Source organism: Oncorhynchus kisutch, linkage group LG20, assembly GCF_002021735.2.
Source record: "Oncorhynchus kisutch isolate 150728-3 linkage group LG20, Okis_V2, whole genome shotgun sequence".
Lineage (NCBI taxonomy): Eukaryota > Metazoa > Chordata > Actinopteri > Salmoniformes > Salmonidae > Oncorhynchus > Oncorhynchus kisutch.
Window position 1 is genome coordinate 16,568,782 of NC_034193.2, and position 72,089 is coordinate 16,640,870.

The 72,089-nt window shown below is 45.4% G+C and overlaps 1 protein-coding gene across 1 annotated transcript; it reads right to left on the reverse strand.

Moving 5' to 3' along the window:
• Nucleotides 1-13,180: 13,180 nt before the first annotated feature.
• LOC116355556 (serine-aspartate repeat-containing protein I-like) lies at nucleotides 13,181-27,641 on the reverse strand. Its single transcript, XM_031800006.1, has 2 exons — nucleotides 27,556-27,641; nucleotides 13,181-14,153 (listed from the first exon to the last, which is right to left on the reverse strand). The coding sequence occupies exons 1-2, from the start codon at nucleotides 27,639-27,641 to the stop codon at nucleotides 13,181-13,183; spliced, it is 1,059 nt and encodes a 352-aa protein (XP_031655866.1).
• Between the last annotated feature and the right edge of the window lie 44,448 nt (nucleotides 27,642-72,089).

Below are 72,089 nucleotides of genomic sequence, written 5' to 3' on the forward strand. Positions count from 1 at the left end.
TGTGGGACTGGCTTTGCGCAATGGAATGGGCTGTATCAGATTCCCCAAAATCTCCTCTCCCCTCATCCTTTCCTTTCCCCCATACCCTTGCCTTCCCCCACTTCTCCATCTTCAACTCCACTCAGGTGTTTGCAAATATAATGGGTCACAGCTCAATACATTCTCTTATGGTAATGTGCCAGAAAGGAAACTATGATAGACAAGCAGTGCACAATAACTGCAATAACAAATTGTATCACTTTTTTGTAAGCATTGAAATTACCTTTCTCGTTAACCACTTTTGTATTTTCTTTTTTTTGCACAAACCACAACTTTTCAAAATCATGGAAAACAAATTGGAACTAAATATGAACTTGAACCTCAAGGTAGCTACTGCCAGGACCTCACACTTGGTCCTCGCAGATACATTACATCAAGGGGATTTATATATGTCCTTATGAACATGTTCATAATGCTTTATAACCGGGCTCGTCTGACCAGTTACTAAATAACCTAATCATACCTGTTCCACCAGCGAGATACTGTACGTTCCAAGGTTGCTTATTATTAACAGAATCTTTATATCCTTAAGATACATAAATATACTCCTAATTTACCAGAATATCCAAGGAGGGGGATGAGTGCACTTTACCCTTGGGTTTGATTTTCTATAGCCCTTGCCAAACCATAGTAACACATCAAAATCGGATGATTCTCCCGTAATAGATTCCCTTTAACCTGTACGAAGATATTTTGAAAATACAATGAAATCGTACTCTCTATTTCTAAGCAACAGGGAGAAAAACAACTCCAGAAGAATCCCATCTACGCCAAGTTGTCGAATGAATTGTGCAGTAGGCCCAGAGACAGGGCATATGTATCCTAGCAACAAAACAATCAATAACTATACCAAATCAAAAACGCCTTAGTATATTTCTCTCAGGGGGGAAAAACTGTAAGAACATCCACAAGATATCAAATACATGTTTTACGACCTATGAATGAATCTACCACACCTGTGCCAGGCATATACCCAGATGCTGAAGCCTACGGTATGTTTGCTTCCACAAAAACGTCACAACTATGAACTATGAATCACAACTACTAACGGGTGTACTTCAAAGCAGGATCAAGGAGTTAGCCAGCTAACTTGCCTAAATATTCTGAAATATGTTTTTTAAATATATATATTCTTAGAGATACGCTTGAAAGGGGAATGGTCTCATAAACTAAGCAAACATAAACACACATCTACGTTTAGCTTGCCATGCGATTCTGTTTGTTTATTAAAGTTAGCTGGCTATCTCATTGATCCTGCTTTGTAGTACACCCCTCTGGCTATCAGCAGAACTTTGGTGCCGATAGTCTTGCCGTGAGTCTCTACACAGCCGAGAAAGACGCCAGGCTCTAGATGCTGTCTAACGAGAGATCCAGCTGTGTGCTTAACCGGTCCACTTCATTCATGAAGAAACGAGGCGGGCGGTGGTAATGTCACTTCACACTTCCTCAGTTTGCGTTCAGCATCTCTGAATCACAATGGAGGGCAATGGTGGAGAAAACAGAAGAGCGGCCAGTCGGTGGAGTCATCAGGTGCCGACGGTAGTCAACGCTTGGCACTCCTGTGACTGGGGGAGGAGGAGGGGAGAGGGTGTTACGACATAGACGAACACTCGTAGATACAGTATATGCACGCACTGACACACATGCATGCTCAGGCACACACACACACACACACACACACACACACACACACACACACACACACACACACACACACACACACACACACACACACACACACACACACACACACACACACACACACAGACATTCACACGCATTCACACACTCAGCCACACTCACACACACACGCACACACACACTCACAAACGCTCACACGATAGCTTGTGCAGTAAAACATGGAGGTGTAAGAGCTGAATGTGTCTCCTGGCCAATCGCCAGCCCTCCAGCCTCCCCTTGTCCAGTGAATATAACCAAGTGGTAGCCGAGTAATGAAAGATCCGGCCCAGGACACAATTTACCGCCCCTCGGAGTAAAAGTGAGAAAAGATTGATGAATGAAGTTGGATCCTTAAATGCACTCTCGCATAAATAAATCAAATGCATTTAGCAAAATGCATAGGCAATGTTTTTCCCTCCTTTAATCTGTCAATGTTGGCGTGAACTCTGACAGTATTCATCTGTACAGTGTGAGCTATTGCCTAGGCATGCTGTACACAGTATGAGAGGATTGCCGTGCTAAAATTGCATGCTATTTTTTCACATTTTTGGTGATATACTGTATGTCACAAACCATTAACAAACCATTTCCCTACTGTGTTAAGTAAACAAACAAACTCTGCTTCATGACTCATGCTATTTATGCTCTGTAATATATTTTACACATTACATTCTATACAGTACCTGGAATCCTGGTGTGTATCTCAAATGGCACCCTGCTTCCTATTAAGTGCACTTCTTTTGACCAAGGCTCTGGTCAAAGTTAGTGCACTATATAGGGAATCGGGGGTAATGTGGGATGCATCCCAGGTCTCCTTCATCAGACACCCAGCAACTACTGACAGCCACGAGAGTCAGAATGAACAGCAGATTAAATACATAAATCACACAGCTCCTACTAATAGCTGGAATCCATTCTAGTAAAGCATTTAGCACACTGAAGACAAATAAATGGGTGAGATTGGGAGAGAGAGAGAGAGAGAGAGAGAGATGAATGGAGGCAGAGAGAGAGAGAGAGAGAGATGAATGGAGGCAGAGAGAGAGATGAATGGAGGCAGAGAGAGAGAGAAAGAGATGAATGGAGGCAGAGAGAGAGATGAATGGAGGCAGAGAGAGAGAGAGAGAAAGAAAGAAAGAGATGAATGGAGGCAGAGAAAGAGATGAATGGAGGCAGAGAGAGAGCGAAAGAAAGAAAGAAAGAAAGAGATGAATGGAGGCAGAGAGAGAGAGAAAGAAAGAAAGAAAGAGATGAATGGAGGCAGAGAGAGAGAGAGAAAGAAAGAAAGAGATGAATGGAGGCAGAGAGAGAGATGAATGGAGGCAGAGAGAGAGAGAGAGAGAGAGGGAGATGAATGGAGGCAGAGAGAGCAAAAGCGACAGAGAGCGAGAGCGAGATGAATGGAGGCAGAGAGAGAGATGAATGGAGGCAGAGAGAGAGATGAATGGAGGCAGAGAGAGATAGAGAGATGAATGGAGGCAGAGAGAGAGAGAGATAAAGAGATTAATGGAGGCAGAGAGAGAGATGAATGGAGGCAGAGAGAGAGAGAGAGATAAAGAGATGAATGGAGGCAGAGAGAGAGAGAAAGAAAGAGATGAATTGAGGCAGAGAGAGAGATGAATGGAGGCAGAGAGAGAGAGAGATAAAGAGATTAATGGAGGCAGAGAGAGAGATGAATGGAGGCAGAGAGAGAGAGAGAGAGAGAGATAAAGAGATGAATGGAGGCAGAGAGAGATGAATGGAGGCAGAGAGAGAGAAAGTAAGAGATTAATGGAGGCAGAGAGAGATGAATGGAGGCAGAGAGAGAGAGAGAGAAAGTAAGAGATTAATGGAGGCAGAGAGAGAGATTAATGGAGGCAGAGAGAGAGATGAATGGCGGCAGAGAGAGAGAGAGAGAGAGAGGGAGAGAGGGAGAGAGAGAGAGAAAAATAAAGAAAGATATAGATGAATGGAGGCAGAGAGAGATGAATGGAGGCAGAGAGAGAGAGAGAGAGAGAGAGAGAGAGAGAGAGAGAGAGAGAGAGAGAGAGAGAGAGAGAGAGAGAGAGAGAGAGAGAGAGAGATTAATGGAGACAGAGAGAGAGAGTAAAAGAGAGTGAGAGAGAGAAAGAAAGGTCTCCCTCCTCCCGTCTCTGTTTAAAGGGGTCTACATGTTTTCACACCAGGGACTGGTTTGAATTCTTCCGACAGCAGGCCTGCCTGCGGATTCCGTTTGAGGGTTCTGTCTCCTCTCTTCCTGCTTTCTCTCTCCCGAAACATCTGCTTCTCATTTGGTTGCAAATTGTATCAGATGCTCGGGAGAGTAAAGAAAAACAACAAAGCCTCCTGATAGGTGGACATCCAGGCTGAGGGATAAACAGATTTCTCGGAAGCCGGAGAGCTGGTTCACTGACGCCCTCGCGGCGGTTTCCTGTCTTTGCCTCTGGAGGAATTGTTTGGATTATCATCTTTTTGTTCTGTAGCAGTACGACATCTTTATGCTGATATTCTAGTGTTCTTGATGAAAGGTCTCCATTGACCAAGTATAGCTGAGGTGTCATCGTATATGAAGTGCCTGTCCGTAACTTCTCTTCAGATCAGGGCATCTACTAAACGAATCAGTGCAGCTGTGTAATGTGATTTTGTTTTCAGCGTGATAGCTATCGAACACACCTATCTTTACTCGAGACATACATAACTCACCTCTTTTCTGGGATTTTTGGGTTTCTTTCATCAACCTATTAGTTGTTATGTTTTTCAGGACCTGGGGGCTTGGTTCCTAGCCTCAGAGTGGCTGGAGGAATCTGGTTTGGTCTATGGGTGCTGGGAATTTGGGGAAAGGCAACGCTCTCGTCTGTCAGCACACCGAGTCAGCAACACGACGGACCTGTTTCTATTTAACAGGCACCAAACCCCAAACCCGACACGTGTTCCATATGTTTTCCCTTCAAATACAGCGCAACTGACGGTGCCCTTGCTAGCGCGTGCGTTCATGCACGTGGCCGAGTCACTACCCTTACTACCCACTCGCCTTCTTAACACCACCGTTATTACAGGAAAGTGTTTCGGTCGAGTTTCAGTCTTCCATGGCGTTTTATTTACATTTCTTACGGCCGCAGCGTTTTGCCCCCGATTGTTTTTCTTTGATAACTAAACCATAAACAAGCCGGGAGGATTATACACTGCATGAAATGTGTCTGGGCGGACCGCCCCCTGTGTGGCTTGAAACCCGAGCAGTTCACGTTTAGGTTTAGAGTGGAGGAGCTACAATAAAATCCCAACTTGCTTTGACTTATGTAAATTGGGAGGGAATGGGAGAGAATTGCACATGGTTTCAGTTAGTTTACACCCCCCCACGGTCGACCCAAAGCCCGTAGAAAAGTGCCCACCGTTGTCCTGTAACATTCAACAAGTAGGCCACAAACCCAGAACTGAGTTCATTTCTATACTATGTTGAAAATGAGATTTGGAGGTAACCTCGGTGAAGGATATAGGATGTTTCAGTGGTTGGCTGTTACACAGTCAGGTACAGTATGTTTCATATTACACTAATTCAATCTGACTAGCTCCATTCATACGGTCTGTGATGGCTAGGCTACACATAGAGGTTTTAGAAATACAACATAGGCCTGGGTCTTATCTAGCCATTCATTTAGTGGCTGTGTTAGCCTTGTGTTAGCCTTGTGCTAGCCTTGCGTTAGCCTTGCGTTAGCCTTGTGTTAGCCTTGCGTTAGCCTTGTCAAGCTATCAGAGGGAATCAAGGGGACTGAGACAAGCTAAATACACAGATCTGTACTCAGATCTGTTAGCACGACTATTTACTGGGGATAAAGTCGAAGGGGGATAAGGTGATCCGTAAAGGCTATATGTCAGTGGGTAGTACTTTCCAACCTGGTTCAAGGTGTAGTATTTTGGCTTATTCAGGCAGTGCCAATACACACATAGCATATGAATGCCATGCAGAGAATGATCATACTGTACCATCATACCAGCGTTAGTGGCAGGGTATTGGCTACAGTATGAGCAATGTGCCTGTAGGTGGAGTGGTGGAGAGTTTTGCATCTTGGAGCGCAGTAACACAGTGAGGTGTGTCTTTGCCAGGAGGGAATGCCTTCTCATTTACCACACAGGTCAGTGAGTCTGCACAGACAGAGACAGGCTGGGTATAGCTGGATATGGGGGCTGAGTTTTGGCTGCTTATTTAGAGTGGACCAGAAGCATTGCCTGTAAGAGGGTTTCATATTAAGGGGAAACACAGCAGAAGCCCTCCGAATGTTTTGCAAGTGTCAGACAACAGGATAAACAAGGGGGACCTCCTTTACCCCTCCTAGCCACTTTCTGTGCCAGCTACCTGTTCATGTTCCAAACTACTAGAGAGAGAGATATTAAAAATGGGTAATTCTTTCTACAAGAAGAACAGGGTTAATAATTGTGCACCAGATTTCTATATTCATGTTAATTATTGGTGTTTTTTCCCCAAACATCTTTCTTAGATGTTGATACTTGTTGGTCTTTGTATTTCCAATGCCCCTGGTTGCTCTCACTCTGCTGTCAGAGTAATTCAACAGTAGTGTCTGTCTGGTCTCAGTGTCCAGACCCAGACAAGTGTCCTGCTGAACTTCAGCCTTTCAACACAGCAGGACCAGTCTCTGAACCCCCTCTAATCATCACCCCCCACCCCCTTCACATCCTCCCAGACAAACCACTTCCAACTTCTTATCAGCCAACAGTAGAGATGTCTCGGAGTGTTTGGTTATTAAAACATTCCTTTTTCATTGAGATTAAAGCAGAAAAGAAAGTCAACATTAGAGAGGACAGAGGAGAAGATGTCCTTGTAGTCATTATTAGTCACTTCAAAGACTGGTGTGGGTGGCTGAGACAGCATTCTTATTTTTTGTCCTATTTTTAAAAAAGATCGAGTTATTTCTACTTTTCTTGACAAAAGAAAGATATCACGAAAACAGACTTCTCATTTATGACACTAGCATGACCTTTCAGTTGAGGTGGAGTTGAATCCTAAACCTGAGTTTCCCCAGTGCTCCTTGTGAAAAACAAGAAGTTTATTTTTCAATCATGCCGTGGCACGTGGAACCAAGATGTGGGCCACGACACATTGTAAACACGGGCTTTAGATGGCGTCTGGTGAAACCAAGCCTCACCATAATGGTAGTTAATCACTTGAATTAACATAGATTACATGATTCAGCTGCCCCCTAGATCATCTACAGAGAACCACAATAGCAGGTGTAATTTCCCCATGGTGAATTAACTGCGAAAAACCTGTTTTTGGAGTATTTTGTATAATGACCTGGTCCTTCTTATAGAGTTTCAGTAATTGTGCAACTATTCCAGTAAAACTCTCATTTCTTTAGTCTTGTTTCCAGTAATTGGTCGTATTTGTGTATAAAATAGGTTCAAACCCACAAGTGAGTGAGGGAACGTAATACATCCTTGAGAGGATGCCTTCTCTGACTAGTCATACGGTCACTGGAAAAGGTTAGACAGTGAATCCCTCAGCTAGGGCCTCGTCAGAGGTCCTGTCAAATTCCTGCACACATCGTATCAATGGTTATATGATCTCTCATACAATTAAACAAATCAAATCCAATTCTATTTGTCACATGCGCTGAATACCGTACCGAATACCTTGCTGAATATCTTACCGTGAAATGCTTACTTGAGCGTTGACTTACTTGACACCAATAAACCAAATATGTGCATGTCAAAAGCTCATGTAATCCTTGCATTTTGAGTGTAAGGTAATTTGAGTGGATGTGTTTGGCTTTGGATGGCATGTGGCTCGTCCTTGGAGGAAAGGTTAGATGTTTGACTGCCTCAGGGCAAGCAGCAGCTCCTAATAAACCCCTGGGAGGGATAGCATAGTAAAAAAACAATAGCTGATGGTCTGTTTAGTCTGGGCCTAGGGGCTTACCACGGTGCAGCACAGTGAAACGGAACTACAGCGGCAAAAAGTACTTCAAGACTCCATTCCCGAGCAGCTTACTGCATTCCGGGGCTTCTCATCTGCGTCCAAGACACAAGACCAACAAGACACCTCAAGCCCCAGAATAGAGCTACACTGAAAGGATAATAAATCATATTCGCTTCCCAATCACTATTGGCCATCTCTTGTCCCTGGTTCATCTTGAAACCTGGTAGTTATAACATTCTCTTTCTCTTCATGTCTCCTGTCAAACATATTTTGGTCACTGAATCCAACTGTGGTCTCAGCCTCTGCCTCAAGAATCCCTAAAATGAGCCTTGTCTAAATAAATGTTCATTTATGACAGTGGTGAAAAACCCACTACTGGGCATTAAGGAGATTCAACCTGGTCAATCACGTCATGCGTCTGGGCCTTTGTGTTATGAACGGCGACTCTGGTGGCCTGCTCTTGAGATAACAATGGGGGGATGTGGAGCTCCAAAACACACAAATGATCAGGTGCCGGACATTTCTTGTGTCTTAACCGTGCCTGGAGCTAGCCAAATAAACGTTGTCGTTTTAGGAGATTATAACTTTGAGGTTAGAGGAGATATGGCTTCTGTCTGGCGTGCCCTCTACGTATACAATACAGGCTACCTTTACCCCAGAAAGGGACTAGAGCCAAAGTGAGCTGTTACTGGTTCAATTTAAACTGAACCTTGATTAACAGTGTCAGTCAAAATCAGGACCTTGATTTCTGCACAAAGCCAGGCCTGAGGTCAATTAGGGCATGGCGTGGGGGGGGGGGGGGGGGGGGGGCTGGAACAGAAAGTTGTGGGGAGAAGGGGAAAGAGAGTGGTAGGAAGGGGGAGAGCAGTGAGAGAAGGGGAGAGAGGAGAGAATGAGTGTGTGGCGGAGTAGAGGGGTGAGGGGTTATTTCCCCAGACTGACAGGAGGAGTGACGAAGGAGAGTAACTGAGACATGGCAGAGAGACAGTCATGAAAGGGTTTTGCGAGGAACACTCTTCCACCACTAATATCAACACCACCCTGTTGAGGGGCGAGGACACACTCTTCCACCACTAATATCAACACCACCAGTGAGCTGTCCTCGGGTGACTTTGGCCTCCATCTTTATTACGTTACCTTGGAAGAAGAACAGAAAATTATATTTTCAGCTGCGGTGTGGGTGCATCTTAAACAGCACCACCAGTGACATACTTTCACCATGAGAAATAAGCTGTGTAACATACAAATGTAGGATCTTAATTTGATCACCCTGTTGCAGGATAACTTTCCAGGAAATGTTAAACTCGTAGTGTATTTGAGGTTTAAAAAAGCTTCGGAAGTTTGTAATTTCCTCTTAGAAATTTCAGACTTGACTTTCCCTTATGGAAAAGGTATTAACCCCTACAAACATGACCATTAATATTAATCCACATAATAATTCACATTTCCTGTTGCTGCAGGATTATTTTCCTGCTGTAGCAAATGGCTCAAATTAAGATCCCACTGGGCAAAAACTGGTTGAATTAGCGCTGTTTCCACGTCATTTCAACCACAAAAACGGGATGATATTGAATCAACATGGAATTTATGGGAGATTTTCAAAAAGTCAATCACGTAAGGGCATTTAGTATTTTTTCTTCAACTTTGAACCTAAATCCAAATCCATTGTAAATGAAAACTAGACGTTGAACTGACGTCTCTGTCCAGTGGAATCCTACATATGTGTGCTCCTGCTTTCTCATGAACTGCCCTGACCTCCCCAGAGAAAACAGCACATTTCCATAAAGCCAAATGAGAGGGAACCACTCCCAATAGAAAAGCCTGCTCTGGAGCAGGTAAGAGTGGTGCAGGGTGTGGGGAAATAGTAGACAGGGAGAAGTCTCCAGTAAATGTCAAAAGCATAAACATTTGACGTCAGTCTCGTGGTGCCACCTAACGTTTCCACTCCAGGCGCACGTAACCCAGAAATTGGGCAGGGCGGGGGTGTGGTGTGGGGAGTGTGTGTGTGTGTGTGTTGGGGGGGAGAAGGGTGTCTTTGTGCCCCTGTGGCACGTAGAGGGCGTCTGCAAACAGGACTGTGTCACTGGTAAGGTATCGGCAGAGCCAGGCTCTGGTGGTGGTGATGTCATGAGGGTATTTTTCCACTTGTTTGCACACTGTGTGTGTGTGTGTGAGTGTGTGTGTGTGTGTGTGTGTGTGTGTGTGTGTGTGTGTGTGTGTGTGTGTGTGGGTGTGAGTGTGTGTGTGTGTGTGTGTGTGTGTGTGTGTGTGTGTGTGTGTGTGTGTGGGGGTGTGAATGTGTGTCTGTGTCTAGTGACAGAGTTTGCAGTGTCACTCTATAGATGGCCTGGTCCCAGTTCCCCCAATCTCCAGGTGAGCCCTGCTTTGTCTTTACAACACAGGTGACATATTATTGTGTTTAAATTGTAGTCTGTTGTAACGGCTGGCTGACACAGCACACTGAAAGCACACTTCTACCCTGTAACTGGCTCAACCAAGAATGATGGGCTAGTCTTTGTAGTAGCAGCACAGCCCTACAGGTGGTAACAATGACGTGAGCATAACGCCTTTCCTCATAGGTATGGACGACGTACAGTATTAGCACAGTATTAGCAGAGCATTCGCGTGCAACCATCACACCGATGCAACACCTCACATACTGTAGCCCACACACACACACACACGCACGCATGCACAACCACACACGCCCACTCACGCACGCCCACGCACGTACACGCCCACGCGCCCACGCCCACGCCCGTGCACGCCCACACCCACACAGACACCCCTCCCTCGCTCACACGCAGACCAATGCCTTCATCCATTGCTCTCTAAGTTCTCTGTATTTCATATACAGGGTACTTGGCCTCCCTTGCTGCTCTGCCATGGCACCTCTGATCAGAGCTCTGTAAAGCTGTCAGTACTGGCCGCGGCCCATGGAAGTAGGCAATGTTAATCCCTGTAAAAAAATGTTTTTAAAAGCACCGTATCTGGAGTTTGTTTGGTTTTTACGCGACGCGATCACTTGTTTACCACAGAGGCTCAGGTGAAATTCTATTGCATGAGGTCAGAACCCTCGATTCAGTAGGCCGTTCGGCACCTTGTATTTTTCCTATAATTGTGTCTGCCTGCGGTATAATTATGCAGTGAAGCCGAGCAGGCTATCGCAGGGGTCGTTAGCGCGTTTATGAGCTCCTTTGATGACGTAAAGCACGGCGGGAGAACGTTTTTGCAGGTAGTTAAAGTAGCTGCTGTGTGTTTGTGCTGGTTCCCTGGTGGAAGTTAAGTGCAGATGCCACACAGAACGCCACACACAGACGGACTGGAGCTGGCACATGGACGCTACACAGACCTAACTTCCAATAATAGAACCGTCGTTGCCCTGTAAATGGACACGTAGAAGAGAAACGACTTGCATTCATTGAGTGACGACCTCAGTAGTTATACTGTAAATCACTGAATCATATACTCTCATATACTCCATAATTGCGGTGTCCATAATAGGACAGTTGTACACCATTATTGTAAGAAGCTGAAGACGCAGCCGCCGAAGCATGACAGCGACATTCTTGTCTCATTGTGTTTTTCTTTGCGGTTTGCATTTTTAAGGGCTGAATTTGGGGAGACAGTGTGCAGAATTCTCACTCCATACAAACTGGTAGGCTATGTCAGATTTGTAAGGAGAGGGATCGACCTGAGGCAAAGTCCTGGCAAAACATTGTTTGAGAAGCATGGAAAGAGCTGCTTTCAAATCCCCACCGAGCACAGGAATCGGCTTAACTCCTACTTGAGAAAAAGACATTAGCCATCTTGACTTCTGCACCAGGCCTCATTTCCATTGTCTTCTGTGTATGATGTGATTTTTACTACCACTTAGTGGGTGCAGGAGTGAGGTCCCGTATTGTACATTATAAACTGGGTGGTTCGAGCCCGGAATGGTGATTGGCTGAAAGCCGGGGTATATCAAACTGGGTAAAACATTTTTTTTTTTTTATGCTCTAATGACATAGCATAGTTTATATTAGCAATAAGGCACCTCAGGTGTTTGTGGTACTATATGGGCAATATACCACGGCTAAGGGCTGTATCCAGGCACTCGGGCCTTATTGTACAGTATATCTCCTCCCACCTTTCCTCTGTCCTTTCCTTCCGCTCTTCATTTCTCCTTACAAGAGTCACAAACAGCCAGTCCGGAGACTGAGAAAGGGTCTGTCCCCCAGTCACATGTAGGGTGAGGTTTCCATGCCCCTGTGGCTGCTATGCCAAGCCAAACTGCCAGGCTTACACACACACACACACACACACACAGCAGGGCCTCCATGCCACGGGTCTCCACCAAGCAGCTTCTGGGCAGGGAGCCACAGTCCAGGGAAGGAGTCATGGAGGAGGGATGGAGCAGGAGGAGTGGGGTATGCAGACAGAGTGCCAGGCCTCACTGCCTATGGGCTGGATGCTGCCTGGTCTCGCTGGGCCGTCTAACTGTGCCTTTCCATTTGTCTGTTTTACTATACGTGCTCCAAGCCATGCCAAGCCCTCCTGGTCTCCCACATCCATGCGACAGCCACCATGGGGCAGAGGGGGCGACAGACGACATGCAGCTCCCAGATAGAAACACTCTTCTGGCGCTTCCAATGCACCAAGACCCCCTTTAGCCACCGAGTCTGGGAGTACTGCCTTCTGTCTGTCAGATTTAGGAGACAGCAGCAGAAGCAGGATGAACAGGGAGGTTTCACTAGATTGACATCCTGCCTCTGACTGTCCAGATAGAGGCGCTGTGGCACTCTAACCGTTTCACGCCAACATGCCAATCATCCTCACATTTTCAGAATCCATTTGTACATTCTTGGGTACACGCCATGAAGGAACACAGACCCCCCCTACTACACACATGTACGCAGGCTCTCACATGATCCCTCCCACACACACACTCTCCATATATTGACACATGTCCACGTGCCAGGGACCTGTTCAGAAGGGATTTATGGGACGAGGTGGTAGACAGTGGCAGGTTAGGGAGGTAAGAGGAGGAAACTCTCCCTCAGCTGATGCTGACAGTATTACTGCACTACCCAGGGCGCTGACTGATGACTACTGGGTGGGGAGGAGTGGCTGAATGATGAGGTGTATGCCTGCCCGATGGGTCTGAGCCCCCCCCCCCCCCCCCCCACACCCCCATCGCACGGCAGTAGCTTATACTTGTAGCTGAACACAACACGCTCACCCAGGCTGCAGCTTGACATCATCTCCCTCTCCAAAGTACATATAGATCAGAGGAGGCTGGTGAGGGAAGAATGGCTCATAATAATATGCTGGACTGGAATGGTATCAAACACTTGGAAATCATGCGTTTGATGAGATCCATACTTTTCCATGTAATTCATTCCAGCCATTACTATGAGCCCGTCCTCCCCAATTAAGGTGCCACAAGCAACCTATGATACTTATATAGTGTAATGTACCGTATGTCACATGTAATTCTGTGCTAGAACATATCTCATCATGAAAACCCCCAGGACTAGATGTACAGACCAGGAGCTCAGCCTGACCTGAGTCCTATTGGTGGGACTCAACCTCTGCTCTGCCTGCACCGTATTCATCAGCACTGCTGTCTGCACCGTATTCATCAGCACTGCTGTCTGCACCGTATTCATCAGCACTGCTGTCTGCACCGTATTCATCAGCACTGCTGTCTGCACCGTATTTATCAGCACTGCTGTCTGCACCGTATTCATCAGCACTGCTGTCTGCACCGTATTTATCAGCACTGCTGTCTGCACCGTATTTATCAGCACTGCTGTCTGCACCGTATTTATCAGCACTGCTGTCTGCGCCGTATTCATCAGCACTGCTGTATGCACCATATTTATCAGCACTGCTGTCTGCACCATATTTATCAGCACTGCTGTCTGCACCGTATTCATCAGCACTGCTGTCTGCACCGTATTTATCAGCACTGCTGTCTGCACCATATTTATCAGCACTGCTGCCTGCACCGTATTCATCAGCACTGCTGTCTGCACCGTATTTATCAGCATTGCTGTCTGCACCATATTTATCAGCACTGCTGTCTGCACCATATTTATCAGCACTGCTGCCTGCACCGTATTCATCAGCACTGCTGTCTGCACCATATTTATCAGCACTGCTGTCTGCACCGTATTTATCAGCACTGCTGTCTGCACCATATTTATCAGCACTGCTGCCTGCACCGTATTCATCAGCACTGCTGTCTGCACCGCATTTATCAGCACTGCTGTCTGCACCATATTCATCAGCACTGCTATCTGCACCGTATTTATCAGCCCTGCTGTCTGCACCGTATTTATCAGCACTGCTGTCTGCACCGTATTCATCAACACTGCTGCCTGCACCGTATTCATCAGCACTGCTGTCTGCACCATATTTATCAGCACTGCTGTCTGCACCATATTCATCAGCACTGCTGTCTGCACCGTATTCATCAGCACTGCTGCCTGCACCGTATTTATCAGCACTGCTGTCTGCACCGTATTCATCAGCACTGCTGCTGTAACACACAGGAGAGTGTGGTGTCCCACAGGACAAACTAGCCAACAGATTGGTACATTTGTGGAATAAAAGAGCCGTTCAATGACCTGACTGTTCCAATTGTGTCATTAGTTTTACTACTGGCTGGAGAAAAAGTTGGAGGCAGCCAGGGGTTGACTTTTCTAGCCATATTCAACCTTCCTTTGAACTCCGACTGCACGCTCACTCTGTGTCCAACCCCTCCCCACTGTTGTAAAGATAAGCTGTCAGTGTATCTGAATCTCAGATTTCTCTGTTGAAGCAGAGCCTTTGGCCCTGACTCGATTCCAATCATCCACAGACAGATTAAAGGGGCAAAGCAGTCATACTGTGTTGGGTAATAACTGCCAGACATCCCCCTGGACTGGGAGGGCCACAGAACCAGGAACATAGATGCTAGGACTGGCTGGGTATGGGGCACAGCCAGCTCCATGGAAGGCTCCAGGTGAGATACCTCCGGGCCACAGGAGGTTGGTGGCACCTTAATTGGGGACGATGTGCTTGTGGTAATGGCTGGAGAGGAATAAGTAGAACAGTATCAAATACATTAAACACATGGGTTCCATGTGTTTGATGCCATTCCATTCACTCTTCCTTCCCTCAGCAGTCTCCAGGCCCAGATCTAGGTCCAGGTTGACTGATGTGTCCAGCAGAGCCATGTGATGGAGATCACTACCACACACACCAGCCTGTATGGAGTTATTAGACTGACGGCCCCCCATAACCAGCCCCATTCATCATACCTTTACTTATCACTAGTTCTCTCAGGGATACGGCTAGACAAAAAATAGTAGACACACACACACACACAATCTCTTATCTACGCACATATATACATATGTGTGCGCGCACACACACACACACACACACACACACACACACACACACACACACACACACACACACACACACACACACACACACACTGTATATGTAACACCTTTTTTCTTTGCTTGTAAAAATATACCAAAAATAGAGGTAACACCAATGAACACTAATAGCTTGTGTCGTTCCTCTTATAAAGAAGCCATTTCTCCAATTCCTCTGGAACTGTTATTCTACGGCGATGGACACTTATGAAAATGTTATGGTAACATAGGTCTGGATTAGATGTCAGCGAGCATGCGGTCCGCTGTGGGGGGGTTGGTGACAATGACACAGTGGCTACCAAAATGTTTCAGATTAGAACACACAACAATTCTCAATGAACTAGACACTTTGATAAAGGACATACTGTATGATTGTCATATGTAGGTATACGGTATGTGTCCATTTCTAGCTCTCCACATGGGGGAAGTGTGCTGTCAGAAATCCCTCTCCCCTCACAACTAGCCCTCTAACCACTAGAGGCCAGACTATCAGACTCCAAGACAACAAGGCCTCCTCTGAGTCATAGAGGCCTTCTTCTGTGGGCTGAGTGTGGGGAGTGGACCTACTCTCACTCTCTCTCTCTCTCTCTCTCTCTCTCTCGCTCTCTCTCTCTCTCTCTCTCTACCTCTCTCTACCTCTCTCTCCCACACTCTCTCGCTCTCTTTCTCCAGAGCCACGACTGATGGCACAGCCCATACCTCCCCTCTCATCCTGATCAGGACTGCTGTCTCCTGTCCCCTCTCACCTGGTCCGCGGACACAAACAAACACAGGTATCCATATCATCACTTTAATAAGAAACACACCTGCCAATCTCGCCCTGCAGCTTCACTAATGTAACCGAAAAGGTCCCCGATTCCAAAGGAAGGAAAATTGTTTGTACAGTAAACAGTACTCTGTTCAGGCCTCAGTTGAACCAGAGGAACGATTTGTTAAGGAATAAATAATTAGGCTATCTAATACTGTGTCTCATACTATTTGACACACAATAAGGATACATAGTAATTGAGTTACATTAATGCACAGAGAGCTGAGAAGAGTATGTGTTTTTGGAGGAAGAGATGCTGGAGTCTTTGGCCAACTGTAAAATACCACAGAGTGCAGGGAACAGGACGTATCAGGGATCTGTCAAAGCTGGGCCTGATGGGATAGCTGGCACCCTCCGAGGCACTGAGGCAGGCAGCCGTCCTGCCGGCAGTAGCCATAAGCCGTTCCTCTCCAGCCTGGCGCTGGTGAATTAGTAGGAATTTGTCGGGACCTCCCGATTTGTTTTCTCTTTAAACCGTGCTTGTTTTCGCTCCGGGTTTTCTCCAGCACAGAGTTTGATTATTTGGTGAATGGACTCCTTTATAAACTGCGAGGTGGCTGTGGCCTCCATCGCCTTGCAGCCAGCCACACGTTGCGTGGAGAGTTGGGATTCTGATTGGTCAGAGAGAGCGAGAGAGAGAGAGAGAGAGAGAGAGAGAGAGAGAGAGAGAGAGAGAGAGAGAGAGAGAGAGAGAGAGAGAGGCAGCCAGGACCTAGATCTGTTGGCGCTGTCTTGCCAATAATTACCACTAATTGGAAAGGCAGCACAAACAGTTCTGGGGCCAGTCTAAACGAGAGACAGTTACCACACACTGGGCTCCAGATCAAGCAGCTAGGTAACCTATTAGGAGATGACAACAAGTGTAGGATATGTTTAAACCAGCCTACAGATACATTACCCCCAAGGCTTGATGGACACCAGATAGCTTTAGCAAACCAAAAACGTTACCTTGACCTGATTTGACCTCAAATAGGTAAACAACAACACTGAAATCGTCAGAAAATTACCCCAGAGAAGTTTTTCACAAATAGACTACCCAATATACAATATCTGGGAAAAAATGTGTTGCACCCTGTTGCTATTTCATCAAGGTGAGCCAGATAACACGTTCTCCTTTCCGTTAGATTTCCAGGAAGACTGAGAGAAGATTGTCCTCATCTTCCAGTTCGTCCGCAGGCTCAGACGACGTTGGTGTTCATCAATGGTCTCTGTGAGGAAGGAGAAGAAACATAGTTTGGTCTGACGGCTCTGACATTTATTGATGTTCTTCCTTTTGGACCTGCTGCCATCATCCAACTGTGTGTTCGGAGTTCAGTGTGATCACGACACACATCACACACACACACAGATCACACACACACACACACACTCATCACACACACACATCACACACACACACACACACACACACACACACACACACACACACACACACACACACACACACACACACACACACACACACACACACACACACACACACACACACACACACACACACACACACACACACACACACACACACACACACTACGAATGACAGGTGTATGTATGTGTGTGCGTTTGTGTGTGTGTTTATGTGTGTTCAGACCACAGATTGAGAACATCCACATAGTGTCGTCTATCTACCAGAGCCCATAGGTGATTCATAGTGTCTGGCCCAAAACCAGACCCTGTTAAAATGCCATGTTCACAGTTCCAGTAAAAGCAGAGAAAGTGAGAGAGGGAGGGATCAGCAGAGGAGAATGGGTGTGTACATGTGTGCATATGTTTGCCATTTCAGTTGGAGAACAAGGAGAGACCAGATAATCCCTGAGCTGTCCCTCACCCCATTCTATTTAAATCCACATTGTGAATGGATTATTTGACTTGTTTGGCAAACGTGGTTGTACTGTATTTCCATCAGTTTTTCGTCTGATTGTGGCAGAGGAGCTTTCCCAATTCTCGTAATTTTTACTATGGCACAATCTGGTTAACAAGACAGACCAAAATTGGAATGAGGATTGGTCACTGAAACAGACGACATGTGATAACGGCGCTGGAGGGGATGGCTGCCATTTTACGGGCTCCAAACCAACTGTGCTATTTTGTTTGTTGTTTCGCAATGTTTAAAAAAAAATGTGTACATAATGTTACTGCTACCGTCTCTAACGACCAAAAGAGATTCTGGACATCAGAACAGCGACTACTCACCTCAAACTGAACAAAGATGTTTTCTTTAATGATTCCGACATGAAGCATATACTGCTTTGTCGAGACAAGGCCCAAAATTTCTGAAGAAAATAAGGAGAAAAGTCAAAAAAGTCCAAAAACTCAAGGTATTGCTCGCCTGAGGTAGAATACCTCATCATAAGCATTAGATCACACTATCTACCAAGAGAGTCCTCATCTATATTATTCATAGCTGTCTATTTACCGCCACATATCGATGCTGGCACAAAGAACTTATAAGAAATCCTGCTCTGCCCTCAGACGAACCATCAAACAGGCAAAGTGTCAATACAGGACTAAGACTGAATCCTACTACACCGGCTCTGATGCTCGTCGGATGTGGCAGGGCTTGAAAACTATCACAGTCTACAAAGGGAAACCCAACCGCGAGTTTCCCAGTGACGCGAGCCTGCCAGACGTGCTAAATGCCTTTTATGCTCGCTTTGGGGTAAGCAACACTGAAGCGTACATGAGAGCACCAGCTGTTCCAGATGACTGTGTGATCACTCTCTCCGGTTGCCGATGTGAGCAAGACCTTTAGACAGGTCAACATTCACAAAGCCGTGGGGCCAGACCGACTATGGGATGTGTACTCAAAGCATGCGCGGACCAACTGGCAAGTGTCTTCACGGACATTTTCAGTGCCAAGTCTAGGACCAAAAGGCTTCTTAACAGCTTCTACCCCCAAGACTCAATTCACAATTCATCAAATGGCCACCCAAACTATTTACATTGACACCTCCTGCCCTTGGTTTTACACTACTGATACTTGCTGTTCATTATCTATGCATAGTCACTTTACAAATTACCTCGACTTACCTGTACCCCCGCACATTGACTCAGTATCGATGCACCCTGTATATAGCCTCGTTGTTGTCATGTAATATTCTTACTTTTTGATTTGATTTAATGTCAATAGTATAGTTTACTGAAGGGACTGATGTCCCTCCACTCTCCATGTCCTTCTATGCAATATGCTCCTGATGTTCCCTGACTGACTCAGTCCCAATAGCCCTGAGCAGAACAGCTGCAGCCACAGTTGTGTGTTTCCTCTCCCTGTAGAGAGAGAGAGAGAGAGAGAGAGAGAGAGAGAGAGAGAGAGAGAGAACTTAAACTCTTTAACGTCCTCCTCAGCTCTGGCGTCTTCCCCAATATTTGGATCCAAGGACTGATGGCCCCAATCCACAAAAGTGGAGAACAATTTGACCCCAATAACTACCGGGGGATATGCGTCAACAGCAACCCTGGGAAAATCTTCTGCATTATCATTAACAGCAGATTTGTACATTTCCTCAGCGAAAAACAATGTACTGATCAAATGTCAAATTGGCCTTTTACCAAATTACCGTACGACAGACCACGTATTCACCCTGCACACCCTAATTGACAAACAAACAAACCAAAACAAGGGCAAAGGCTTTAGACTCAATTTGGCATGAGGGTCTGCTATATAAATTAATGGAAAGTGATGTTGGGGGAAAGCATACGACATTATAAAAACCATGTACACAAACAAGAAGTGTGTGGTTAAAATTGGCAAAGAATCACACATTTCTGCACAGATTCTGTCAGTGCTGGGCCCTGACAGTAAAACTCAATAAGACAAAAATAATGGTGTTCCAAAAAAGGTTCAGTTGCCTGGACCACGAAAACACATTACATCTAGACACTGTTGCCCTACAGCACACAAAAAACCATACCCACCTCAATCTAAACATCAGTGCCACAGGTAACTTCCACAGAGCTGTGACCGAGAGATAAGGCAAGAAGGGCCTTCTATGCCATCAAGAGGAACATAACATTCGACATACCAATTAGGATCTGGCAAAAAATACTTGAATCAGTTATACAACCCATTTCCCTTTATGGTTGTGAGGTCTGGGGTCTGCTCACCAACCAATAATTCACAAAATGGGGCAAACACCAAATTGAGACTCTGCATGCAGAGTTCTGCAAAAATATCCTCTGTACACAATGTAAAACACCAAATAATGCATGCAGAACAGAATTAGGCCAATACCCACTACTTAAAATCCAGAAAAGAGACGTTCAATTCTACAACCACCGAAAAGGAAGCGAATCCCAAACCTTCCATAACAAAGCCATCACCTACAGAGAAATCAACCCAGAGAAGAGCCACCTAAGCAAGCTGCTCCTGGGGCTCTGTTCACAAACACAAACGGACCCCACAGAGCCCCAGGACAGCAACACAATTAGACCCAACCAAATCATGAGAAAACTAAAAGATAATTAGTTGACACAGGAAATAATTTACAAAAACACAAAGAAGAATGCTATTTGGCCCCAAACAGAGAGTGCACAGCGGCAGAATACCTGACCACTGTGACTGACCCAAAATTAAGGAAATGACTATGTACACTCAGTGAGCATAGCCTTGCTATTGAGAATGACCACCCGAAGACAGACCTGGCTCTCAAAGAAGACAGACTATGTGCACACTGCCCACAAAATGGGGTGGAAACTGAGTTGCACTTCCTAACCTCCTGCCAAATCGATGAACATATTAGAGACACATATTTCCCTCAGATTACACAGACCCACAAAGAATTCGAAAACAAATCCAATTTTGATAAACTCCCATATCTATTGGATGTGCCATCAGTGTGCCATCACAGCAGCAAGATGTGTGACCTGTTGCCACAAGAAAAGAGCTACCAGTGAAGAACAAACACCATTGTAAATATAACCTATATTTATATTTATCTATTTTCCCCTTTGTACTTTAACTATTTGCACATCATTACAACACTGTATATAGACATAATTATAGACATAATTTGATATTTGAAACATCTTTATTTTTTTGGAGTGTAATGTTTCCTGTTATTTTTGTATCTTTTTTTTCCACTTTTGTTTGTTATCTATTTCCCTTGCTTTGGCAATGTAAACATATGTTTCCCATTCCAATGAAGCCCCTTAAATGGAAATTGAATTGAGAGAGAGCGAGAGAGAGAGAGAGAGAACCGATGGGGAAGGCATAACCACGCTAAATGAGGAGAGAGGGACTCTGACGAGGCCTATGGCTGAGAAAAAGGGATGGAGAAAAGACTCTTCCACTCCAGTCAGTAGCACCTGGGCCAGTGTACAGTAACTAGGTAAGTGTAGCTGGGTAGAACAACCAGGCAGCCCAGTCAACCCAGTATAGCCTTTCTACCTGACCTACGTAGTTTAGCGTAGCTCAGCACAGCTCGGTTCAAATCAGCAAGGCTAAACTTAGCTCAGTTCCGCTTAGCTCATATCAGCTCAGCTCAGTTACGCTACTAATGTAGGTCCAGCTTTGAAGGTCCCATGGACAATCATTTGATCATGTGGACTGTGGACTAAAGGCAGTACCTGAGTGAACGTGTGGCGTGCAGGGATTGAGGTTTGAGGTGTACATGTATGTGAAACGCAGGTCCTGGTTGCATTTCATTTCTTCCCCCAGAGAAGAAATGCTACTTATTGACACCAATCCTATACGACTCGGAGAGCCTTTAAAATGACTAACAATGCGTGAAAAACATTGGCTCCCAAAAGCGCACATTAGGATTTCAGCTTTTTCTTGCCTTGAATAAACATGAACCTTGTTATTCACGTCACAACTTGCCAGTAGCCATCACTGTTGAGCAGCCAGGCTTTCACTAACGTCTTGTATTAAGTTCCCCCAATAGGCACAGGTTACGGAGAGTCGATGCCAACAATGTCCATAGAGTGCAAATGTTTATTTAAAAAGTTATATTCGAGTATTGATTTTATTTCATTTTCCCCCCTCCTGTTCTTGGCTCAGGTGGAGAGCCTGTCTATCAAGTGTTTTCCTCCGAGCCCAAGCCAGAGCCCATCTCATACGAAGTCCTGCACTATATTGTGACCCTGTCAGCTTCGAGTGAGCTAGTCAGTGTTGCCCCGTCCAAGCAAAACAAGTTAGGGGGCTGAGCAGATTTCATGTTATAGTCTGGATATAGAATATCTCACCTGCTAGTCGGGAAAATATGGCGGTTAACGTTCATATCTGATACCTTCGTTCTTCTTTCTCTGGTCAGACGTCTGTATTTAATTAGCTCTAAATGTCTTGTGTTTCATACGCAGTGAGACGCTCTAAAGAAAGGTTGCTCCAAGGGCTGTTGCTGCGCCTCCACTCCTGGCTCGTTCTAGGTCCTATGTAAATGACCAGAGGTACAAGGCAGCTCCCATCTCTAAACCTGTATCATGTTTTCCAGTAGCAGCGCAGAACCACAGACAAATATCCCATCCTAAACAGTTACTTATACCTTTATAAAAAGCTGTACGAAAGTCGTATCGCATGTGAAACAGGCTACTCTCACCTGTAGGATGAGCTAATGCTTCGTGCAAATTAGTTTTTTACGTGATACGGCTGCCCCCCGCAGTTACATTGCAGTTTGTTGTATTTACTCGGGTGTTTATTTGACTTTCAGGGGAACCAATCCCTCATCATCCCTGTACACAGCAGCCTTACTGGACAGATGTTAGTAGGCTCTTCGCCCATAGCCTCCATGTGCGTGACACCTCCGGAAGCCTCCTGCTGGTTACACATCCGCCATGTTTGCCCGCACCGCCAGACAAAAGCCAAGATCAGCAAACGGTTGACGTTCAAAAGACATTTACAATCAGGCCAATGCTCGTTTATTGTGCCAATGACATTAACAAGTTTAGGAGACTTTTCCAAAACTAATGATACAGGTCCTGAACCTGAAATCCTTCCATGATGCTATTGTCTGATTCAGCTGATTATGGGACAGGTTTTAGACAAGGGTCTACACATGCTTGGTACTAAGTACAAAAGTATAATTTGCTAGGCAGTGCAGTATCAAAACAAACAGGTAGAAACACAAATTCAAATATGCATAATATACAAAATAGCGAACCAACAGGAGGTCATCTCCAGCTCTGGTCGTTGACCCTCCTATCATTTGAAATGATCCCCACCAGATTTCAAACTTTTCAGCAGATCTCTTATATAAGATAAACATAACCAAAAACAATGCACTCTCTAAATAGGTGCCCCTGAATCTGATAAAGCTATTTGTTTTGGCAATATCGAGCATAACTCCACATATCTGAACATCAGGTCATAAATTGTGCAATTATATAGAGGTAAAATTGCTGTTTGGTTTGCAGTTGAAGCTTAAACCTATCAGGCTGCACATTAAACAATTTGACTGACGATACGTTTTGCCCTCTTAGGTTCTTATTCTCCTTAACGTTTGTGAGAGAACGCCTCGTGATATTCCGCGTCCCAAGAGCAAAAGTGGAACAGATGACATCATCAAGCTGTGTCACAGGCAGACGGTGTTGAGAAATGAAACGTCGGCCATGTTTGTTCTTATGACTGACACCTGGTTGAACTCCCCGGGACTTTCTAGAAATCAACAGTAAGGCAGACGAGCAGAAGGAAAGATGTGACTAAGATTGCAAGTACTGCACACAGGTGTACTGTAGGCTAGAAGAATTGACGTCACTTTAGTTGACACCCGGGCAAATAGGGTAATTCAGAACAGTCCCCAGTCCCATTTCAGTCCATAGGATTTCAGGTCCCATACAACATCAGGTAGAGGCAGTTACGACAGCAACATAGAGGGGTTGGCTGTGGTTTTGTGGTAGGCTGGGAGAGAGGCATGGAAGAGGTTAAGAATGAGATGTTGCCTCATTAGCTGTCAATCAGATAATCCCAGCCGCTGACATGAGCATTAGGGTGTAATTACCTGTGTTAACCAGGCAGCACAGCCCATGCTTTTTGGCACAGCGAAACACATCATACAGTATCTGATCAGAGTGGGCCTTGGCTTGGCAACCACAGTCTCCTCAACCTGTGCCAAGGGCCCCTCTGCTAAACACACACACATGCAAGCATGCGCACACACACACCAATAGTCTTTCAATGCATCGAATGATGATGATGTACTGTGAACGGACACATCAGTCTTCTTCTCGTGTTAGAATAATGAAGACAGCGGATGAGTTAGAAAGAGGAAGAGGAGAAGGTGCTCCTGTTGGACCGATTCAATTATGGGATTATGAGTCAGACATGGCAACACTTCATACCCCATTGGTTTCCAGAGCTACGGCCCTCTTGCAAGACTCACCGTAATTTGTACCACATGTGCCTCCATGTCTCAAAATGAAAATGGGATGTTCCAGACGCTTTTGTTCCAGAAGCGTAGTAAAAAAACATATACGCCCAGAAAGTTGTCTTTACCTGGGGGCGGAGTGAGGTGATAAGGTGGGGGAGATCCTGTTTTGGAGGGAAGGCAGACCGACAGACAGACAGACAGGCAGGCAGGCAGGCAGGCAGGCAGTCAGACTTGGCAGGCAGACAGACATGCTCTATTGGAGGTAAGGTAGACAGGACAGGGAAGACAGACAGACAGACCTGCAGTAACCATCATACCACATGGTTCCCTCTGTCGCCTCCACTGCTCTGGGGGCTAGTATAGCCTACCTCTGTATCAGTGGAGGCTCCTCAGAGGAGGACAGGGAGGACCATCCTCCTCAGTGAATTTCATAAAAATAGTTCAACATTAAAGTTATCCTAAAACTATATTAAATATATTCACATCACCAAATCATTTAATTAAACACACTATTTTGCAATGGAGGTCTACAGTAGCCTCAACAGCACTCTGTAGGGTAGCACCATGGTGTAGCCGGAGGACAGCTAGCTTCTGTCCTCCTCTGTATACATTGACTTCAATACAACACCTAGGAGGTTCATGGACTAATGATTACACCCTAGATCAGCTAGATGCAGGCGAGAGTGTGCAAGGTGGTTTTGAATGTGTCATTATCTGACCCCTTGTTTACTCAAAATTCTCTCGACCTGTGTGCACCTACGTTGAAAACGTTCATTCATAGGTTATGTTGTAGCAATCTCCTGATGGGTACAGAGATAATTTGAGTATCATGTAGTAGCCTAAATCTGTCGATCACACATTGAGCTAGGTGAATGGAATATGAATGACAGTCATCCAATATGCTGTAATAGAAATAAGGCCGTGCTCCCTTAAATGGCACCGACCGCCACTGCCCCGTATCTCCCCTGAGACGATCTTAACAGCGTGGCTCAGAGTTCGCTCTCTGACACGGGCCTCCTGTCATGTATGTCGACTCCGTGACCACCTTCACTTGTGACAGCTAGCGGCAGTTACAACCAGTAGATCACTACCAGACCAGGCTTCCAGAGATCCAAATATTCAAGTGGAGATATGTTCCAAATTAGGACATTGAATAAAATAGTGATTGCAGTGATTGTTGTACTTTTGCCACATGTCTTTCATATCCTTGTGTGTCCCTCCTGGATTGGCCATCTGGGGGCTTTATAACATGACTCACAGTTCCACAGCAGAGTGGAACCTCGCGTTCAAAGCGTGGCAGACCTGCTGTCTGCACTGTTCATCATATGACAAGTGACATGGGTCTTGTCCTCAGACACCTGGTGATAAACATTGTGACATCAAGAGGAGCATGAGGTCATATCTGTATCTGTGGATGATCTAATCACTTTGAAGGCATGGTATACCCCCCCCCCCCCTTGAGGGCACGTGAGCATGGAGCTCTGCCACATGCTAAATTATACAATATCAAAGGCCTCTCTATATGATAACAAAGATGCTTGTTGTCCGAGCTTACATATGGTTTGTACAAGTCCTCAGGGGCCAATGAGGCAATCACACCAGCTGCCTGTAGCTGTGGTCCATTTGAACTACTGCACCGAGACATCACTCCATAGTTTAGGATAAATCACATTTATGAAAGAGGGGTTGTTTTTGCAGCATAGAAAACTGTATTGTCACACATCAGCTCAGTTGACATGCTTGTTCAGATGGTCCACGGACCAAACTGCAGACTCTTATAGTGAAAAGTGTAATATGTGAGTGTGTCTCCAGTTGTCCCTTGTATCCTGGTGGCAGGAGGAGCATCTCAGTTGTCCCCTGTATTTTGATGGCAGGAGGAGCATCCCAGTTGTCCCCTGTATTTTGATGGCAGGAGGAACATCCCAGTTGTCCCCTGTATTTTGATGGCAGGAGGAACATCTCAGTTGTCCCCTGTATTTTGATGGCAGGAGGAACATCCCAGTTGTCCCCTGTATTTTGATGGCAGGAGGAGCATCCCAGTTGGCCCTTGTATCCTGGTGGCAGGAGGATCATCCCAGTTGTCACCCTGTCAAGATGTGGTTACTGGGGAAGCTGTGAGCTAGCAGGGCAACCCCTCCCTCATTTTACCCCACCTCCCCGTCATCCATCCCTCCTTTAACCCCCCTCCCCTCCACACAGTCTGCCTTTCACCTCCTCCTGTTTGTACAAAGGGTAACTTATCCCACCTTCTACCCCCATCCCTCTCCCCCCACCCAATATGAACCTAAGCCAGCCCTGACCACAGCTTAATAAAAACCTGACTCCCTGAAAACCAGTTCCAGGGATCAGGTTGGATCAGGCCTGAGGTAGATGGCTGTGGGTTGGGTTGGGTTGGGCTGGGTTGGGGGTGGAGGTGAGTGGCCACCATCCAGCCTGGTGTTCATTTAGATTAGGCCTTAGTTATCCAGGAGAGCTGGAGAGGTACATGCACTCTCCCTAAATCTCAGCCTCATTCTCTCCTGCAACACCTTCAAGTTTCAAGTTTTCAAGTACAGTGAAATGCCTTTCTTGCAAGCTCTTTCCCAACAAAGCAGTAATCAATGTAAGTAAAAATATTATACTATGAAATTATACTATGAAATGAACTAAAGTAGAACAAAAACACACTAGAAATAGAAATGGGAAGAACATGATCGTCGTACGGGCCACAGTGTCCCGACCCCCCCTTTCTCAGCCTCCAGTATCTATGCTGTAATAGTTTTTGTGCCGGTCTGTCCTATCTGGTGAAATCTCCTATCTTATCTGGTGTCCTGTGTTTCCCCAGTCCATCTGGTCAGGCTGCTGATCCAGTGTCTGCTGTTTTGCCTGTGGCTATGGAACCCTGACCTGTTTCAGTACATGCTACCTTGTCCCGGACCTGCTGTATTTGACCCTGGCCATCCCTGACAGCCTGTTTCCTCTCTAGGTTTATTCCTAGGTTCCTACTTTTCTAGGGAGTTTTCTCTAGCCACCGTGGATCTACGTCTGTATTGCTTGCTGGCTGGCTTTCTGTATAAGCACTTTGTGACATCTGCTGATGTAAAAAGAGCTTTATAAATACATTTGATATGATTGTTACAATACTGCACCATCTTCCATCACCTATTGAGGATGAACTTCCATTCCTCACTGTTTGGGATGTGTGATGGTTCTGACTCCAGACAGACATTCACCCCCCCCCCTTCTTCCCCACACAAATCAAACTAGGAAACCCCACAGCCGTATCCTCAGCGGACCAGCCTTAGAGTATTGGAGTTGACAAACGTCATTACAATTCATCCTCTCATAACAGGCCTTTCCTCACCTCCATCAAAACAAGGATATGCTAACGACGAGAAGCTAGCCCGTAGGGACGGATTGGGTTACTCTTCGTGGGGGCACCGCGGGCTGGCGCTCATGCTAATGCCTGGAGGAATCTCCATCAGGAACCAGGGACTTCCAGAGGCTTTCATCGCTTATTAGTCTGAACCCAGCCACAGTGACAAAGGGAAAGTTTGGACAAACCGCCAAAACATGTTGTCACACCGTGGAGTTCTCAACGTCTCTCAGCCCCAGATAAGCTAATGGTTATAAATCTTTAACTGAAGGACTTCTAACCACTTGAGAAATGTCACTGACATGACTGGCAATTCAGTGGTTAGTTAGTCACTCAAAGAAGCTAACAATCTGTCAATAGCCTAATGGTGAAATAAGCAAGCCTCAGACATAATCCTGCTTGCTGTGCTTGCAATGTCATGCCAATACGCCAATATGATAAAGGTGCGTAGGTACAGTGTAGTATTATAATGCTCATGACCTCCAAAGTACAGTGGTACACATAACTAATAGATAAAAACTACTGTAGTGTAACACTGCTGAGGTTATTTTCCCCAGTGTGTCTCTGGACCAGCTGGCAGTAGGATTTAGGCCCTAGTTTTGGCCTTGCCATGTTCGAGCTCAGCCACAACTCAGAGCCAGGCAGAGAGAGGGAGTTGTTCAAAGTAAATATCTGCCTTGATAATGTGACAAAGAGTTTTATGTTGTTCCTGCCCTCTCCCTCTCCGGACTGAACCGGCTCTAGGCTACAATTTCTGAGAGACAAAACGATCTCTGTAGCACGCGCTAATTCTGCTGGGGGTTTGATATTGAATTTATTGTGTTCTGTTACAAGCTATTGAATGAGCCAGAGAAGTATTTTGGTTCAATTTGTTTGTCGCAATTTTCAAGCCAATTTTCCAATATGAGCCTTGCAGTTTGGGCTGCGCTATGCAATCTACCTTTCAAACCGAGCGTCTCTGGCTAGCGTCCAGCTTTCAATGTTTACAGGACATTTCCTCCTTCACACAAACCCCCGGCTCTAGTGATCAAGAGGAGTCAAACAAAACACACACACACACACACTCAAGACCAATGGGAAGCTGTTTAATAAAACACGAAAATAAACATTATCCCTTTTAAACAACTGCGGAATTGACTTTGCTTCGATGTGATTTCAGAACAATCACTGTGTTGTCTAATATCCAATACGCTAGTGTTCTATTGCTACCATTCCCATACCTTTCTCAATAATGGGCCACATTGGAACTCATTATTAAAGGTTCATTCTCCACTCTTTGTGTTGGAGCTGCTTGACTGTACTGGGCAAGCTCCCATTGTATCCTGTGCATGGCAAAGCTAGTCTTCCCTAGTGTTGCTGACGGCATGACCCACAGTAGTAGAGAACAGGCCATTTGAACATGTTTCCGGGACACATTGTAAACCCTATTACTTCACTCTCCTGTGGACGGGGAGCAGACGGTATGGAAACATTGTGCTGACATACATGTAACAGGACCATGCCCCGTCAGCCTGCAACAATCCACATGTGTTTCCAATGGGACGCCAGCCATGAAAGCTTTCTGCTGTCCTAAGTGTAGGCGACAGACCTCTCGGTGCATGTTTGAACCAGACGCATGGGGTTGTGATATGGGTGTGGTAAGGCCGGCAGCGTCCACTTGCTAGTGGATAAGCAGCCAGCGGGATTGGGTTACCGTGTGGTTGAGGAATAGCTAACGAGGATGGACATCAGCCTCCTCCAGAAATGAGTGTACCAGCAATGGGATTCAGACACCAGGAGATGACGATGACTGTGTGTGTGTGCGTGCGTGTGTGTGTGTGTGAGAGAGAGAGGGGGGGGGGGGGGAGAGAGAGAGAGAGAGAGAGAGAGAGAGAGAGAGAGAGAGAGGGACATAGCTTACAGACATTTAAATCCAATAACAAATATCACACAAAGTATCAATATGACAGAAATCACAGCCACAGTCGAGACAACATATGACAACCAAAAAGGCATTTATTCCTCTACATGACCAGTAAGGGGATAAACAAGGAAACCCCTGGTAGGAACACACACACATGCACACACCCTATCACCATGGCCCGGTGGAAAAGATCTTACATTTTAATAATACACAGTTAAGTAAAAGTTTATGTTTTCAACGGTAGACCAAATAAATGTGCTGTGTAAATGGGCAAATGATTCTGGCCGTTTAAAGCTGTTTTCCAAAGCAAAGGTCCCTGGGAAGTGGAGAGGGGAGAGAGGGGAGAGAGGGGTGCAGGGTCTGTGTATTTGTTCAGACCTTTGCTCTTGTGATGTCATCTTTAGACTATAAACATTTATCTCTTTTTTTTATAATGTCAGACTAGTCAACCCATGGAGGGTCATTAGCCACCATGCTAAGGGAAGGATCAGGTACTCGTTTGTGGCCTAAAACAACTCTAAATTACCTGCTCTGAACACTTTGTGGCTGTGTTAAAGTGTTCTTGTTACCCACATCATTTTATGAAGGACCAATTTGAGGCATGTCCCTGCCCATTTTTACCAGTATTTATTCCCCTCTTCATTGTAATACTGTTACCGGAGGAAAAGGAAAGAAATACTTGTATTTCTGTCATTAACATATGATGGATATATATTCGTAGTCATAAGGATTAGTGGTCTGCTGACTTAACTAGACAGAGTGAAGATTTCTGTGGAATTGAAATAAACCTGGGATGTAGAAAAATGTCGAAGGTGGCCTCTTCTAGTCCCGATACCTCCCAAGATGAAGGTAAACCAACATCCCATCTCCCACTCCGGCCAGGCCAGGTTGGCAAGGTCCGAGGTGGACAAACTATGGTCTGAGAGGGCTGACTGGGCGTGCGGAGCTACCGTGAAGTGGCCTAGCCTAGGGCTGCTTGATGTTCTATGAAAGGGACACTGGAGCAGTAGAGAAGGCAGGAGGGAGGGGGAATGGGGCCTAATGCTTGGGGTATACACCCCACTGTGAGTAACACTGGCTGCCTTTGAACTTCTGGCTTTATTTTTGCGTCACGGTCCAACCACTAAGAAAACAATACTGCCACAGCGCGTTTCCTTAACTAACCAAACACACAAGCTAACCACTGTGTACGTCTCGTCCGTTCAATCTCTCTCTAACTCTCTTTCTAACTCTCTCTCTCTCTCTCTCTCTCTCTCTCTCTCTCTCTCTCTCTCTCTCTCTCTCTCTCTCTCTCTCTCTCTCTCTCTCTCTCTTTCTCTCACCTGGCTGCCCTACTTATATCTACTCTCTCTACTCTCAATATCTACTCTGACCTGTCTTCTCTTGATTATAATCATGTCAAACCTTTGACTTTGACGGACTGACTCAAAATATCGTCATCAGCTCTTGTGGTTGACATTTCCTGTGTGTGAGTATGGACGTTTGATGAATGATGCCTGCTGCCTTTCTGGAAACGATGACACCAAGTTTCCACACAAACATCAGGTGACCATGTCCGTAAGCCTACAGCGCTGACCTCCTGTGTTGCCATGGTGCGTTGCCCCCGCTCAACCAGGTCTGACGCCCACCCTGACTGCTGAACCCCATCGCCACGGTGACTATGGTAAAAGGCAACGTCCGTGTCATCCTGTGGCTTCATGTCTTTAAAGACACACACACAGGCTTCCATGGGGTTAGGCCACACACAGCTCCGTGTGGATGAAGTGTATCAGAGGTAAACAAGTTTTTTGTCTCTACCACCCTGCGAGGTACGTGCACTCAGAGTACAGGCACGTAGAACAAACACAATGAAGATCCGGGGGAGGGTCTTTACAAGAGACAGACCTCATTTTATTGTCATAGAACAAACAGCATTTACTTGAGAATGTGCTGAAAGTACAATGTGAATGAGAGTTCTGATGAGATACTGGCACTGGGGCTGACATGCAGTCAGATATAATTGGCTACTCGAATGACATGATTTCAACATCAGCACCCCCAGCAAAAACAGATGAACAATTTATAGTCCGACTGTTCTTCTTCACAGTCCATGTGAGGCAAGACGATGTTGATCTGTTCTCTTATTGGCTGTGTCCTCTAACCTTACCTCCTGGGGTGTCTGTCACATGCCATGGAGGCCATGACAGCCTCGGTAGGCCCTTGTATCCATGACAGCCTCGGTAGGCCCTTGTATCCACGATGACCTCATGTCCTTGACGACCCCGACACGCTAGTGCAGCGGCTCTACGTTCTGCCTCACTGGACTGTGTTCAGAATCAGAACTGAAAAACTGTGTTGGATGGACACAGCTGATTAGTGTTGCCTCAGACGTGCAGGAGGAGCTGCCAGTAAATTTCCTGAAACTAAGTTTAGGTGGCAAAATATGAAACTTGTGTAATGAGTGAAAGGATGACAAGGATATTCCTGAGTATATGGATATTTGTAAGAACTGAAAGAGAAAAAACATATTTCTGCAACCAAGTCTGCATCAAACTACTGTGTATCACAGCGGGGTGAATGGGTTTCTCTCTACTCCACACAGGCATGTGCACAGCTAGTGTTCTACCAGTGTCCGAGCACCTGCCCAATTGCTCTCCCACTGGCCAAGTGCCCTTTTGGGTGATGCTATAATATATATATTTTTTTATACAGTTTGTTGTTGTTGTTCTGAACCCACTTCCCCCAAGTCGTTGTGAAGTCGTCAAGTTCACCACACGCCACACCCCACCCCGACATTTAAATAAATGTGCCAAAGATAAAGTATTACTGCTGTCTGATCAGAAAGAAAGGAAATCATTCAGAATAGCTTACTGTACCTGAGTAGGCCTATAATTTAGCCACAGAGGATAGCTTCTTTAAAAAAAAAAAGCCTAGCTGTGGGTTGCGTACAGCCCACTAAACATGGAATGTATACCCTATAGTTGTAACGTACAGTATATGCAGGGAGTCAGGAAGAAGGTGCAGAAAGTGAGTTTAATAATGAACAAACATGAGAAGCAAACTGAACGTGAGAGGACACAATACCACCTAATGACTGATGTCAACTGAGGGCTAAATAAAGGGGGCGTAATCAAGGAGAAAATGATGACCAGGTGTGCCTAATGATGGGGAACAGGTGTGCGTAATATAGTTGCCAGGGCCAGTGGTTAGTAGACCTGTGACATCGAGCGCTAAAGGGAGGGAGCAGGAGTAGGCCCCCCCGACGCGCAACTCCAGCCGCAGGACAACACCGAGGATGGCTCCGAGGGCGAGGAGCGGGTCGGTCAGTGGAGATGGAACTCCCAAATTATGTTGGGGTCCAGAATGTCGCCACCAGGACTCAAGAGCACTTCCAGGACCGTTACCCCTCCCAGTCCACTTGGTACTGGAGCCGACCCCCACAGCGTCAGGAGGGACCTAACATCATAGGCGGTGCTCCCTTCGATGTCCAGGGGAGGCGGAGGGGTGTCATGGGGGACGGAATCAGCCAGGGGACCAGAAATCACTGGCTTGAGGAGGGAAACATGAAAAGAGGGTGAGATTCGGTAGTTAATGGGGAGCTGTCATCTATACATCACCTCGTTGGACCTTGAACGGCCCTATGAACCGGGGGGTCGTTCAACAAGGGCTCAGCCCGGTGGAAGAGTGACGCAATTAATTCTGGGCATACTCCACCCAGGGAAGGAATCCCCAGGAACCTCCTCAGCTTCTGGTTCATCCTCTCCACCTGCCCGTTAGACTGAGGCCGGCACCCAGAAGTGAGGCTGACCGTGACCCCCAGCTTCTCCGTGAAGATTTTCCATAACCATGACATGAATTAGGGGCCACGGTTGGAGACGATGTCCTCCGGAAGGCCATAGTGCCGGAAAGACCTGCTGGAGAAGTGCCTCAGCAACCCGGAGAGCGGTAGCGAGACCAGAGAGAGGGATAAAACAGCAGGATTTAGAGAATCTGTCCACAACCAACAAAATGGTGTGAAACCAACAGGGGAGGGGAGATCATTGGGAAAAAAATCTATGGACAGATGAGACCAAGGACGCTGAAGCACAGGAAGGGGAAGCAGTTGCCCGGGGAGATTTAGTTTGGGCACATAGAGTGAACTAGAGTTCATGTAGCGAGTGACGTCCTGCGCCAAGGGGGCCACCAGTACTTTCCAGAGATGGATTGAATAGTGTGGGCGATACCTGCATGTCCGGCGACAACAACTGTGTGTGCCCAGGTCAACAGCCGATCCTTTATCCCCGTGGGAATGTAGGTGCATTCAGGAGGACAGGTAGCAGGTGCGGGTTCCCTCTCCAGGGCCTGACAAATGTTCACATCTACGTCCCAGAGCACAGGGGCTACGACTCGGGAGGGCGGAATGGGTGCACTCAGGACAGGAACATCTCCCGAATCATAGAGACGGGACAGGGCATCTGCTTTGATGTACTTTGAACCTGGGTGATAAGTCAGAGTGAAGTCGAAACTATTGAACAAAAGCGCCCACCTTGCTTGGCTCGGGTTCAACCGCCTCGCTGTCCGTATGTACTCCAGGTTACGATGTTCGTATGGATGAGAAATGGGTCCTTGGTGCCCTCCAGCCTGTGTCTCCACTCCTCTAATACCAACTTCACTGCCAGGAGCTCCCGATCGCTGACATCATAGTTCCTTTCGGCAGGAGACAGTTTATTTGAGTAATATGCACATGGATACAATTTCTGTGGATTACCTTGTTGTTGGGACAGCCCCCACACCCACTTCTGGGTGGTTTATCAGTAGGCGAAAGATTTCTTCGGCTGCAGGACTCCACCCCAACTTACCAGAATTTAGGAAAGGCGATAGAGCTAGTTCTTAATGAATTGGCGGAAGAAGTTGTCAAACCCCAAAAACCGTTGTAACCCCTTTATGGTGGTTGGGACTGGCAATGACCTCACAGCACCAATCTTCTTACCATCTATCATCACTCAGTGCAGGCCGAAGTGGTAACCCAAAAAGGAGACAGCCTCCTGATGGAATTGGCACATCTCCGTTTTGACAGGCAGGTGATTAGCCAGAAGGGGTTCCAGGACTACTGATCCTCCAAGGTAGCCGAGTAGACCAGGATGTCGTCTATATACTCAACCACCTGGTGTCCGAGCTTGTCCCAGAACACCTCGTACCTCGTTAATGAATGCCTGGAACACTGACTAATCCATAAGGCATCACCCATCCCAGATGTGGATAAGATTGTAGGCAGTCCGCAGGTCCAATTTGGTAAAGAATCGGGCCCCGCGGAGTTGTTTGATCACGGCCCGGCACCAATGGGTGAGGGTAGCGGTACTTTGTGGTGATGGAATTCAGACCTCTCTGATCAACGCACGGGCGTAACCCTCCATCCTTCCTGGCCACGAAGAAGTAGCCTGCAGGGGATGTGTGAATTAAACCCTGTTAAAGAGCCTCATGGATGTAGTCCTCCATAGCCTTAGTTTCAGCCACCAACAGAGGGTATATGCGGCTGCACGGTCGCGCGAAGCCTGTAAGCAGTTCGATGGCACAGTCCCAGTGGCAATGAGGAGGGAGAATGGTGGCGCTGGTCTTGGAGAAAACCTCCCGCAGGTTTTGGTATACCTCCAGCATGTTGTGCTCAAGGGCAACCACAGAACTGTCAATCGACGTTGAACCACAGAGGAAGGGAAAACAGGTCCACCGGCATTCAGTGCCCAGTCCGTGATTGTCATCCTCAACTATGAGATGGTTGGATCATGGCATGGGTGCATTGATGATGAGGAAGAAAAGGCTTTCTTGATGTATGTACTCCACGGTGAGGGTGAGTGGTGTTCTGATGTGTGTGATAGTCCCAGATCCCAGTGGTCGATTATCCTGCGTTTGAACCAGAAACGGAAGGAGAGTGGGTATGAGGTGATGTTCAGGGAGGAAGCAAGGGCCTGGTCAATAAACTTCTCTGTGGCACCGGAGTCCACTAAAGCTGTAAAAACAACACAAGGGACAGCCAGCTAGTGAAATCGATATCGATTTGGCGGAAACTGATGATGGAATACTGGAGACGGATGATCACGGGGCAGTCCCTCTGCTCTCGTGGACCCTGTGTTGGAACGTACAGGACACCGTTGAAGCTGGTGCCACTCCTAACCGCAATAGGGACAGAGCCCCAGCTGCCTCGGATGGGGTTGCTCAGCCACGGGGAGGCGTGTGGCCCCTACCTCCCTACCTCCGTGGGTTCAGGCTCTGATGGTTAACTGAGGAGGGAGAGAGGCGATGGGGGTGCAGACGCTTCCGAAGAAGGTTATCCAGACGGATGTCCATCGTGATGAGTGCAACCAAGGAGAGGGTGTCGTCTCGGCACGCCAACTCCATCAGGACCACTTCGCGCAGTCTTCTTGTGAATAGGGTGTGGAACAAGAGCAGCGCCAGGATAATTAAACAGAACCAATACTGCCTGATGAGTGGGGCTACAGAGTCCTAGATAAAGGGGAAGTAATCAAGGTAGTGATGAAGTCCAGGTGTGCGTAATGATGGGTTGCCAGGAACAGGTGGTTAGTAAACCGGTGACATCGAGCGTCGGAGTGGGAGCAGCCGTGACACTTCTGTAACTGCCTCTCTACTCTATATGTGTAATATTACTGCAATGGTTTACTATAAAGGTCAAAAATTATAATTGTCATGCGTTCCGGTACCTCTTGCGGTCATTTTTTGTCCGGGACATCCCGATTTACAAATGAAGCACTTAACACAGGTACTCTTGACTCTAGCTGATCCCCATGTACTAAACTATCCACACAAGCCATTAGCCCGGCAGCCATATATCATGAGTTAGAAGATGATGAATATTAGGCTATATTACTGTATGAAGTTATTATTTAAGCGCAATGAAGTTAAATCACAATCACAAAAAAAATGACCACACTAGCTAACTAGCAGATTTACATCAATATCAATGATAAGCTGATAGCCTTCGCTCTTTTCCCGGTGTCAATCATGTCTTTAGGAGGCACGGTAACTAGCTTGCTTACAATTTGTTTTTTATTTTTTTTATTTTATTGGACCTTTATTTAACTAGGCAAGTCAGTTTTAAGACCACATTCTTATTTACAATGACAGCCTACCCCGGACAAACCCTAACGATGCTGGCCCAATTGTGAGCAGCCCTATGGGACTCCCAATCACAGCCTGAAATCGAACCAGGGTCTGTAGTGACGCATCTAGCACTGAGATGCAGTGCCTTAAACCGCTGCGCCACTCAGGAGTGTGCTATTGCAGAAATAAATAGGCCTTCGGTAAAAAAACTAAAAACAATTTCCCTACAGTGGCAGTTATAGTGTGTTATGATTTTTGAGGTATGAAAGTAAAAATGTTTTTTTCAAGGGGGATGGGGCTTTTTTCTTTATTTGGGAGCAGCTGGCCCCTGAAAGGTCTGGACATGGTCCTGACCACACAGACTGTAAAAAAACGTTTTAGAAAAATGAAGCAAATAAACTGTATAGTTTTGAGACTGCGTGGCTGCCATTTCCATGCATCAAACATGTATATTTTTATTTTAAAGAAAACTCTTGACCTAAGTGTATGTTTGCTCTGAGGGCCATATAGATGTTGTCTACCTAGTCAGCGTGAAAGTGTGGCCCTTAGTCTGCCTCTTCATTATCTCATTTACACTGCTGTGGCGTGGCCTCTGCGTGTGTTATTAGTTCAAACATAGAGCTGTTTTCACAGTAGGGCTAAAGCATCACAGTCTTGGACCCAGAGATACAGTATCAACACACTCACTCTCACTCTGGCCGGACAATGTTACTAAAGCTGGCGTGGTTACAAACATACAGGAAGGTTCTAAACTCAAACCGTTGTCCCCTCAAATGATTATGAAAAATAACTGTTCTTTGTCTTGATATACACTGAAAGTACAAAACATTAGGAACCCCGGCTCTTTCCATGACATAGACTGAAAGCTGTGATCCCTTAGTTATGTCAGCTGTTAAATCCACTTCAATCGGTGCAGATTAAGGGGAGGAGACGGGTTAAAGAAGGATTTTTAAGCCTTGAGACAAATGAGACACGGATTGTGTATGATTGCCATTCGGAGGGGGAATGGGCAAGACAAAAGATGTAAGGGCCTTTGAACGGGGTAAGGTAGTAGGTACCAGGTGGACCAGCTTGTGTCAAGAACTGCAACGCTGATGGGTTTCTCCAGCTCAACAGTTTCCCGTGTGTATCAAGAATGGTCCCCCACCCAAAGGACATCCAGCCAACCTGACACAAATGTGGGATCCCATTGGAGTCAAATGGTCCAGCATCCCTGTAGAACGCGTTTGACACCTTGTAGAGTCCATGCCCCAACAAATTGAGGCTGTTTTGGGGGCAAAAGGGGGTGTAACTCAATATCAGGAAGGTGTTCCTAATGTGTTGTACACTCAGTGTAGTCTCTGGTCAATAGCATGACATGTTGTTTTTGATAACATACGTGCTGCACTGTATTCTTTTCTCAGAAGAAAGGGGGACAGACAAGGAAATGGGAACTGAACCCAGCACATTGTTCATTTATACAGAGCGGGCATGTTTTTGTTCGCCTAACACCTTGATATTTAGTAGCTACTCATGAATTACTCTGCTCTGTTAGACGGGCGAAGGGATAATAACGGGGTTTTGCATCTAGGGAGGGTATGTTCATTTATGACCTTTTAGTGCAGTAATATAACTATTGTCTATAACACAATCCCGTTATACTAGGATGAAATGTGATGGTATGATGGGGATCCCAAACCCGGCCCTTTTAAGTCAGACTCATTCAGACTTTCTCAAAACAAACAGTTTGACAGAGCTGCAGTTCTGTTCTTTATACAAAAAAATCCCATTTGTGTGTGTGTGTGTGTGTGTGTGAAGTTGAGGTTCACCAGAGATGTAATCAAGCAAAGTTTATGTACCTAGGCAAGGCATGAAGTGTCTGTGCATTGCTTCACCTACCTTCCTTGGCTAGCACTTCCGTATACTTAAACACACGCTCGCACGCACGCACACACACACACACACACACACACGCACGCATGCACGCACACACGCACGCACGCACGCACACACGCACGCACGCACGCACACGCACACGCACACGCACACGCACACACACACACACACACACACACACACACACACACACACACACACACACACACACACACACACAGTCCTATAGGCTGCAATGGTACGGAGAATACAGCCATCAGTGCAGTGATTCTGAGGTGTTCAATATACGCATGTTTACCCGTGACCTCCAAATTCCAATTCCCATTTTGTCCCACTGACAATCCTACTTCCTTTCTGTTTGCTGTCCTAGGCTGAGCCGGGGCTCAGACGGCAAAATAAACAGGACTTTGATAGGCTGAGCAAGTGCCCTTCCCTGAACGCCCCCTCCTCTCCTGACCTCTGACCTTTGACATTTTCTCGTGGGTTCCAATTGGGGTCCGGAGGGGTGTGTTTGAGAAGGTCCATCTGACCCTGTCCAGGGAGAGGCTGTCTGTAAACACTTAGAGTGGATTAGGCTGGAGGAGGGGACGGAGGGTGAGTAGGGAGGACCATTTACTTACATGATGTCCTACCAGCCAGCTGACTTTGGCCAGGCCTGGTTTGTGATCGTGACCGCTCCAGGGTTGACGGGGTCACACCTGTGCCTTCCGAAATAACTCTCTGACCAGACCAAACCAGAGCTTTGGAGGGCTGAGGCTGATGGGCTGCTTAATCGTCAGCATTTGTCTGGACTCATCTGTAGAAAGCAGCTTCAGGCATCCATCCACAATTTTGCTAGCAACACTGGTTGCTTAATCTTTAATGACTGCTTCTTCTATTAAGATACTGGTATGAATATCACAGCTTGGATTTTCCGTGACGTTTTTGTGAGAATGACGTCTTGAATCTCCTCTGATCTGAAGACTGTGTCAATAACAAAACAGTTTCTCTGGATTTTTCCAGTTTTTCCTGTTTTGAGGGATTTCCATGGTTACGTGTCCAAACCAGGAGGTGTGTGAGAACAGAAGTGCGAGAGAGAGAGAGAGCCAGAACGACAGAGAGCGATAGAGCTCCCCCAGGGTTTGGTTTGGAGGCTTTAAGAAGCCAGTGAGAATTGGTCAGAGAGAATGATTTCTTCTCTTTAGAGCAAAACACTTAAGACCACAACCGCAAGAGGTTCTTGGATGTCTGGGCTCAATATGGAGAATGTGAGTATGTATTTCATATTGAGCATCTGTTAGTGGGTCGGGAATTGGGAGAAGACCAGAGTGCACTTGTGAATGCTGAGAGAGAGAGAGAGCGAGAGGGAGAGGGAGCGCGAGAGAGAGAGAGAGAGAGAGAGAGAGAGAGAGAGAGAGAGCGAGAGAGAGAGAGAGAGAGAGGGAGAGAGAGAAATCCAATCAACTCCCACAGTGAGCCATCACAGCAGCAAGATTTGTGACATGTTGCCACAAGAAAAGGGCCACCTTGCAACTATTTTCACATTGTTACAACACTGTATATAGCCATAATATGATATTTGAAATGTCTCTATTCCTTTGGAACTTTTATGAGTGTAATGTTTGCTTATCATTTTTTAAATGTTTATTTCACTTTTGTTTATTATCTATTTCAATTGCTTTGGCAATGTAAACATATGTTTCCCATGCCAATAAAGGCCCTTCAATTGAATTGAATTGAGATATTCTTGTTCATATGGCCAGGGGCAGATGGGGAAGGCATAGCCACACTACATGGGGGGAGAGGGAATCCTGAGAGAAAGGGAGAGAAAGGCTTTTCCACTACAGTCAGTGGCACTCCCTTTCATCATTCATGGACCTATCACCTTTGCTGTCCATTAACATTCTCTCCCCGCCCCTTGTTCGAATCACATTTACACCACGTTTTCTGTCGTACAGTTGCCCCTCTTCATCGCACGGTGTCAGCATTTGACCTCATCAGTCACCAGGCCTCGTCATCCAGACATGGAATTCCTCCGTTTTATATTCTATCGCTATATTTTTCTTCTCTCTTTGTCCTCAAATAATGCCCGGTGGACCAATTAGGGACAATTAAATTATCAGTTGCTACTATCACTACACGGATGCTATCTAGAACCTAAAAGTTTTTTGGGCTGTCCCCATTGGAGAACCTTTTGAAGAACTTGTTTTGGTTCCAGGTAAAACGCTTCTGGTTTCATATAAAACCCTTTCCACAGAGGGTTCTACATGGAACCCGGAAGGGTCTACCTGAAACCAAAAAAGGTTCTACAGACCACATCCATGGCCATTGCTCTCCATACCATTCATCATTGCCTGCCTTCGTTATTTTATGGAGTTAGTTTCCTGGGGTTTGGATGCTGGTTAGTGGGCCTGTGGAGTGGAGTCCTCTCAGGACCGTATGTGTCCTGGGCTGGACATGGTGGATAATGGAGGGAAAGAGAGGACATCCTGGCTGTTAGCAAGGTTAGAGCATCCAGAGCCAACAGCCTCCTGAATGGCCCACTCTTACAACCACTGACCAGACCACAGCTGCATCCAAAAATGACAAGCGCCACAGCCCTAAAAACAGGACCAACAAACTATTTTACCATCCAACCTCAGGTAGCAACAGCTCTTCAGGTTTGGCCGGCTATGCCTGGAACCTGCTGGAACCTGAACAGAATGTTTTTTGTCTCCTCTCAGACGGGGCTTTGTGTTCTGGATGTATTTTTTTTAAAGAAAGCATGGGACCTGAGTTATGGTCGCTGTGTGATCAAAACAAAACCATAGGTGAGTCTGGATCATTAGCTTTACATGGGAAAACAAAACCCAGAGAAAACACAACTGACCGTAGCTGCCCCTTAGATACACAGCTTTAATTGGCGTTACCACTCACAAACCAATGCTATTGCACTGCATTTACAAGTGCAGTATTTTTTTATAGCAGGTTGCCTTCCTCTCTCGTCCATCATCCTCTCTTTCCTGGGCCATATAAAAAAGTATGCATATAAAAATCAGGTTTCCAGACCAGTGCCAGAGTAAATTGGAGGGGATATGGTTAAAATATTTCCTTCTTAGAAAGCAAGGAGTCCTCGTCCTTATTTGCTATGGAACGGCGCACCTCCAGCCAGGCAGGGATGTTCTTAGGCCTCTTTGTGGGCTAGTCGAACCTTCACGAAACCGCAAGTTATTATTGGAGCAGGGGAGAGACCCTATGCATGTGCACCCTCAGCACCCCACCCACACCCGCCCCACCACGCCTCCAACACCCGCCCCGCCCCACCACACCACCCAAATCAGCCCAACCACGTCACCTACACCCACCACCCACACCACACCAACACGCCACCCACACCCGCCCCGCCCCACCACGCCACACACACCACCACAGCACCCACACCCACACCAGCCCCACCACAACACCCACACCAGCCCCACCACAACACCCACACCCGCCCCACTACACCAACCACACCCACCCCACCACACCACCCACACCCACCACACCAACCCCTCCCACAGCACACACTTTACCGCTATTCTCTTCCCTTCATTCCATATGTCTTTCCCCTGCCAGTTTACACACCTTTCTCTTAATTCACTCCTCCCTTCCCCACCCATCTGCCACTACCTCATTAATTAATTAGCAGTCAGAATATATGGCATCTGCCCACATAAACATGTCCAAGACCGGGGTTGTGTACGTGTGCTTCATAAAGACTTTTCTCCCCTCTGTGTTTGGCTCAGAGAACACCAGGTGCCCACACATACAAATAAGCTCCTCCATAACCTTTCTAATAATTTTGGCTCATCAAATACAGTACCAGTCAAAAGTTTGACATACCTAGTCATTCAAGGGTTTTTCTTTATTTTTACTATTTTCTACATTGCAGAAAAATAGTCAAGACATCAACACTATGAAGTAACACATATGGAAAAAGGTAGTAACGAAAATATATTTGAGATTTTAGCTTCTTCAAAGTAGCCACCCTCTGCCTTGATGACAGCTTTGCGGTAGTCACCATTTCAATGCACTTCAATAACAGGTGTGCTTTGTTAAAAGTTAATGTGTGGAATTGCTTTCCTTCTTAATGCGTTTCAGCCAATCAGTTGTGCTGTGACAAAGTAGAGGTGGTATACAGAAGATAGCCCTATTTTGTAAAAGACCAAGTCCATGTTATGGCAAGAACAGCACAAATAGGCAAAGAGAAACGACAGTCAATCATTACTTTAAGACATGAAGGTAGGTCAATATGGAACATTTCAAGAATTTGAAATTTCAAGAAATTTCTTCAACTGTAGTCGCAAAAACCATCCAGCGCTATGATGAAACTGGCTCTCATGTGGACCGCCACAGGAAAGGAAAACCCAGAGTTACCTCTGCTGCAGAGGATACGTTCATTAGAGTTACCAGCCTCAGAAATTGCATTCGAAATAGATGTTTCACAGAGTTCAAGTAACAAACACATCTCAACATCAACTGTTCAGAGTAAACTTGGGCCAAGAAACACAAGTAATGGACATTAGACCAGTGGAAATCTGTCCTTTGGTCTGATGAGTCCAAAATTTAGATTTTTGGTTCCAACCACCTTGTCTTTGTGAGACGCAGAGTAGGTGAACGGATGATCTGCGCATGGGTGGTTCCCACCGTGAAGCGTGGAGGAGGAGGTGTGATAGTGTGGGGGTGCTTTGCTGGTGACACTGTCAGTGATTTATTTAGAATTCAAGGCACCCTTAACCAGCATTGCTACGACAGAATTCTGCAGCGATATGCCATCCCATCTGGTTTGCGCTTTGTGCGACATTAATTTGTTTTTCAACAGGTCAATGATCCAACACACCTCCAGGCTGTGTAAGGGCTATTTGATCAAGAAGGAGAGTGATGGAGTGCTGCAACAGATAACCTGGCCTCCATAATCACCCAACCTCAACCCAATTGAGATGGTTTGGGATGAGTTGGACCGCAGAGTGAATGAAAAGCAGCCAACAAGTGCTCAGCATATGTGGGAACTCCTTCAAGACTGTTGGAAAAGCATTCCAGGTGAGAGAATGCCAATCTGTTATCAAGACAAAGGGTGGCTACTTTGAAGAATCTAAAATCTATTTTGATTTGTTTAACACTTTTTTGGTTACTACATGTGTTATTTCATAGTTTTGATGTCTTCACTATTATTCTACAATGCAGAAAATAATTTTTACAATAAAGAAAAACACTTGAATGAGTAGGTGTCCAAACTTTTGACTGGTACTGTATGTGTTTTCCCTGGAACGTTCTAACTTGTTCTACACACAAATATAAACACTATCTCCTTACAACCCACCACATACATGTACTGTACATCCACAACCCCCCCCCCCCCCCCCCATCTTTATACTCCTGAGCATTCTCAATTTCTCCTCTAGCATACCCTGCTCCCTCCACATTGCAGTCTAAATTGTTCTCCCCTCCAATGTTAATGGTACTTCTAACTCCTCTCTGTCTTCTATCCCTTTCTCCTATTACCTACTTCTCTTTGGCACCTTCTCCTCCCTCCATACCCCACTCACTCGTTTCTTCTCCACTCCAGTGCACACAATATTTTCACGCTAAACGGAGTGAGAGCTAAAGAAAATACTTCTAAAAAATCTTCTTAGTATATTTTCCTTTCTGTCCAGAAGTCACGTTTACGCGCATGTACAGTGCACTGTGAAAATATTATTGTATGGTTGGCAGTTATTTTTAGTTACCTTCTTCTGGTTTGTTTTTTGCCATGTATAGCGCACGTTGTTCCATAGAATAACTCTCATATGTAAATATTAAAAAGGTAACCTGAATTAAATGTTATTTTCTGAGATGAATGAGTCTTTCTGTATGGAGCAGGCCATGCGTGAAGTACAACACAATATCTACGTCCCTGACCACAGCAATGCTATTGGTGTTCCATCAGAATCATTTCACAAATAAAGTTAGAGTGCGCACACACACACACACACACACACACACACACACACACACACACACACACACACACACACACACACACACACACACACACACACACACACACACACACACGCACGATAAAACTACTAAGGTAAAATATACAGTCACTTAGCCAGTCAGTTACAATATACAACACTGACATTATATATAGTTTAGTTGAATGATGTACTTCAGGTGTTGTAAAGAGATTTATATACAATACTGAGTATTATTAATATGGGTAAATATTGTGTCAGGCCTACAGGAAGTTTATGAACTGATTAAAAGAACACTGATTTGATCAATGTTATATTATACTTTGATTATTCCTAAATCCCATGTGTTACCTAATAAAGTTTAGATGATTAATCATTAGATTGAAAAATAACATTCCATAAAAACCCAACTCCTGCGAGTCACTAGCAAATCTTAGTCAAAGACGCTGACTGCAAAACTGATTCAAATCAGTTCAATCAAAATGAACACTATTGAAGCATTTTTGCAAACTTGTAAGTACTGTAGCTCATCCAATATGACTTTCTTGATTGAACAGAGATACTTTTCATAACAGGTAGCAGAGTGCTAGATTCAGTTAACATTAAGATCTATCGAGTCACTAGTTCACAGCTCCAGGCTATTTACAAAAGATTTGGAAGCACTTTCCGTGTCTAGCATCAATCGTCAGCAACACAGGAAGTAAACAGGGATTCAGCATTGCTCAGAGTAAATTTTTTTAAAGGTGAAAATGACTGGCTTCAACATAAGTAAAAAGTTGTTCTGTTTTGTTGGCTTCTTGGGTATAACCTATATACTTCTAATTAGTCCTACGTAGATCATTACCGTCCCCTCGTGGAGTCTGTGCAACTGAAATAAATATCAGAAAAGGAACATATTCAAATCAAATCAAATCAAATGTATTTATATAGCCCTTCGTACATCAGCTGATATCTCAAAGTGCTGTACAGAAACCCAGCCTAAAACCCCAAACAGCAAGCAATGCAGGTGTAGAAGCACGGTGGCTAGGAAAAACTCCCTAGAAAGGCCAAAACCTAGGAAGAAACCTAGAGAGGAACCAGGCTATGTGGGGTGGCCAGTCCTCTTCTGGCTGTGCCGGGTGGAGATTATAACAGAACATGGCCAAGATGTTCAAATGTTCATAAATGACCAGCATGGTCAAATAATAATAATCACAGGCAGAACAGTTGAAACTGGAGCAGCAGCACGGCCAGGTGGACTGGGGACAGCAAGGAGTTATCATGTCAGGTAGTCCTGAGGCATGGTCCTAGGGCTCAGGTCCTCCGAGAGAGAGAAAGAAAGAGAGAAAGAGAGAATTAGAGAGAGCATACTTAAATTCACACAGGACACCGAATAGGACAGGAGAAGTACTCCAGATATAATAAACTGACCCTAGCCCCCCGATACATAAACTACTGCAGCATAAATACTGGAGGCTGAGACAGGAGGGGTCAGGAGACACTGTGGCCCCATCCGAGGACACCCCCGGACAGGGCCAAACAGGAAGGATATAACCCCACCCACTTTGCCAAAGCACAGCCCCCACACCACTAGAGGGATATCTTCAACCACCAACTTACCATCCTGAGACAAGGCCGAGTATAGCCCACAAAGATCTCCGCCACGGCACAACCCAAGGGGGGGCGCCAACCCAGACAGGAAGATCACATCAGTGACTCAACCCACTCAAGTGACGCACCCCTCCTAGGGACGGTATGAAAGAGCCCTAGTAAGCCAGTGACTCAGCCCCTGTAATAGGGTTAGAGGCAGAGAATCCCAGTGGAAAGAGGGGAACCGGCCAGGCAGAGACAGCAAGGGCGGTTCGTTGCTCCAGAGCCTTTCCGTTCACCTTCACACTCCTGGGCCAGACTACACTCAATCATATGACCCACTGAAGAGATGAGTCTTCAGTAAAGACTTAAAAGGTTGAGACCGAGTTTGCGTCTCTCACATGGGTAGGCAGACCATTCCATAAAAATGGAGCTCTATAGGAGAAAGCCCTGCCTCCAGCTGTTTGCTTAGAAATTCTAGGGACAATTAGGAGGCCTGTGTCTTGTGACCGTATCGTACGTGTAGGTATGTACGGCAGGACCAAATCAGAGAGATAGGTAGGAGCAAGCCCATGTAATGCTTTGTAGGTTAGCAGTAAAACCTTGAAATCAGCCCTTGCCTTGACAGAAAGCCAGTGTAGGGAGGCTAGCACTGGAGTAATATGATCAACTTTTTTGGTTCTAGTCAGGATTTTAGCAGCCGTATTTAGCACTAACTGAAGTTTATTTAGTGCTTTATCTGGGTAGCCGAAAAGTAGAGCATTGCAGTAGTCTAACCTAGAAGTGACAAAAGCATGGATGAATTTTTCTGCATTTTTGGACAGAAAGTTTCTGATTTTTGCTATGTTACGTAGATGGAAAAAAGCTGTCCTTGAAACAGTGTTGATATGTTCTTCAAAAGAGAGATCAGGGTCCAGAGTAACGCAGAGGTCCTTCACAGTTTTATTTGAGACGACTGTACAACCATTAAGATTAATTGTCAGATTCAACAGAAGATCTCTTTGTTTCTTGGGACCTAGAACAAGCATCTCTGTTTTGTCCGAGTTTAAAAGTAGAACGTTTGCAGCCATCCACTTCCTTATGTCTGAAACACAGGCTTCTAGCGAGGGCAATTTTGGGGCTTTTTAACCAGACCAATAACAATTCAATAATGTTAGAATGGCCAACCAAAATTCACACAGGAGTCATCAGAAAAACCTTTTTTAAAGTCTGTGTGTGGAAGATTTATTGCATAGTCAGAACAAGAGACATGTGGGCATTTAAAAAGTGTCATGTTTTTTTAACTGCCTGTGTTTCCTCAGATCTGGTTTGACTTCACAGTGTGCTTTCCCTCAGCCATAGCAACTGGGGTGGTAACTGGCATAAACTGCAACAAGTTTGCTATGGGTTACTGTTTCGTGTGTGTGTCACAGGAGGTTGGTGGCACCTTTATTGAGGAGGACGGGCTCGTGGTAATGGCTGAAGCGGAATTAGGTGGAATGGTAAAGAAATGCATCAAACACATGGTTTCCATGTGTGTTGTGCCATTCCATTTGCTCCGTTCCGACCATTATTATGAGCCATTCTCCCCTCCGCAGCCCCCTGTGGTGTGTGTGTGTGTGTGTGTGTGTGTGTGTGTGTGTGTGTGTGTGTGTGTGTGTGTGTGTGTGTGTGTGTGTGTGTGTGTGTGTGCGTGTGTGTGCGTGCGTGTGCGTGCTTGTGTGTTCTTGAGTAACACATTGCCTCAGGACTGACTGTCGCCAGCTTGAACCCGTCAACACAGCACATGACAGTGTTCCTCCATGGACTCTTTCTTGGAGAGGGAAAAACAGCAGGTATAAGCCTTGTACAGTTACAGTACAGGGCCTAATGCAGCAGCGAGAGAGTGATCTGCCTGTTAACAGAGTAGCTGGGGCCACTGTGGGTAAACTTTAGTCACATATGAAACCTGAGGCACGCCACGGATTATGCACAACTCCGACTGCTTTGCCAAATGAAAATGTAGATTTTGGCCGTGTGTTGGCCATTTTTCCTCCACCGCACTCCCAGTAAGTCCCTGACGCACATGGCGCTCGGATGTTATAAAAAAGCCTTTATGTATTCAATAATTGCTTAACAGTTATATAAAATGTCATTAACTGCTGGATGTTGCTTAGGTTACATCCACAGGACTACCACAGAGACCTAGCAGTTCCCTCCGCCTCCCAGCCCTCCATCACCCCGACCCCGTTAACGAGGCACCCTTGACGTGCTGGGAAGCTTGTCACTCCATGGACTGACACTGAGCTAGAGTGGTCAGGTAGAGTATACCTGCCCAGCTCCAAATCATATCCCATCACGCATCACTCCCATAGCTCAGAGCATACACTAGGGCCTCCTTCCTTGATGAGGTCATCCATTCTGCCTGGTCACAGCGGTGGGTGATTTATGCCTTCTCCTGCTCCCTGCACCGCTCCGCCATTGTATTTCAGCTCCATTAAAAGTAATTGGCAGAATAAATGTTTGGAGAAGGTGTGGCAGGTCAGAAGGGGGTTACCTCACATAGAAGAGAAGGAGTTTTCACTTCAGAGAGTATACAGTGTATTTTATTTTCTACTCTTCCATCAATCATCCTAGATGGAGGTCAATATTGACTCCCATGATGAAAGCTATGAATATGTTCAATTAAAGTATGGTCTGTTGATATTGATACCCCGTTCGCCCGTGCCCATACTGTGAACGGTGGCAGCACACAGCACAGTGGTCTGTGAATGCGTACAGTACATAATGGTTGTAGCCAACCACTGTGCAGCGCCAGCGCCACTTCCTTCTTCCTCTACTAATCCTGTCACCAATGATAGTAATGAAAAATCATTTGAATCGAATCAGCCATTCTATTCCAATTCGTCTCGCGTCTCACCTGCTCTCCGGTTTCGCTGAGAAGTGGTGTAGGGGATCTGTCATTCAATCGCTGCAAACATCCTGTACATTTGCCCATTTGTGGTCTGGGGAACAGCGGGCTTTCTTGAGAGGGCACTCAGTTGTGCCATGTCCTCACCCCAGGAACCTGGCTCCTGACCGCCGGTGTTCATGTGGCGAGACTACCTGACTTAGTATGAGACGTTGGGCCTTTTCCACTTGATGTAGGGGATGTGGCGGCTTTCCTGTGAACATACCTGAGTTTTCCCTCCGTTTCTTTCCGTCCAATGCAACATATCCATCAACCATGTATTGTGTGTGATCAGCTTTTCCTTACTCAGTGATGAACCTTAAATCCTTATGTGGGCTCTTTCTTTTCTGCTAAGGAGTTGCTTCAGATCTTGTCAAAAACTTTTTTTTTTTTTTTGGGTCACAGATGCTGAAAATAGGCAGAAAAATATCCCCATAGACTGAGTGGGGGTCGAGAGAGGGAGGCTGGTCTTGGAGCAACAAACAAGACTGTATATTTGAACGGAATGCATAGCTGGTGTGGGTCGTGGTAGACATGTTGCATCTGTCAACCCTGGCTGTCTCATGGCTATCATCGCCCCCCCCCCCCCAGGCTACCCCTCTGTCCTATGCCACAGCTCTCTTTCTAAATATTATGGCCTGGACCGTCATACACCCCCCCCCTATCTCATACAAGCTTCCCCTTTCTCTGCATGAGGAATTGGTTTATGTTACATGTGTATGTATTTCGTATAGTTTGGTTTTGTTTCATATTTCAGTGTCTTTATTTACTGCCTCCCACTTGGAGGTTTACACTAGTGTAGTAGTGAGAGTGGTGTATGGAGTCCGGTGACAGCTACAAATGTAGGATCTTAATTTGATCTCTCTTTTGTTGCTGATCATTTTCCTGCAAATTAGTAGTGTATTTGAGTTTTAAAAAGGCTTCTGACATTTGTAATTTTCACTTTTACATTTTAGACTTGATTTACACTAACGAAAATTGTATCAACCCCTACAAAAATGACCATGAATTATAATTCACATAATAATTTGTTCTATAGCAAACTGGCTCCAATTAAGAGTTTTCCTGTGCTACTGTAGATATGGAAAAGTGAGGGAGAGGGTACAGAAAGCTATAACAGTGGGTATATAGACATATGAAACCTTAATTTATGGAGATGGTATGCCTAACCAATATCAATTCATAATTTTTTTCATAATTTGACCTATGTTTGGGAACGTGTCAGAAAGAGATCTTGTTGAGTAAAATGTCACACGTTATTTGAGGCACTCATTTATCTCAGCGCATTCGATCAACTTTATCTTGAGAGAGGTACAAACTGTAGATACCAATAGCAGTGACTGAGTATGTGAGCATTTGCAGAGTTTGAGAAAGGCAATGAGTATGCACTTCACTCATTAAGAGGTAATCTCTCATCGCAATACAGTTGTATGTGTCTCATTATATCATCAGATAAAATGCACTAACTAGCTGACAGCAATGGGACCAGCAGTGTAACAGTGGACTACAGAAGCCTCTGCATCAGACACAGAGGGACGGTTGCCTGCAGCGCGACTCTGTTGATCTTAAACTGTCTCCTGTCAGTTCTGAAGCTGAGGCGGTATGAGTGGGGAATGGAAAGGTGTTGGTGGGGGTGCTGTGTGTTTGGGCAGGAAGGGGTCTGGTGTGTGTGTGTGTGTTTGTGTGTGTGTGTGTGTGTGTGTGTGTGTGTGTGTGTGTGTGTGTGTGTGTGTGTGTGTGTGTGTGTGTGTGTGTGTGTGTATGTATGTATTTGTGTGGGAGATTGGCTATAGGGGTTTCACACTGGGTGTCCCATCTCCTCGGACAATCTCCAAGCTGTTATTCCCATCCATTAATCATTGGGCTAATTTGTTTTCACACGGCCTTGCTGACAGAGAGGGAATATTATTATAGAACCAGCGCTCAGGGTCGTCCCGCTGCGCTGCAGACTTATTCCCCTCAACTCCTCCCGCCTCCCAGCCGCCACTGGACGATCACATACACTTACGGGTGGACGATCCGCCTGGGCCTATGGGTCTGGAGCAATATGATGGAGAACGGAGAACAACAGTCACACAGGGACCATGACAACAGATCTGTAATATATAGTAGTAGTATACACTGGTTCTAATTAAACTGTATTGTTGATATTCTTTCATAAACTTTCACACACTCACACGTACTCACATATGTGCATGGACATACAAATTCATACACAACCTCATCTAATAACGCAAAGCACTTCCATTTTGCCCGGAATCCCAAAGTTTTGATCAAGCCAGGAACTGTGCCTAAATGTCCCTTCAACAGTTAGACAGGACAAGCTGTGCTACCGTCTGCTTTGCCCTCTGGCTCTGGCTTCCAAGACCATTTACCCATTCGCTTTTAGCCTCCTCTACTGAAGTTATGTGACCTGAGGCACGTAGCATACAGCCAGAAGGATCCAGAAAGCAGAAGGATAGGAACAGAGAGAGAGAGGGATTGGTAGGAAGAGGGAAAGAGGGAGGGAAAGTGAACAGAGTGAGGGAGATAAAGAAGGAGAGAGGGGAAATGAGAGGAATGAGAGAGAGATTAATGGAGGCCAAGAGAGAGAGAGAGAGAGAGAGAGAGAGAGAGAGAGAGAGAGACAGAGAGAGAGAGACAGAGACAGAGAGAGAGAGAGAAAGAGAGATTAATGGAGGCAAAGAGAGAGAGAGAGAGACAGAGAGAGAAACAGAGAGAGAAAGAAAGAGAGAGAGAAACAGAGAGAGAGACAGAAAGACAGAGAGAGAGAGAGAGAGAGACAGAGAGAGAGAGAGAGAGAGAGAGAGAGAGAGAGAGACAGAGACAGAGAGAGAGAGAGAGAGAGAGAGAGAGAGAGAGAGAGAGAGAGAGAGAGAGAGAGAAAAGGGAAGAAGGGGATTGTAAGATAAATAAAGAGGTACAGGGTGCACTGACTGAGGGAGAGGAGAGGTAGGGGGAATTATTGGAGATAGAGTATAGTCAGTGTGGAGAGGGACTGGGGAAAATAGCGAGACTGGGGAAACTAGGGAAGCTGGAAAAGATGGATTGGACCCAGTGGCTGGACCCTGAAAAGTGGATAAATGTCTGAAATAACACATTGATAAAACCAATCATTGATTTGCCAACTGAACCAAGAAAAAATAACAACTTCATTTCAACTACTTCCTGGGTTTTTATGTTTCTCTTCTTTCCTTCGTCATCTTTTCCACCTTTCAACGTTGAACTTTCTCTTGAGCGCTCATAAATTATTTCCCAAGGGGTATAATACATTAGAATGAGCACCTCAGAAAGAGACCAGCAAGAAAGCATTACAACCTGTCCGACAAAAAACATATATTCGGTCCGGATCTCAGTGTTGTATAGTCTACCGCATGCACTGCAGTCTTTCATATGTACTATACTGTATATGAATTCTGCATGTGTTGGGAGTGAGGTGTGTGTCGGTTTCCTCTGGGGTCGTTTGATTATGTCTTTGTCCGTCATCAGAGGGCTTTTAAGTGCAGGGGCCTTGCTCTGGATGACATCATATTGGGGGTTTCAGTCAGTCAGTCGAACCTCTTTCCGCTCAGTTAATGAATAGCCCCCATGCTTTTAACGAAGCTAAACCAAGACGGGAGTCAAACCAATGAAAACACCATATATCTAAACGCTCGCACTGTACATTGTTCAAAAGGAGATGAAGGGAACGTGGGAGAGAGACAGAGAGAGAGAGACAGAGAGAGAGAGAGAGAGAGAGAGAGACAGAGAGAGAACAGACAATATTATGAGATGGAACAAGAGCATGCAAAAAGAGTGATAGATAAAGGAGGTCAGGAGAGAGACAACATGAAAAAAAGAGTGATAGATAAAGGAGGTCAGGAGAGAGACAACATGAAAAAAAGAGTGATAGATAAAGGAGGTCAGGAGAGACAACATGAAAAAAAGAGTGATAGATAAAGGAGGTCAGGAGAGACAACATGAAAAAAAGAGTGATAGATAAAGGAGGTCAGGAGAGACAACATGAAAAAAGAGTGATAGATAAAGGAGGTCAGGAGAGAGACAACATGAAAAAAAGAGTGATAGATAAAGGAGGTCAGGAGAGAGACAACATGAAAAAAAGAGTGATAGATAAAGGAGGTCAGGAGAGAGACAACATGAAAAAAAGAGTGATAGATAAAGGAGGTCAGGAGAGAGACAACATGAAAAAAAGAGTGATAAAGGAGGTCAGGAGAGAGACAACATGAAAAAAAGAGTGATAGATAAAGGAGGTCAGGAGAGAGACAACATGAAAAAAAGAGTGATAGATAAAGGAGGTCAGGAGAGAGACAACATGAAAAAAAGAGTGATAGATAAAGGAGGTCAGGAGAGAGACAACATGAAAAAAAGAGTGATAGATAAAGGAGGTCAGGAGAGAGACAACATGAAAAAAAGAGTGATAGATAAAGGAGGTCAGGAGAGAGACAACATGAAAAAAAGAGTGATAGATAAAGGAGGTCAGGAGAGAGACAACATGAAAAAAAGAGTGATAGATAAAGGAGGTCAGGAGAGAGACAACATGAAAAAAAGAGTGATAGATAAAGGAGGTCAGGAGAGAGACAACATGAAAAAAGAGTGATAGATAAAGGAGGTCAGGAGAGAGACAACATGAAAAAAGAGTGATAGATAAAGGAGTTCAGGAGAGAGACAACATGAAAAAAAGAGTGATAGATAAAGGAGGTCAGGAGAGAGACAACATGAAAAAAAGAGTGATAGATAAAGGAGGTCAGGAGAGAGACAACATGAAAAAAAGAGTGATAGATAAAGGAGGTCAGGAGAGAGACAACATGAAAAAAAGAGTGATAGATAAAGGAGTTCAGGAGAGAGACAACATGAAAAAAAGAGTGATAGATAAAGGAGGTCAGGAGAGAGACAACATGAAAAAAAGAGTGATAGATCAAGGAGGTCAGGAGAGAGACAACATGAAAAAAAGAGTGATAGATCAAGGAGGTCAGGAGAGAGACAACATGAAAAAAAGAGTGATAGATAAAGGAGGTCAGGAGAGAGACAACATGAAAAAAAGAGTGATAGATAAAGGAGGTCAGGAGAGAGACAACATGAAAAAAAAGAGTGATAGATAAAGGAGGTCAGGAGAGAGACAACATGAAAAAAAGAGTGATAGATAAAGGAGGTCAGGAGAGAGACAACATTGAAAAAAGAGTGCTAGATAAAGGAGGTCAGGAGAGACAACATGAAAAAAAGAGTGATAGATAAAGGAGGTCAGGAGAGAGACAACATGAAAAAAAGAGTGATAGATAAAGGAGGTCAGGAGAGAGACAACATGAAATAAAGAGTGATAGATAAAGGAGTTTCAGGAGAGAGACAACATGAAAAAAGAGTGATAGATAAAGGAGGTCAGGAGAGAGACAACATGAAAAAAAGAGTGATAGATAAAGGAGGTCAGGAGAGAGACAACATGAAAAAAAGAGTGATAGATAAAGGAGGTCAGGAGAGAGACAACATGAAAAAAAGAGTGATAGATAAAGGAGGTCAGGAGAGAGACAACATGAAAAAAAGAGTGATAGATAAAGGAGGTCAGGAGAGAGACAACATGAAAAAAAGAGTGATAGATAAAGGAGGTCAGGAGAGAGACAACATGAAAAAAAGAGTGATAGATAAGGAGGTCAGGAGAGACAACATGAAAAAAAGAGTGATAGATAAAGGAGGTCAGGAGAGACAACATGAAAAAAAGAGTGATAGATAAAGGAGGTCAGGAGAGACAACATGAAAAAAAGAGTGATAGATAAAGGAGGTCAGGAGAGACAACATGAAAAAAAGAGTGATAGATAAAGGAGGTCAGGAGAGACAACATGAAAAAAAAGAGTGATAGATAAAGGAGGTCAGGAGAGAGACAACATGAAAAAAAGAGTGATAGATAAAGGAGGTCAGGAGAGAGACAACATGAAAAAAAGAGTGATAGATAAAGGAGGTCAGGAGAGAGACAACATGAAAAAAAGAGTGATAGATAAAGGAGGTCAGGAGAGAGACAACATGAAAAAAAGAGTGATAAAGGAGGTCAGGAGAGAGACAACATGAAAAAAAGAGTGATAGATAAAGGAGGTCAGGAGAGAGACAACATGAAAAAAAGAGTGATAGATAAAGGAGGTCAGGAGAGAGACAACATGAAAAAAAGAGTGATAGATAAAGGAGGTCAGGAGAGAGACAACATGAAAAAAAGAGTGATAGATAAAGGAGGTCAGGAGAGAGACAACATGAAAAAAAGAGTGATAGATAAAGGAGGTCAGGAGAGAGACAACATGAAAAAAGAGTGATAGATAAAGGAGGTCAGGAGAGAGACAACATGAAAAAAAGAGTGATAGATAAAGGAGGTCAGGAGAGAGACAACATGAAAAAAGAGTGATAGATAAAGGAGGTCAGGAGAGAGACAACATGAAAAAAAGAGTGATAGATAAAGGAGGTCAGGAGAGAGACAACATGAAAAAGATGATAGATAAAGGAGGTCAGGAGAGACAACATGAAAAAAAGAGTGATAGATAAAGGAGGTCAGGAGAGAGACAACATGAAAAAAAGAGTGATAGATAAAGGAGGTCAGGAGAGAGACAACATGGAAAAAAGAGTGATAGATAAAGGAGGTCAGGAGAGAGACAACATGAAAAAAAGAGTGATAGATAAAGGAGTTCAGGAGAGAGACAACATGAAAAAAAGAGTGATAGATAAAGGAGGTCAGGAGAGAGACAACATGAAAAAAGAGTGATAGATCAAGGAGGTCAGGAGAGAGACAACATGAAAAAAAGAGTGATAGATCAAGGAGGTCAGGAGAGAGACAACATGAAAAAAGAGTGATAGATAAAGGAGGTCAGGAGAGAGACAACATGAAAAAAAGAGTGATAGATAAAGGAGGTCAGGAGAGAGACAACATGAAAAAAAGAGTGATAGATAAAGGAGTTCAGGAGAGAGACAACATGAAAAAAAGAGTGATAGATAAAGGAGGTCAGGAGAGAGACAACATGAAAAAAAGAGTGATAGATCAAGGAGGTCAGGAGAGAGACAACATGAAAAAAAGAGTGATAGATCAAGGAGGTCAGGAGAGAGACAACATGAAAAAAAGAGTGATAGATAAAGGAGGTCAGGAGAGAGACAACATGAAAAAAAGAGTGATAGATAAAGGAGGTCAGGAGAGAGACAACATGAAAAAAAGAGTGATAGATAAAGGAGGTCAGGAGAGAGACAACATGAAAAAAAGAGTGATAGATAAAGGAGGTCAGGAGAGAGACAACATTGAAAAAAGAGTGCTAGATAAAGGAGGTCAGGAGAGACAACATGAAAAAAAGAGTGATAGATAAAGGAGGTCAGGAGAGAGACAACATGAAAAAAAGAGTGATAGATAAAGGAGGTCAGGAGAGAGACAACATGAAATAAAGAGTGATAGATAAAGGAGTTCAGGAGAGAGACAACATGAAAAAAAGAGTGATAGATAAAGGAGGTCAGGAGAGAGACAACATGAAAAAAAGAGTGATAGATAAAGGAGGTCAGGAGAGAGACAACATGAAAAAAAGAGTGATAGATAAAGGAGGTCAGGAGAGAGACAACATGAAAAAAGAGTGATAGATAAAGGAGGTCAGGAGAGAGACAACATGAAAAAAAGAGTGATAGATAAAGGAGGTCAGGAGAGAGACAACATGAAAAAAAGAGTGATAGATAAAGGAGGTCAGGAGAGAGACAACATGAAAAAAAGAGTGATAGATAAAGGAGGTCAGGAGAGACAACATGAAAAAAAGAGTGATAGATAAAGGAGGTCAGGAGAGACAACATGAAAAAAAGAGTGATAGATAAAGGAGGTCAGGAGAGACAACATGAAAAAAAGAGTGATAGATAAAGGAGGTCAGGAGAGACAACATGAAAAAAAGAGTGATAGATAAAGGAGGTCAGGAGAGACAACATGAAAAAAAGAGTGATAGATAAAGGAGGTCAGGAGAGAGACAACATGAAAAAAAGAGTGATAGATAAAGGAGGTCAGGAGAGAGACAACATGAAATAAAGAGTGATAGATAAAGGAGTTCAGGAGAGAGACAACATGAAAAAAAGAGTGATAGATAAAGGAGGTCAGGAGAGAGACAACATGAAAAAAAGAGTGATAGATAAAGGAGGTCAGGAGAGAGACAACATGAAAAAAAGAGTGATAGATAAAGGAGGTCAGGAGAGAGACAACATGAAAAAAAGAGTGATAGATAAAGGAGGTCAGGTGAGAGACAACATGAAAAAAAGAGTGATAGATAAAGGAGGTCAGGAGAGAGACAACATGAAAAAAAGAGTGATAGATAAAGGAGGTCAGGAGAGAGACAACATGAAAAAAAGAGTGATAGATAAAGGAGGTCAGGAGAGAGACAACATGAAAAAAAGAGTGATAGATAAAGGAGGTCAGGAGAGAGACAACATGAAAAAAAGAGTGCTAGATAAAGGAGGTCAGGAGAGACAACATGAAAAAAAGAGTGATAGATAAAGGAGGTCAGGAGAGAGACAACATGAAAAAAGAGTGATAGATAAAGGAGGTCAGGAGAGAGACAACATGAAAAAAAGAGTGATAGATAAAGGAGGTCAGGAGAGAGACAACATGAAAAAAAGAGTGATAGATAAAGGAGGTCAGGAGAGACAACATGAAAAAAAGAGTGATAGATAAAGGAGGTCAGGAGAGACAACATGAAAAAAAGAGTGATAGATAAAGGAGGTCAGGAGAGAGACAACATGAAAAAAAGAGTGATAGATAAAGGAGGTCAGGAGAGACAACATGAAAAAAAGAGTGATAGATAAAGGAGGTCAGGAGAGAGACAACATGAAAAAAAGAGTGATAGATAAAGGAGGTCAGGAGAGAGACAACATGAAAAAAAGAGTGATAGAAAAAGGAGGTCAGGAGAGAGACAACATGAAAAAAAGAGTGATAAATAAAGGAGGTCAGGAGAGAGACAACATGAAAAAAAGCAGGTAGAGAGAGAGAGATGAAGCAAGAGGAGAAAAGAGAGGAAGAGAAAACGAGCATTTGGAAAAGAATGGTGGTATCTTTCGGGCACCATCGTTTCTTGAGGGATTGCACCTTTTCAGATAAACCTTTCCTTCTGAAGCGGAGCCCAGCTTCCAATGACGAAACCAGCGAGTGTGAAAATCATCCAGAAAATAAGACTTTCAATTCCATTTTCCTTACCTGATGTTGTATCATTTATTTAGGAAGTGAGTCAATTCTGATCCCTGCGCTTTACCTTGGCCTCACAGTGGCACTATAGTGTGGTACGCACACACACGCACACACACGCACTTTATACAGTAGAGTAAAAGATACAGCTATTTAACTGTACCTCAGGTCGATGGAGAGGAGAACACTGCCACTGCATGTGAAGAGTCTTCATAAGACTTCAGCACCACTGCAGTGATTTGATCATGTCTCTAATGTGTCACTCCGCCCTTTAATGAATCACCATCCAACCGTTGCCACTGTTCTAGATAGAATCTAACCTCCCCTCTGTGATTCATTGCATGGTCATTCTCACCATTAGGCAGAAACCAATTAAAGGTTGAACGCATGGGTTAGTATCTGCTGTATACAACCGCTAGTTTTTGTTTCTTCGCCTCATAATGGGCCGCTCTGCCAAGCATACACTACAGCGCTAATTTGTATTCGTGAGATTGAGCAGAGAACTCTGATTGAGATGTAGGCTACACACACATGCACGCCCGCACAGACACACACACACACACACACACACACACACATACACACATACACACACACACATATTAAAAGTACAAATGAAAGCCAAAGTTGATTGAAGTAAAAACATCTAAGTGTACAATAAGGTCTTTGTTATTGTGTTTATTATTCCTACCTGTGACGCCGTTAGTAATTAATCCCAATCAATAAGATGCTATTTATTTGCCCTCATTTGTTTAGTTGATTTTGCCTCCTCCTGGAGGACTGAGAGGCAATCCAAAGTACATAACCAGGCAATAATGTAGAGGCTGAACCTGCGTCGCACCTTCCCTTTAATATCCTGCTATGAAAGCTAGGTTAAATCCCATCACTGAAGGCAGTGTTCTGCACAAAAAACAAACAGAACTAGTTACCTGGGCTGGGCATTCCCTTCATGTTGCCAGTCTCTCCCTCTTAAACAAAATGTCTTGGACTTTTATTTTACTAGGCAAGACAGTGAAGAACAAATTCCTATTTACAATGACAGTCTACCGGGGAGCAGTGGGTTAACAGCCTTGTCAGCTAGGGGATTCGATCCAGCAACCTTTTGGTTACTAGCCCAACGCTCTAACTGCCCGGCTACCTGCCATCCCTGGATGCTGCACATGGCAGTAAATGTGTTGGTATATTATGTTATATAACCTGCCCTGAATAACCTGAATATATCTAAATGAATGTGCCACTGCGATAACTGCCAAAACAGCACATGGCACAGTCTACATCCAAATAAACACCCACATAGAACAATACACTACATGGCCAGAAGTATGTGGACACGCCTTCAAATATGTGACCTCGGCTATTTCAGCCACACACGTTGCTGACAGGTGCATAAGATCGAGCACACAGCCATGCAATCTCCACAGATCAACGTTGGCAGTAGAATGGCCTTACTAAAGAGCTCAGTGACTTGTCGTCGTGTATGTGTAGTAGCCTGTGACTTTTACGGTACATATTTATACTTTTATGGTATATATATATCTATTTTCTATACTTATACATTTATGTATTTCTTGCTTCTATGTTGGAAGTGACAGGCCTGTGGAAAGTCAAACACAAGTGAAAGACCTTGTTGTTTGGGTTCCAGAAACCTCCTAGCAGATAAGGCCTTGGGTCTCCAGGGAAATGTAAGCCTGGCAGAGTCAGGATCCAATTTGGGCAACCACAAAATGAACACAAACCAAACGTTCTCAAGTGAGGGGAGGGGAAGCTAGCGAGACAAGCCTAAGGTGTGTTTGTTCAAGGTAGCAATTGAACTTCAGTGTTCTCCAATCTGATTTAACAAGGCAAGTAAGTTAACAACAAATTCTTATTTATAATGTCAGCCTACCCCAGCCAAACCCTAAACTGAACAATGTAGGGCCAATTATGCTCCGCCCTATGGGACTCCCAATTACAGTCAGTTGTGATACAACCTGGAATCAAACCAGCATCTGTAGTGACACCTCTAGTATTAAGATGCAGTGCCCTTCGACCCCTGCGCCACTCGGGAGGATCTCTGTGACCTATAATGGGAAAGAGATATTTTGTTGCATTTAATCATTTGGTCAGTTGTAGCTGGTTAGTCGGTCAACATTACTTTGACAGATTTCTTTGACATTTACATTTACATTTCAACCAAAATGATTTCCAGGAATATTTACCAAAATAAATGGATGAGAGATGAAGTAACTGAGAGATGGAAATGTAGGCCCTGTTAATGGGGAAACAGAGCGCTCTAATATTTGTTCAGGAACTGAACATGTGCATTAAACGGTCTTCATCCTATATTGGCTAGGGGCAATATAATCATGTTCCTAAAATGAAAAAGAAAACTGAACTGTGAGATTTATGGACAGAAAACAGGCCCTCTGTGACAAAGACCTGAAACAACCAAATTCACATCTTTAAAAAGCAAACAGGGAGTTCATTTATAACTCTCTTTTAATAGACTGTCGGCACAGCAGAGCTAACCCATACAGTGTACCATACCCATCCTACCAGAAACCCCACAAGACGCTTGTCAATGGACTGCTCCATTTCCCTCGATAGCCCTGAAAAGCCACAGCTTTACATGCAGAATTTTCCCTACGTTTGTATTATTTTTCATTCATCAGACTCCCTTAGACTCTATAGCTTCTGTTGCCAAACAATGACTTCAATGTCCATTGTGCTTTTGGCTCAATAGCAGCAATGAAACGGAGTTCTGCTGGGAGTGAGACTGTCTAAATATGGACACCATATTTTTGATTCATCGTCAACTTCCTAGTAATTGAAAACCATTCAATCTGATCTAATTACTATGTCTTTGGTAGATCACATTTTACCTCAGGATTAGGAGGTAGAGAGAGAGAGATGGGATGGGGTTGAGAGGGTCTAGGAAATAATCCGTATTTAGCTTGTTCCATTTTAAGAATTTAAGTCTCATGTGACCCTGTAATTCGATTTCTCCTCACAAATAAGCGCATCGAACCGACTGCTCTGACCTCTGTGATTCCCTCCGACACGTTACCATGATGTGTTTACTTCTCAGAGAGATCTAACATACACCAGGGGTACATTAGCAGTGGATGGGGAAACTTAGTGAAATCATGCAGGCCATTTGTATAATCAGGGAATCAGTCCAGTTGGAGGGTAAGCACATTTTGAGAGGATGGTAACATGGTTGGTCATGTGGAAAAATGAAATGGGTATTTATTTGTAGCAAGGAGATCTTATCTTAAAAACCCCAAAGGGCATAGGGGTAACATATGGCTTCTTTTATTTTATTTTAAAGATGGTCACTCCGAGAATCATTTAGATAATTGATTTAGACTATTAAGACCCATGTAGGAACAGTATCAATAAAAACATGTATTTAAAATATTGGATGAAACATTGCATTTGGCATTACCTCTAATACTCCATAGAAAAACTTTGAAAAACATTTTCATCTTCAATGTTTTGTAGTTCCTGTCCTATATCTGAGAGATGTAAGAAAGACCAGATTGTTATCCGCCCCCCACCCATATTTAACCCCTTTCTTTGTTGCCACTAAAATACTTCCATAAGGCCATACATTTTATTCACTGGTAACGGGTTACCTTCAAAAGATTTGTAAGGCTTGTGGGCATCGTAGAGCAAAACAACCGACATCGGCGGATGTGGTGGATTGAGATGCCGCCCGTGCAAACAGTTATCTCTAGATTGAACAGAAGGGGAATGGGGAATTTTTTTATTCGTTTTCCACATGGATGTCGACTCTAGTTATACAAGGTGGGGCTGGTTATAACTGTTTATTCATTTCTCTCTCTCAGTCTCCCTCTCCCTCTCTCCCTCTCCGTCTCTCCCTCTCCGTCTCACTGTCTCTCCCTCTCAGTCTCTCCCTCTCCGTCTCTCCCTCTCCGTCTCTCCCTCTCCGTCTCTCCCTCTCCCTCTCCGTCTCTCCCTCTCCCTCTCCGTCTCCGTCTCCCTCTCCGTCTCCGTCTCTCACTCCGTCTCTCTGTCTCCGTCTCTCCCTCTCCGTCTCTCCGTCTCTCCCTCTCCGTCTCTCCCTCTCCGTCTCCGCGTATCTCCGTCTCTCCCTCTCAGTCTCTCCCTCTCCATCTCTCCCTCTCCGTCTCTCCCTCTCCGTCTCTCCCTCTCCGTCTCTCCCTCTCCGTCTCTCCGTCTCTCCCTCTCCGTCTCTCCCTCTCCGTCTCCGTCTCCGCGTATCTCCGTCTCTCCCTCTCAGTCTCTCCCTCTCCGTCTCTCCCTCTCCGTCTCTCCCTCTCCGTCTCTCCCTCTCCGTCTCTGCGTCTCTCCATCTCTCCGTCTCTCCCTCTCCATCTCTCCCTCTCTCCCTCTCCATCTCTCCCTCTCTCCCTCTCCATCTCTCCCTCTCCGTCTCCGTCTCTCCATCTCTCCCTCTCCGTCTCTCCCTCTCCGTCTCTCCGTCTCTCCCTCTCCGTCTCCGTCTCCGCGTATCTCCGTCTCTCCCTCTCCATCTCTCCCTCTCCGTCTCTGCGTCTCTCTGTCTCTCCGTCTGTCCGTCTCTCCCTCTCCGTCTCTCCCTCTCCTTCTCCGTCTCTCCATCTCTCCCTCTCCGTCTCTCCCTCTCCGTCTCTCCCTCTCCGTTTCTCCCTCTCCGTTTTCTCCGTCGCTCCCTCTCCGTCTCTCCCTCTCCGTCTCTCCCTCTCCGTCTCTCCCTCTCCGTCTCTCCCTCTCCGTCTCCGTCTCCGCGTATCTCCGTCTCTCCCTCTCAGTCTCTCCCTCTCCATCTCTCCCTCTCCGTCTCTCCCTCTCCGTCGCTCCCTCTCCGTCTCTCCCTCTCCGTCTCTGCATCTCTCCATCTCTCCGTCTCTCCCTCTCTCCCTCTCCCTCTCTCCCTCTCCATCTCTCCCTCTCCATCTCTCCCTCTCCATCTCTCCCTCTCCGTCTCTCCATCTCTCCGTCTCTCCATCTCTCCCTCTCCCCCTCTCCGTCTCTCCGTCTCTCCCTCTCCGTCTCCGCGTATCTCCGTCTCTCCCTCTCCATCTCTCCCTCTCCGTCTCTGCGTCTCTCTGTCTCTCCGTCTGTCCGTCTCTCCCTCTCCGTCTCTCCCTCTCCTTCTCCGTCTCTCCATCTCTCCCTCTCCGTCTCTCCCTCTCCGTCTCTCCCTCTCCGTCTCTCCCTCTCCGTTTCTCCCTCTCCGTTTCTCCGTCGCTCCTCTCCGTCTCTCCCTCTCCGTCTCTCCCTCTCCGTCTCTCCCTCTCCATTTCTCCCTCTCCGTCTCTCCCTCTCCGTCTCCGTCTCTCCCTCTCCGTCTCTCCCTCTCCGTCTCTCCCTCTCCGTCTCTCCCTCTCCGTTTCTCCCTCTCCGTTTCTCCGTCGCTCCCTCTCCGTCTCTCCCTCTCCGTTTCTCCCTCTCCGTCTCTCCCTCTCCGTCTCTCTGTCTCTCCCTCTACGCATCTCCCTCTACGTATCTCCCTCACCCTCTCCTTCTCTCCGTCTCTCCCTCTCCGTCTCTCCCCCTCCCTCTGTCTATCCCTCTCCGTCTCTCCCTCTCCGTCTCTCCCTCTCCCTATCCGTTGCTCCGTCTTTCTATCTCTCCCTCTCACTTTCCATCTCTCCCTCTCCGTCTCTCACTCTCTCTCTCTCCGTCTCTCTGTCTCCGTCTCTCCCTAAACATCTCTCCGTCTCAGTCTCTCCGTCTCTCCTTCTCACTCTCCGTCTCTCTGTCTCTCCCTCTCTGTCTCTCCCTCTCTGTCTCTCCCTCTCTGTCTCTCCCTCTCTGTCTCTCCCTCTCTGTCTCTCCCTCTCTGTCTCTCCCTCTCTGTCTCTCCCTCTCCGTCTCTCCCTCTCCGTCTCTCCCTCTCCGTCTCTCCCTCTCCCTCTCCGTCTCTCCCTCTCCGTCTCTCCCTCTCCCTCTCCGTCTCTCCCTCTCCGTCTCTCCCTCTGCGTCTCTCCCTCTCCTTATCTCTTTCCGTCTCTCTGTCTCCGTCTCTCCCTATCCCTCTCAGTCTCTCCCTCTCCCTCTCTCTGTCTCCTTCTCTCCGTCTCCATCCCTCCCTCTCCGTCTCTCCCTCTCCGCCTCTTTCTCTCTGCCTCTCCCTCTCCGCCTCTCCCTCTCTGCCCCCCCTCTCTGACCCCCCCGTCTCTCCCTATCCGTCTCTCCCTCTCCCTCTCTGTCTCCATCCCTCCCTCTACGTCTCTCCCTCTCTGCCCCCCCTCTCTGCCCCCCCCCCACACACACACACACACACACACGTTGTTTGTGTTGAGGTACATGTCCACAAAGCGGCACGGCGGGCTATTCTTTCTTTGGATTGGTGAATAAACCTAGGAACAAGAAATTAGGTTAACTATCTGAATTTTTGCAACCTGGAAATGGCGGAGCGATTTCTGCTTTGCGCACCTTTAAAGAAAGGCAGTAGCTTCTGTCTCACCTCTTAACCCACGCTGTAACTGATAAGGGCTTAATGACCTCCCAAAGTCGTTTTTATCTCTTTATTTCCTCTGCTGTTTTGGTTGTAATTACCTGAGAATTAATCTCTGGCAGCTTCTAGTCTTGTCTTCTGTTCTGTGGGGAAAGACCCTCAGGCAACCTGGGTATTTTCACATCTTGAAAGAAAAGCAAAACCCTAAATTCAATATTGAGGTTTGGAGATGTGATATAATTTAAAGTTATTAAAGTGTAAGGAAGAGGTTGGGAAAATGTTTTCCTGGTAATGGTAAATTAGTCAAATAAGGGCCTTAAAAGAGGAGCCAACAGCAACGGATTAATTTTTTGGGGGGAAAAGTGATATTTTTCTGATCACGTGGGGGGAATGGAGGGCGGGGGGGGGGGGGGGGTGAAATTATCAAGGATTTATGAGGTCTTATTCCACCTGGAATAGCAAATTAATACAATGTTTGGTTTTAAGATTGGGAAACACTTAAGAATGGCAGATTCATTTATCAAATGTGAAGCTTGAGAGGGGGTGTGTGCAAGAGAGAGATGGTGACATGGAAAGAAGGGAGCTGGACAGTGTAACAGTTAACTAGTTAACTAGTTAGCTGGCTAGCCTCTGATGGGGTTCCGGTTCTAAACTATACAAAAATAGCAGATCTGTAACACATTGGGTGAGGTGGGTTGCAGGAGAGTATGTTCAGGAAATTGGGACAAGACAAGACAAAACAGACGTCCGACTGCTACCCCATCTTGGATTACAAATGATGCTAAACTTGATGGAGACACCAAGCATACAGGGGAACTGGAGCAAAACTAACTCTCTGACCACAGTGTCATCTCTCTCCCCTCATTACTGAATGTAACCTACCATATACACTTCACACAGCTTGATCCATGTTCTGATCCTCAGTCCTCAGGTTTCCATGGGATATAAGAACTGCAGTAGAACCAGGGGCTTTGTAAATTACCCATGCTGCCCCTGACCCACCGTCTGTTGGAAACGTCAGCCAATTCTTTGTGACATGGCAACCTCCTTCGTTACATACACACACGCACACACAAACACACACACACAACGATAGTGGAACAAACCACAGGCCTACTATATACTGCCACTGGCTTATATGGTTGCTTTGAAGGCTTTCAACACCACAGAAACAGCACCGCAGCTTTGCATTATCGCTTTTCTCTATTTTCCTTTTCGGTCCTCCTCCATTTTGTTGTGCAGACGTTATTTACAGATGACCTAGACAAAACAGGCGTCTTGTTTCTATTTCGTCTCTCCGTGTTTACCCGCGGGGAGTCAGTTGGTTCTCGCTCGTGTCTCTCCACTGTTCCATCATTGTGTTGTTGTTGTCTGGTTACTTCGGCAACCCGCGCGGACCCGCTGGCCCTCCATGTAGCAACGTTAGCGTCGGCCAGGAGCCGGAGTTTATTATGACACGTCGCCACTCTCCGCCAACCACATGGACCCCTGTTTGTTTGAACAAGAGGTCCCCTCCTTTCTCTCCGCTGTAGAGAAAAGACAAGTATGAACTGTCACTAGGAGTGAGAGAGAGAGAAGGAGGGAGGGATTGGGATGTGTGTCGAGGGGGACAACTGAGGTCGTCCATCAATAGAGCGAGGGTGGGCCTCTCCGTGACTAATTGAAATCTTCCAGAGGTCTCTCTCTTTCTCGCCCTCCCTTTCTCCCTCTCAGTCTCTCTCTGTCTCCTTCAACCCAGACAGCCAGCACCAACATGTTTCCAGTGGGTGGCAATTTTGACCACTGAGTAATGGCTTTCCTCCCCAGCGACGGGAATCAGGCTTCACACGGCATCACACACCTTGCTGGGCCGGCACAAATACATCACCTCACATCAATGTCAATAACAACAGTAATGCCTCGAGTAATCGTCTGGGTATCTGAGCCTTCTAATTGGACATGAAGTGCTCTTAACATGGACTTGTTGCTTAGCCAGACAGTGCAATTGAGGGTACGGAGCAGGGCCTGGATGCGTGCGCAGCCATTATGGAAAATACAAACAAGGACGAAATCATGGTGTGGGATGCATGGAGAGACTAAAATGGCCGCCTATAGGCCCAGACTGCTAAGAAACACCTATGTGAGAGAGAGGACTTGGTTGATGTTTTGAATCGAAAGTGGAGAGAGAGTATAAGAGTGAGGGGAGGGAGAGAGAGAAGGAAATAGAGTGAGAGGGAGGGGGTATTGACATCACTCGGCTCCCTCCGTCTCAATCAACAGGCCAATGAAACATGACCTGATATCCATTTTTCATTTCAAGGTTTATTATGGAATTTAACGATACGTTCAGTGAAAAAAGGCCACACAACGCACACGTATAGGTGAGTGTGGGGCATCTACCCTCTATTCTACCCTCTACCCCCTGGTTCAGTGCTTGTGGGGGTCAACAGTCTATACAGACACCCAGGGGTCTATGTAATACACACCAACAGCACATAAGCCAACTGGGACAAGTCAGGATCAAGACTGCCTGCCTGGCTGACTGAATGGGTCCATATTTATCACTAACCTTGGTCTGACCGGGATCTTATACCGAAACAATCAACCAGACATGATTTATACTTACACACATATATATTAGTCAGTAATTATAGATAAGGTTTAATTGAAGGTTTAATCAGTCGATTACAAGACGAGTCATAGCAGAAACCGGCTTACCCTCCATGGCCTGGCGTATTAGGCTTCATTTCTAAATTGACAGGTGTGTGGGTCTGATATTGGACCGGTTCATGTTACTACCTTCTCACAGAGACCTCACTCTGTTCTCCTTTAGGTACACCCAAAGCCCTCAAAGGTGAACCCAAATATGGACGATTTGAGAAGGTACAAGAGCGTGAAACGCGATTCAGTTACAGTGCAATCTTGGGTTAAGACTGCTATTTTATTACAGATGGTTGATCAAATTTAGAAATTGAATTAGGTGTCCGTTATCAGTTCTAATGGCTATTTATTTCATCTCAGGGGTTACGAAGGGGCGCTGCGGAGAGAGAGAGGGAGTAAAAACTTAATGTGGCTCTTTACAGCACAGTAGTCCCATATGGATTTCAGCAGTGTTTTCTTTGGAACTTACTGTGTGTGCTTGAAGATATGCTTCACAGCCTGTGTACTGAAGTCATATTCATAAGACCAGAGTCTTCATCATATCAACAGCTTTTACTTTCTTTAACAGCCATTTATCATACTTCCAAAACAGTTGTGGAAAAGCAGATGTCTACGTAATCTCCAAAAGTTGTGCTAAAGTGACCAGGTGGTAAAGTGAGCAGGATCACCTCTTGGTTTGTCAAAATGTTATTTCTAACTTTGAACCTGCATTATGTGGTAGATTGGTGTTTTTCAGTACATTTGTTTTACTCATAAATGCAAGGTTATTGTATTGTTATGTAGACATACTGTATTGGTTTTGTTGGGTTTAAGCTACACCGGTAGACTTGTGTATTTCTCAGACATTTGCACTGTGCTTCAACAAAAATGTTTTTCTGTAATGCTTGGCTAGAGACAACAAGCATCAGGGTCGTACACAGGCCTTTTGGGGGGCATGTCAAATTTTTTTTTTTATAAAATGGCGCTGCTCAACGGTCACAGACATGTTGAGCAATTATTAGAGGGAAAATCGGAACAATCTGATGAATCTGTTAAACTATTTTGAAGAACTGCTGCATTTATTAACAACGACCAACTAAACTCCAGTCAAAATAAAATATTGTAAGAAATACTGTAGCCTGCCATTAATACATTGCATTTGGAAAGTATTCAGACCCAATGAATTTTTCCACATTTTGCCACGTTTTTTTTCCTCATTAATCTATAGACAATACACAAAAAACATTTTTTAGTTTGCAAATGTATTAAAAAAATAATAATAATGAAATATCACATTTACATAAGTATTCAGATCCTTTACTCAGTCTTCTTGGGTATGACGCTACAAGCTTGTCACACCTGTATTTGGAGAGTTTCTCCCATTCTTCTCTACAGATCCTCTCAAGCTCTGTCAGGTTGGATGGTGAGCATCTCTGCACAGTTATTTTCAGGTCTCTCCAGAAATGTTTGATCAAGTCCTGGCTCTGGCTGGGCAACTAAAAATAAATTTAGAGACTTGTCCCGAAGCCACTCCTGCGTTGTCTTGGCTGTGTGCTTAGGGTTGTTGTTCCGTTGGAAGGTGAACCTTCTCCCCAGTCTGAGGTCCTGAGCACTCTGGAGCAGGTTTTCATCAAGGATTTCTCTCTACTTTGCTGCGTTCATCTTTCCCTCGATCCTGACTAGTCTCCCAGTCCCTCCCACTGAAAAGAATCCCCCATAATGATGCTGCCACCCCCATGCTTCACCGTAGGAATGGTGCCAGGTTTCCTCCTGATGTGACGCTTCCCATCCAAGCCAAAAAGTTCAATCTTGGTTTCATCAGACCAAAGAATGCTGTTTCTCATGGTCTGAGAGTCCTTTAGGTGCCTTTTGGCAAACTCCAAGCGGGCTGTCATGTGCCTTTTACTGAGGTGTGGCTTCCGTCTGGCCACTCTACCATAAAGGCCTGATTAGTGGAGTGCTGCAGAGATGGCTGTCCTTCTGGAAGTCTCTCCCATCTCCACAGAGGAACTCTGTAGTTCTGTCAGAGTGACCATCAGGTTCTTGGTCACCACCCTGACCAAGGCCGTTCTCCCTCGATTGCTCAGTTTGGCCAGGCAGCCAGCTCTAGGAAGAGTCTTGGTGGTTCCAAACTTCTTCCATTTAAGAAGGATGGATGCCACTGTGTTATTGGGGATCTTCAATGCTGCAGATATTTTTTGTACCCTTCCCCAGATCTGTGGCTCGACCCAATCTTGTCTCAGAGCTTTACAGACAATTCCTTTGACCTTTTGCTCTGACATGCATTGTCAACTGTGGTACCTTATATAGACAGGTGTGTGCCTTTCCAAATCATGTGCAATCAATTGAGTTTACCACAGGTGGACTCCAATCAAGTTGTAGAAACATCTTAAGGATCAATGGAAACAGGATGCTACTGAGCTCAATTTCAAGTCTCATAGCAAAGGGTCTGAATACTTATGTAAATAAGATCATTTTTTATACATTTGCAAAAAAATCTAAAAACCTGTTTTTGCTTTGTTATATTGGGGTATTGTGTGTAGATTGATGAGTATTTTTATTCTGTTTTAGAATAACGCTGTATCGTAACAAAATGTGTAAAAAGTCAATGGGTCTGAATACTTTCCGAATGCACTGAATGCACTGTATAGCCAGTAACCACCCAAAATATGAAAATGATCAATCAAAGATGAGTCAGCAGTCGATCTCTAAACTGTATTTGATATGGATATGGATAATAAACGTTGACCTTTCTGATCACTAATTTGGATATTCCCGTCCATTGGTTCTGAAGCATAGATGAGAATTTAATTTTGACTTGCTGGCAGTGGGTTCAGAACAACAATGAAAGAAAATGTACACCAAAAAAAATGTACCACCACCTAAAAGGGCACTTTGGAGACTGGAAGAGCAAAGTGGCATGTTTTCTGAGCAGGTTGAGCCATATCTATGCACGTGCCTGCCAATAATGTTCTACAAGTGGATATGCTTTAGGCTCTAAAGCTCTGGAAGCAATCTCTCTAAACCATCCCTTCAATGAAGTCCATGGGTTGAGGTAGACACACGGGTCCAACTTATCAAACACTGCCAAAGGCTGCAATGGTGGCTTTAAAGTATTGCAGCTTTAGAGAATGATGTAATGGCATTTCTACTGCTTACCATGTCAATCATTTCCTTCAGGTCCTATACTCTCAACAGTAGAGGGTTAGAGACACTACAACTCAGTGACGGACTGTGCAGGTTATAACACAGGGGTACCCATCTCACATGGTCAAAATGGTTGCATGTGTGAGAAGCAGGGATGATGATGTAATGGAGTAATGGTGACCCCCCCCCCCAGAGAGTGGTATGTGTGTGTGTTTCAGATCTGCTCTGGGACACTACGCTATACCACACACCAAACAGTTCTGAGTCGACGTCTCCAGGGTACCCTTTCTAAGTGTCACTTTCTTTTCCACAGCTCACAGCGACACCCCATAGGACAATGTCACCCTAACCCTCCCACGAAACCCCTGTGGCGCCCGACGAACTGCGTTTTTGGGAGGTTTAGGGGGGGGGGGGGTTCAATCCCTATTCTGTTATTGGACAAAGGACTGTACGCATGCGCTCCTGTGCAGCGTGCGTTAGGTTGCTTGCTTAGCATGTGCCGGTGCGTGAGTTGTCGTGATGTGGTTTGCACAGCTCACTGCACACATAATAAACTCTATGGGACACCCTATAAATCTTGGGGGGGAGGGGGAGTAAATTATGCGGGTGAATGGCGGGTGGAATATCGCGACCTGACAAAGGAACGAGCTAATGTGAAAGAATAGGAAGATTGAGGGTGGGGTGGTGTGTGTGTGTGTGTGGGGGGGGGGGGGGGGGGGGGGGGGATCTGGGGTGAGGGGGTATAGAGGGGTGTTTGTGGTACTGTAGGACATGGTATGACAACCCAACAGTGTAGCATTCACAAGGGGTTAATAGGGAAGGTGTTCTGAAAGACTATGTATGCCGTTCAGTTTTTTTTTTTAGAAAAGGTGGTCTGTGGAAAGAATTCAATGTCTACCTGCAGCCTAATGAGGTTCAATTATTCTCCCACCGCTGCCACCGGGGTCTGGCAGCGAGGTGCGGAGACGGTTCGTAAGGCTGGTCAGGGCCTGCAAGACTGTTTTCACTCAAAATAAAATAACAGAAATGGAACCTTCCAATTAATTCCCATTTACATATCCCTGGCTCCAGTTTCCACTGGGGAGGGCCAGGGGGCTGTTGCAGTCGCCGGGGTGATTTTACAGTATGATTAGATGGTTAATAATTCCCCAGGGGCTGCAATTAATTTGAAATTAGCTAAACATACCAGGTGCACTGGCGTCATGTTGCGTACGGGTGTGACTGACTTCTTCCACCTTTCACACACACACATACACACCCACACACACTTGTTCATGGTTCAAATCGGCACACGGGTGCGCACACACAAACAAGGTGGCCAAGGTTTATTATTGGGAGTTTAGTCTAACCCTGCCACTCCTCTCAGCGCGGTACAGCGGTACAGACGTACAGTGGTAAACACACAGATTAGTGCAGTTCGTTTGCTTTCAGGTGGTTGGTGCCGTAGCCATGTGTCCTGGCAGTACAGTTTGTCACCTGTTTGTCACCGATAGAGAGAGCGAGAGAGAGAGAAAAATAATGACAGAAAGAGGAGAGAGGGTAATGTCATGGCTCTCAGCGTGAGTAGAGGGAAGGAAAGATCGTCTCCAGAGTGACTATGAGGTGACTGGGATGTCTCAGTAAGGCAGGACATCAACCCTGACTCCAAACACAGCGGCCAGTCAGTAGGCTGTAGAAGCAGGTAAGGGAATCTCCTGTGGTGGCCTAACACAGGCTGTGATCTGCCTGTGATGGATTTGCAACTGAGTCGTATCGGCAGCCATAACCCTATATACCAAGGATACAGGCTACTGCTCCCGATAGACCACCAGGGATGGGGAGCCCCACCAGAATTCGTTCAATGACCCTTAAAAAAACAGACCGCCTGTTTTTCTCCCTGCAGACGTCGTGAGAGCGTGACACTCACCCTGGTCGCCCCATTTAGGTGAGTGATGGGTGAGCAGATTTTCTTAAAACAGCAGCA

Bases quoted from the DNA above. Each gene is read 5' to 3' on its own strand.
- LOC116355556 (XM_031800006.1), bottom strand. From the start codon at position 27,641: ATGAAAGCCTCTGGAAGTCCCTGGTTCCTGATGGAGATTCCTCCAGGC. The intron at 14,154-27,555 runs GTAACCCAATCC...TGTGTGTTACAG, and splicing joins CCGCGGTGCCCCCACGAAGA to CAGCAGTGCTGATGAATACG.